This window comes from Perca fluviatilis, chromosome 1 (genome assembly GCF_010015445.1).
Source record: "Perca fluviatilis chromosome 1, GENO_Pfluv_1.0, whole genome shotgun sequence".
NCBI classification, from domain to species: Eukaryota; Metazoa; Chordata; class Actinopteri; order Perciformes; family Percidae; genus Perca; species Perca fluviatilis.
In genome coordinates this window covers 38994071-39052780 of record NC_053112.1, presented here as the reverse complement: position 1 = coordinate 39052780, position 58710 = coordinate 38994071, and the positions used below count along the sequence as shown (strand labels likewise).

The window sequence follows — 58710 nt, the reverse complement described above, 5'->3', positions numbered from 1 at the left end:
AATCGGAATCAGACCACAGTGTTTCTGTCACTTCCTGTTCAGCGTGAAGGCTGCTGGAATCAGCTGGAAAACTGTCTGATTTGACACCGCCCCCGGCTGCTCCCGCCTTCTCTCGTCCACTTCACAGGCGAGGCGCAGTTCATCTCGAACAAGCCTAGTATTTGCGCCTCGCCTGTAAAGTAGACGAGAGCAGGCGACAGCAACAGGGGGCAGTGACAAAAGTGCGCTGTCAAGTCAGACAGTTTCCAGCATGTTTCCAGCATAGACAGTATAGGTTTCCAGCAGCCTTCAGGCTGAACAGGAAGTGACAGAAACACGGTGGTCCGATTCCGATTTAATATGTTATCAGACCCATATATCAGCTCCTACACAGTCTCCAGTTGTTTTTATTATGACAGAGTAGCTGTCCAAATGCTCTACATGCGATCTGTTGCTGATCTTAATAAACAACAGACTAGATGATCCATAATCTGAACCGATTTAGTCTCGCTGACTTCAAAACATAACTATCAGCCACACAACATGTGGTTTGTACAGAATAAGCCTTTAAATCAGACAAATAACAGTTAAAATCCCTCCAATTCAAAATCAATAAAAAGTTTATATAACACGTCATCATGTTGAGTTGATTCTGAACCAATCAGCAGTCGGCAGGCCGGCGTTTCCCAGCATGCCCTGGGTCCGCCTGGGTCTTGGGGTCGTTGAAGAGCAACTGCGCTGCCTGCGTCTCATGATCTCGTGAGGTTATCGTTGCCCACGTGTGCATGACGTCAGAGCAAGTTCGGGATCAAGTCGGACACAAATCTAACCGGCATGCATTGGGCGGCGATCGCAGACCTGGCTCATCTCGAATGAGCCTATTGCTGCGCGTCCAAAAGCTGGCCGATGCCCATCTTTATACAAATGAGTCCGTTGAACGTGACGCGACTATCCAGGAGAAGTAGACGAAAATCTTTCAAACTGACCTTTGTCGATCTGAAATGAAGACAGATTCAGCAACTGCATGGCCTATTTCTCGTTTAAAATTTTTTCAGAAACACGTTTCGGTGAACTATTTTTGTAAAATACGAGATCGTATTCTCAACGCGCCGCCATGACACTCGATTGAAATTCTCAAGCAGCCAGACCCACGTCACGCGTTCGTCTAATCAGCATCAACCATGGATGTATGACGTCGCTACACCACGCTTCAGTCGTGTCAGTCAAAATGGCTCTTATTTACTAGCCGCAGCCCAGCTGGCGCGCGCAAATGTGGCGTCATGGGATCGCCGTAACCCGCGTATACCCGCGCTGGTGGTCGCGACACTAGTTGCAGTCTTCTCCTGAACAGAGGTGGCGCTAATGAGGAAAGACTACAGACTTTTCTATTTCTACGGACTAGAAGAAGAAGAAAAAGGTAAACAACGGCAGAACTGGCAGCAGCATTGCCGTCGATGCTTGGATCTGATTGGATGAGCTACATGGTCAGATCAAGCCTTTCATTCACCATAAAAGAACTCATCTTAACCCAGGAAGTACAAGAGAGACTTGCAGTCACTCAGAGTCCTGGCATCACGTTACCCTCGAACTCGTCCATGCTTCCTGTTTCCGCTTTGTCGCGTGCCGATGAAAAAAATAAAGAGTAATAAATCCGGGCGCGCCGGCGCGATCTACATCATTTTGACCTCACAATGGCGGCTACTGTAACGGTACAGGATTACGAGGAAGTATGGCAGCTTGATGATAAGTAAAGGTGTGGCAAAGGGTCAAAATAGTAGCCTGTTATAGCCGGTACACACCAACCAGACGGCTGACCCTCGGCAGAAAAGCCAGTCGGAATGATCAGTCGGGTCCCCGAGGTCCAAAAAACTGCCTCGGGACACACTGAGGCGACACCGACTTGAGGAACGTAATATGTCTCCATAGCAGCAGGCGGCGCTACTCTGTATTGTTGCCCAAGAATTGAAAAACCGGCAGCTGATTGGACAAATGCGTCACATGGAATTGGTTTCTTCGGAAATTCAAAGCCAGACTGTCATGGCGGCTCGTTCAGATTACGATCTCATATTGTACTAAAATAGTTCACTGAAACATGTTTCTGAAAACATTTGAAGAGAGAAATAGGCCGTGCAGTTGCTGAATCTGTCTTCATTTCAGATCAACAAAGGTCAGTTTAAAAGATTTTCGTCAGATTTTGAGAGACTCTAGTCACCTCATTCTGCTCGCCATTTCCGGGTGAGTCCCGACTGCCCTGTTTCCGACTGAACATGTCAGATCGGTCAAAATGAACGCCGACAGCCCCCCAGACTGACGACGGCACGGGACACACCGAACAGACTCGAGTCACTGACCTCGCCAGACTGTCCAACGGCCGATTATCGGCTCTGTGTGTCCCGGCCTTTAGGCACAACGCGAAACCGAGAAGTGTAAAATAAATTAATAAATGGCGGCATGCAATAAAAAAAAAATTACACGTTATGCTCGGCCCTTAATCGCATCGCGATTAACGCGTTAATGCTGACAGCCCTAATATATACACATACATATATATGTATATAAAAATAATAATAATTCCTGGCCATTCATTTACAGATGTGGAATTAGAATTAAGAATATGTGTACCGTTTTATTTTTCCTCACACACCTCACCGTCTTTTGACCTTTTCTTCCAATTAGTGTGTCCGATGGGTGGAGGCGCCACCCGGCTGTACAGCGCCCTGACTCAGACCCGCGGCAGCTCTCCTCTCCCCCTCACCCTGTCCCAGCAGCCTGACAACACAAACCTGGATCCAGCTTTCTGCCAGGTGACCCCTCCTTCTCCACTGTCAGATTTCAACAAGTGACACAGCACATTTGGGGAGTAATCTGCCTCCCTAAGTGAAATAATTGTGGCTAGGTGTCATGCCTGTCTTACAGGAGCAGAAGGGGTCCCCTGCATGTCCCCCCGATCCAGCGGAGCTGCTTCGACAGTGTGAAGAGGCCCTCGGGGACCGACCTGACCGCCTCCACAGGAAGTTCACTCACCTCGACGATGGAGACAACGCCCCCAGCAGCCCCATCAGGGTGATGCAGTGGAACATACTGGCCCAAGGTAGACTGCTTTTAGCCCGTCTGATGTCACATCACGCTGGATCGTAGGCTCGAATATATCTAATGACCCATCTCAAAAACAGAGACATAAAAAGTGTTTTGCCTGTGGCAGATGCAGTGAGATACGATGGCGCAGGTGACTTTACTGTTTAAAATATCTTTGCTGCTCTCATCAACCTGTTTCTAGCCACAGTAGGCGGCTTATTCAGAGACAAATCTCTGATAAACACACTGTACACTACCTTTCCAGCGCCAAACTGTACACACAGTACAGGGCATGGAAAAACTAGCAAGATAACAACTATCTTGCTAACATAAACTCTGGAGCATTGTTAAGTCTAGTCAAGGTTAACTCTATGCTAGTCTATATCGACGCCAGCCGAACCATAGTTCCGTTGCCACTGGAAGTTCCGCCGGATGTCCCCTCCCTTTCCGCTTCCTTTGGGTTCGAAATCTAAACTTTAAACTCTGTTCGCCTCGTAGAGGCTGAAACTGGCGAGTTTCAAGGAAAATTTGGATTGGCAACGTTCGGAGAATGACTGTAAAGATTTACAAAGGATATGTTTTACGGCGTTTACTCTCTAACTGGGACGTTTTGGGATCCGATTGGTGGGGATTTGCTATACACAGGGTGATACCCTGGTAACAGCAGATGCTGTTTGTTTTTTATGTACCAGCTCATTTAAATAGCTCACGCTACTGTATTGTGTGAACAGTTAACTTCATTTAATATTTTAATGTGGCATTTTCTTTTGCGGGGTGCAAATGTTCCACCAAAACGAGTTCCTTCCCGAGACCTTTTTGCAGAGCCGCGCTCGCTCCGTCCCGAGCTTAGCGCCGCCCAAGACAACTGTGATTGGTTTAAAGAAATGCAACCAAACCCTGACCGCTTATTCTCCTATCCAGGAACGCTGTGTGGTCTGGCGACGCGAGACTAACTCTGTGCTGAAGTCCGATCTCCCTTTCTTCTGTCCCTCAGCCCTGGGCGAGGGACTTGACAGCTTTGTCCAGTGTCCTCCGGAGGCCCTCAGCTGGTCCCGTAGGAAGTACCTCATCCTAGAGGAGATCCTCACCTACCGACCTCATATCCTGTGTCTGCAGGAAGTCGACCACTACTACGACACCCTCCAGCCGGTTCTGGCAGGCCTGGGTTACAGCAGCAACTTTTGCCCTAAACCCTGGTCGCCGTGCCTGGACGTGGAGGGCAACAACGGCCCCGACGGCTGCGCGCTGTTCTTTGATCAGTCGCGGTACGAGCTCGTGGACAGCGCCAGCATACGCCTTTCTGCCATAAGGATTCCAACCAATCAGGTGAGTACAACATGTGTGTAAAGCCACACTTCGACACTTAAAAAGCTATTCGCCGTAAAGCCCCTTCTAACGCGCTGCTCTCTTTGCAACAGGTCGCCGTGGTGACGATGCTGCGTTGCCGTAGCACGGGGAGATGCGTGTGCGTGGCCGTGACCCATCTGAAGGCTCGTTCTGGCTGGGAGTGGCTCCGCGGCGCCCAGGGCTCCGACCTCCTGCGACACCTCCAGACTCTGGTCCACAAACACGGCGGCGACCCCGCGGGCGCTCCCAGCGCTGACATTCCTCTGCTCATATGTGGAGATTTCAACGCAGTCCCGACTGAGGAGGTGTACCGACGCTTCGCCGCGTCGCCCCTCGGCTTGGACTCGGCCTATAAGAAACTCAGTCAGGACGGTTTGACTGAGCCCGAGTACACCACGTGGAAGATTCGGCCTACAGGGGAATGCTGCTCCACTCTGGACTACATCTGGTACAGTCGGCACACGCTGAGAGTGGACGCCGTTTTGGACATGCCCACCGAGGAGCAGATTGGGCCAAACAGGCTTCCGTCCTTCACTTATCCGTCTGACCACCTCTCTCTGGTTTGCGACTTCAGCTTTAAGGAGGAGGACTGAGCAAACGCACAGGAAGGGACACAGGAAGCGACACAGGAAGCGTTGGCTTCACTCAACAATAAGGGGCGCTGATGAGACGCCACGTGGGACCGACGGGGCGGGAGCGAAGACAGGACAGAGAAACCGGAGCGGGACGTTAGTTACTGCGCGTGGATTGAAAAGTCTTTCAAGTCTTGAAAACTTCCGACTAGGGCGGGGCAATAGGGAGAAAATCAAATATCACGATATTTTTGACCAAATATCTCGATATCGATACAGAGACGATATCGTAGTGTTGACTATTGGTGCTTTCACAAAATATTTACACAATGAGATTTTTGATCAGTAATGTGGATATAATGACTAAGTGGGTAAAGGCAAATAATAGAACAGTTACAGTCTGGTAAGTTCAGAAAAGTACATCACTTTACTGTAATGCAGCCTTTAAAACCAGGAAAAGACAACACTTATGCCATATTACGATATCCATAATCTAAGACGATATCTAGTCTCCTATCATGATATCGATATAATATCGATCTATTGCCCAGCCCTACTTGCGACGCAGAAGAGATCGACGCTGAACGGCATAGTCTACCTCCCCACTGTGCGAGAGTTTTCTGAACCAGTTAAATCATCTGTACTCAAACATAAATTGCACAGTGAAACTTATGAATGTTTTTATATATATATATATATATATATATATATATATATATATATATATATATATACACACACACACACACACACACTACCGGTCACAAGTTTGAGGTCACTTAAAAATGTCCATTCCACTCAATTACAAACAGAATACCATCTGAGATCAGTTGCATTGTTTTTTTTTAACCAGGGCAGCAGTTTTCAGATTACATTATGTTCTTACATAATTGCAAAAGGGTTCTCGACTGTTGTAGAAAGAAGTGGCTGATCTTTAATGCAATATCTACATTGCCCATTATCAGCAACCATTCATCCAATGTTCCAAAGGCCCATTCTGTTTACTAATCTGATATCATTTTAAAAGGCTAACTGAGAAAACATTGGAGAACCCTTTTGCAATTATGTAAACACATAATGTAATCTGAAAACTGCTGCCCTGGTTAAAAAAAACAATGCAACTGATCTCAGCTGGTATTCTGTCTATAATGGAGTGGAATGACCCCAAACTTTTGACTGGTAGTGTATATATTTAAATCAAAATATTTCATTGAAACTGTAGTAAATGTTGTAGGGATCGACAGATACAGGTTTTTCAAGGCCAATAGCAATTATTAGTAGTTAACGAAACATACCTGGAACCGATATGCATTTACAGTGAAAATTAATATCTTTAAGTCAAAACTAAAGGACAATTCCAGCGCAAAACGAACCTAGGGGTTAGTAACAGATGTGTACCCACTCTGTCGTTCTCTGGGACATGTTTTCATGCTAATCAAATGTGTTTGTAGCTTGAAACAAGCTAGCGCTGACCGCTGATTAGCTTACAATGCTAGTATTCGGGGCACAGGGAAAGTAAAAACAGATCGCTATTTTGTACCACTAAAAAGGCTCAAAATAGCACCACACTTCAAAGGTAGCATAATGAGGGTCCCTACATGTAAACCGAAGCATTGAGAACTTTGTAAGCGTACAGACAGTCGCGTTCTCGTATACAGGCGGCCGCCGTCTTGGGAGCTACTGTCTTTCTAAACAATCTTTTTAATAAACTGTCTGTATATGATATTTTGAGCCTTTTTAGTGGTATAAAATAGCAGTCTGTTTTTACTTTCCCTGTTCCCCGAATACTAGCGTTGTAAGCTAATCAGCGGTCCGCGCTAGCTTGTTTCAAGCCATAGGTTTCAAGCTACAAACGCATTCGATTAGCATGAAAACATGTCCCAGAGAACGACAGAGTGGGTACACATCTGTTATTAATCCCCTAGGTTCATTTTGCGCCGGTGTTCTGTCGATGTAGCATACTTTGTCAGAATAGCATACCGGAAGTTGAGTTTTATAGCGAGGTCTGTCAATTTAGCCTACTTTGTCAGAATAGCATACCAGTGTTTGTGAAGGGTATGCTGTTTTGATAGCCCCTGGTTTAATAAAAATAGTTTCTACAGGGGTATGCTGTTTTGATAGAATTGGAATTGTCCTTTTACGATTTTGGATTGTTACATACTCCAACACAAAACTTTGTTCAGATGCTTTAAGCGATAATTTAATAAATGAGAAACTTTCAACATAATACCCAGTAACAGTCAGATAGTGTTGTGTGGAGGGGGAGGTGGGGGGGGGATGAAGTCAGACTCAGTGGTGAGTGAAACCGAAGCAGAGGGACAGACACAGAGCTGGAGCCGAGCCAAAGAAGAACACTTTCTAATTCATTAACTTTATTGGTGATCAGGCAAACAAAACGCAGATACAGATAATCTGCCAAAAAAAAAGGGCCGATAACCGGTCTATCCCTAACATGTTGTGCTTCACACTGCCAATGTACTAGCTACAGAGTGACAGAGAATAAAGTCTTTTAGCTGTCCATGTGTTTATATTTAATAACTGCAGCTTTGGCAGTGGAGTGTAATGTAGATTTACTATTTCCTCTCTCTGACTACGCGCTCCTTGCTTTGCCAAGTATGTGGTGGTTCGGGAAATGAAAGGGTCCTTATTGAATCATCCAGTAGCGATGCACATAGTTCTGGTTGTATTTTTTTTTTTTTTTTACAGGCAATAGAAGTAAATGTAAATTTGTTTGTGGTGCTTACAGCATATTTAAGAACCGATTACTGCAGTGTGTCCATGAAGAAACAATGTCCTGGTGGAATAATCCACACAACTCACTGTGAACAAAAGTAGTCCTGATTAAAAAAAATACAAAAATAAAACTGCTAACAGCATGCTCTGTGGTTTATCCAGATTGACTCAGGCAGTGCCCAAGACACCTCGCTGTTCAATTTCCAAATGCATGTTCTATTTAGTCAAACTAAATTCCATTGACCCATGATATGTGTTTCAGAATTTGGGTGCCTAATGAGTAAAAATCTAACTATGTTAAAGGTCCAATGGCATGAAAATTTCACTTTATAAATGTTTTTTTAACATTAATATGAGTTCCCCCAGCCTGCCTATGGTCCCCCAGTGGCTAGAAATGGTGATAGGTGTAAACTGAGCCCTGGGTATCCTGCTCTGCCTTTGAGAAAATGAAAGCTCAGATGATCAGTTTTGGAATCTGCTCCTTATGAGGTCATAAGGAGCAAGGTTACCTCCCCTTTCTCTGCTTTGCCTGCCCAGAGAATTTGGCCCACCCATGAGAGAGAGAGACATCATGGCTTTCAAATGAGAAAAGTGGCAGTTGGTCAAGGCCACACCCCCACCCTCCACCTTGCCACTCCCACTCTCCTCCTCAATAGCTACAGACACAGAAATGGCACATCCTAAGGAAAGCTCATTGTGGGACTAGCTCTAGTGGCTGTAGTTCTGCACCAAGGCTGAATTTCGGGAAAGAGACTTCAGATACAGTATTAGGGGACCACTAAGGTCTATATAAAAGAGACTTCAGATACAGTATTAGGGGACCACTAAGGTCTATATAAAAGCATCCAAAGAGCACCATGTCATGGGACCTTTAACGTTGTGCTTATATACTGTTGTCAGGAATGACAAGTGCAAACTCCAGTAGCCTTTCAGCTACAGCTCAAATATTTCTTTCAGTGCTACAACAATACAACCGAATCAGGAACCAACCGGGGAGATAAACTTGCAACTGCAGAGCGTGTGAACGTGGCGCAATCACGTTCGTCACAACGTTACGGACACAGATTACCAAATCACTTCGGAACTGTGAACGTTTCGTCATGGGAGCAATCCATTTACTGGACATACTGTACCAACAGAAGACTCAAGACTGGCAGAACTGTCGCTACATGGACGGGAAATTAAGTTCACCCTATACTCTACAGCAGGGTTCCCCGACTAGTTTCCCACAGAAGCATGGTGCCGTCGATACTGTGTAGTATATACAGTATCAGCAGCACCATGTTACCAGGTACTGTTCAAAGGCTCGATGGTGTTTTAAGCCCCCAACGTCTCCTTCCAGGCAGAGCGCGCTGCCTGGAAGGAGACGTTGGGGGCTTAAAACACCGATAAACCTTTTAAAGCTATAGTGCGTAGTTTCTGTCGCCCCTCCCCCTCCCCCCCATGAGGATGACAATATGACAAAATGACAACACCACTGTCGGCGCGTCCACATCATACAAACCTTCCGTGATCATGCACGCGCCCCCACGCAGTTGCTAGTAGCCAAGGAGGACACAGAGGAATAAATAAAAAAATTAATAAAAACATGATGGACTCTTCAGAAGAGGTCATTACCTTCACTCCAGCTTCTGCGCAGGAAAGTCGCCAGACGCCACAATCTTCTGAACATAGTCACACTGAGAAATCCAGAGAGAGTTGTGTGGAGCTTAATTAGCTTGGTAGCAACTCCTTTGGCAATGGCTTGAATGTAACGGACGTTCATTAATATCAAAAAGTTACGCACTAAATCTTTTTAGTACCATATGATGACATTATACATGTGCTCAACTTACAGTACAAGTGATGCAGAAACACATTTTAAATGTTCCGCAAAAGTAGATTGTCAAAGGCTACTTTAAACTTTTGAAAAAATTTCCGATTACGAAAGGGAACATTTGAGGATTTTGCATTTGCACCATTTTAAATTAGGGTTGCGCATCATTTTGATTTTAACAATTCAGATTCCAATTCAGATTCTTCCTTCCGGTTCTTATCGATTCTCGATTCAGATTCTTTGAGGGGTGGAGGTGAAACGGGTCACATTTTTATTTCACAGATAAGAGGAAGATTTTGATTCAGTGGTGATTTACAATTACTATTTTTTACCTAAAATAAGGCCACACGTTTGAGCGCCGCTTACTGTGCTCCACAGACCTTTTTCACAGCAGACATGTTGACTTGTCATAGTAGGAAAAGCACAGCTGAGATTTCAGTGAGTCAGCATGCACAATACCAGGACCTCTCCTAAGTGGAATGCAGCCATCATTAATGGTTTTGAACACACCTGTGTTTTTCCTACTATTACATGTCAACATGTCTGCCGTAAAAAAGGTCTATTTGCTGCAACACAACATGCACCTGGAAGTACGGTGGACGCTATGGAAACCAAAACTCACGCGTGTTAAATTTGGAACCGATGATCGGATTCCAAACCATTCCAATAAAAGGAGCGATCCGATTGGAATCGTAGGTTTTCCAAACAATTCCAAGTTGGAACCTGTTTTCAATGCCCAATCCTAATTTTAACAGAACTAGTCATTGTTAACGGTTCATGAGCATCTTTTCAGCTCCAGCACGCCTGGATACCCCCCCCCCCATTTCTCTTTGTCTACCTCATCAATGAAATAAGTTGTGTAAGCTGAAGCAACCGGGTGGCAGGACGTGCTAAATAACCACAGAAACAGTCTGCACTCAGCCAGTTGAATACGTTGGACAAAAATTAGGTTACTGCCAATCAGATTTGGTTTTATATTGTAAGTAACCTCCAAATCTAGACCATGCTTCTGATTTGATCAGAATTGTGGCCATTTAAAAGGGTTGGACATACTAAAACAAGTTTTAAGTGACTCCATCCCATTCACAAGCTGGCCAAATGCAGTTACTGTAAAATCAAAAGCACACGTGGAAAATTAGAATATATCCATAACAGGTCAGGTTTTAAATGTCTTTTTATATTCAGTAAAATCTACTTTAATACACTTTGAAACAAGAGTACAAGAAAATAGAATATACTTCAAATGTTGAATATACAAACAGTTCAGTCTGAACACACATCTCTCTCCATCTTTCCTCTTTAGACAAAAATATTGAAATGTAGGGGGGCAGGGCCAAAAAGGCAGTACAAAAAATAAAAAAAAAAGTATGCTGGCAAATTGACCTTCTGTTTTAAGTAAAGTGACCTGGGATCCATAGTGGTTTTATATTTTTCGCAGCCATATTGCATAAACTAAGGATTTTCATTGCATTTGGATTATTTTTCAACAGATGGCAGCATGCATCAGCTCTGAGTCACATTTCTTTGCATTTCCATGTAGGGTTGTGAAAAGAGCAAACATTTGTCAAAAAATTAAAATAATGGAGAAATAGCCAAGACCCTTAAGTCAAAGAAGTCTGAAATTCAAACCTTGACATTTCCCCAGACGCCGGCGAACAGCCCGATAGTGACAAAAGGAACTAATAATATTACAAATATTAGTTCTACTAGTTTCAATAATACTGTGCTTGGTACAAGGTATCAAAACACAAACAAAACAAAAAAAAAAAGAATTCAGCTTACTGTTCAGACAATACATGAAAAAGAAAGTCCAAATTAAAAAACTAAGGCTGTCCTGTTAACTTTAGCTCTGTAAACTGTATATAGTAGAGATATATATATATATATAAATATGTACATACATGACCATTTTCTGTCTGATAACGTTCCTTCTGAGAGCTTCTCGCAGCTCCACCATCTCTTTCTCTAGCACTCACGTAGCACCAGCCACACTTGATCTGCACAGTGATAGAAGTAAAAACTAAAAAGAATAAATTGCTGGTTTTCGCATAATCTGTAGAGCCAAGATATAAACAAATGGTCTCTAAAAAAAGGCTTCATTACACCCCCAACTGTGTATTTTTATTTAATTTTCTTTTTAAATATATATAGTTTGGTTAATTGTAATTATTTGCCTCATTTTGTAGTGTTTCAGCTTCTTTCTTTATTTTGTATTTTTTTTTTAAAAAAAGGTAATTTTTTTTGTAACGGAAGTCAGTGATGGCGATTTGAGAAGCCATTGGTTGTAGTGATCGTGGTTGGTCCCTTCACCGTTCCCAACCCGGCCCTTTACGCTCGCCGTGTTTTCCTAGGTCGCGTACAGCACAGTTTGAGCTCCGTACACGACCCCTCGGCGAGGTTTCTGAGGACCGGCGTGGATCGGTAAAGTTCTGGGAACAACAGGGAGGATGTGAAGACAAGTTCCGGACTAAAAACAGGCCTTTTGGGAGTCTTTTTTTTTGTTTTTTGTTTTTAAAAGTCTCTCACAGGCTGCTGCTGGTTATTACAAGAGCAAAAAAAAACGACGTCCGACATGTACGAACTGACCGCTGAAAATAGGGTGCTTTTCAACACTCGGGCACTTCGCTCTTTATCGCCACGTCAGGCGTTTGCAGTTGGATGACCACCTCGGCGTCCACGGCATCCGACTGGACGTTCGGGACCGTTTTGGGGCTCCCCTGGTTCTTCTGGATGGCCATTGTCACCGGCAACTGCACGGTTTGGAGCTGGACGCCCGCGGCCTTCAGCTTCTCCATCGTGACTCCTCCGGCGGCCGGCGCTCCTATCACGAGCTCCGAGCCGTTGACCACGACGGAATTCACGATCCGAGGGTGCGGCGCCATCGCGTGATTGGCCCCCGACACAGTTACCACCCCCGCCCCGCTGCCCGCCTGCGACACCACTAGAGTCTGTTGTGGCGTGGGCACGCTGAGCCTCATCACCTGCGCTCCCGGGCCGACGTTGACGGGCGCGAGGGCCCGGACCGTCAGGGGGCTCCCGAGGAGGCTGAGGCCTGCCGGGGAGCCCCCGACGCCGGGCTTGTTGGAGGTCTGGAGGTGACACTGAGCCAACTGGTGCGCCGGGATTGTGATGATCTTGGCCAGCTGGACGGTGATCTTGTCTCCGTTCTCGGCCGTGGCCGGGATCATGGTGGGGATGGTCTGGATCACAACCTGCCCAGAATACAAAACAAACTACGTTTAAGAAAGACTACAAGCCAAGAATGTTGCATGTAAACATCTACACGCCCATACAGACATTTCTGCAGGGTTTGCCAACTTAAATTTAAGACAAATGTTAAGAACTGTTTAATACCACATGGCATGCAGTTTAATACCGGTCTCACAATCATAGAAGTATGAAAGTATGATGGAAAACAAGACATTTCCAGCAGTATATAACAATAATTTCCTCATTATCTATTGAATTAAATGAATGCGACATGGACCCGGGTAAGCAGGAGAAAATGGATGGATGAATTCTTAAAAATGATGCATTGCAGTGTGGCCGGGTTAGCTCAGTTGGTAGAGCGGGCGCACATGTATGGCCCAGGGTTCGAGTCCGACCTGAGACGATTTCCTGCATGTCATCCCCCTCTGTCTCCCCTTTCATATCTAGCTGTTCTTTCCATTAAAAGCTGAAATGCCCCTAAAATAGACACTGGTGCGTTATGGTCCGTGAGGGTCATGCGGTAGCTGCAGATCCCCTGCTGTGTCAGCGGACCACTGTCCACGTGTGCACACCTTCTGTTGCGAGTTGGCGTTCCCGGCAGACGAGTTGGTGAGGAGGGTGGTGTGGCCGGTGGCCCCCGTTGTCCCTGTGGGCTGCTGCACGGCAACAGTGGAGATTTTCTGACCCAGCGAGGTTGTCATGACGACAGGCACCTGCATTGCCACCCGCACCGTCCTATAGATGAGATAGGCAAGACAGCACACAGGGTCAAAAGTCAATACTTACTGTTTGGGAAGTTCGCCGTTTGCATAGGGCTGCTCGATTATGCAAAAAAATATAAATCACAATTATTTCGGTCAATATTGAAATCACGATAATTTCACACGATTAGTTGACATCTGGAAAGATGTTGCAATTATTGAATTTAAAAAACAGAAGAAAAAGTTACATAAAACAGTAAAAAATGTAAACTATTTTTTTTTTTCAGAAGACGAGAAAATAAGAGTTTACTTGCAAAACATAATGAGCTAAATAATAGATTTTCTCAATTATTCGGTTTTTGTGATCATTGGGAGCCAAAATCATAATCACGATTACATTTTGATTAATTGCACAGCCCTACGTTTGCATTAGCAGCGTTACCGTGAGAACCCCCTTCTAGCTGGGAGTCCTCGTGTCTCTGCAGGAGTCTAACCTGGGCCCGGTGGCGGTAGGGATGATGGCCGTGTGCGACTGCTGGATCGGACTCCCATCCGATGCTCCTGAAACGGACACTATCCTTTGTATCCCCGCCACCATCGCCGCTGCTGCTGCTGCGCCGCCGCCTCCCGCCACGGTCCTGCTGCCCGCGGCGACCGTAGCGTAGGCCGCGTTGGCCCTGTTCCCGCCTCGCAGGATGTTGGGCTTCTTGGAGGAAGACAGCTCGGCTTCCTGCAGCAGCATGTCTGACGGAGGCGCCACGCGCTCGTAGGATGCGCTCTCCGGGCCCGTCAGGTCGTCGGGGTAGGGCATCTCCGCCTTGTCGTCGTCGATGATCACTATGTTTTTGGGCATCTCTTTGAACTGGTAAACCAGCCGCTGGCCCTCCACCTTGGCAAGGATGCCGCGCTGGTAGTAGTATCTGAGGGAAAAGGACAATCAGGATGGTTATGATGCTCCACCCCTCCCCACACACACACGAAAATAAGCGATAACGTTGGACATCGCGATAACGATATTCCTGAGATAAATGAACAGATATTAAAGTGTACTGTTCTGAATTTCTGCTGCTTTCAGTATTCTGCTAAGATACAACATACATGTTGAATTAAAAAAAAAAAAAAATGATAGGAAATAATTTCTTTTATTAAACAAATTGAACATTGAATTGAATATAAAAAGGCAGTTGGAGTGCAGTTTTCTAGGGATATTTTTTTCTCTGAGTGGCTTTCGCGATACGTCGCAGCCTTTCGCGACATGTTTATTGATATCAATTTACAAAAAAATATGAAAAACGTGGCCGGGTTGACTCCGTGGGTAGAGCAGGTGCACATATACTGAGAGGCTTGTGCCTCGACGCAGAGGTCCAGGGTTCAAATCCGACCGGTGGCGATTTCCTGCATGTCTTCCCCCTCTCTATCTCTCTCCCCCCTTTCTCCCCTAGCTGTCCTGTCGATTAAAGGCGGAAAAGGCCAACAAAAAAATAAATAAATAAAATGAAACGCCTACCTGAGTGCCCGTCCCATGGTCTCATAGTTCATGTCTGGCTTGTTCTTGTGTTTGCCCCACAGCTTGGACACCGCCTTTGAGTCGACCAGTTTGAAGATGCCCTTCTCCCTCTGGGTCCACTTGATGTACCTGGGACAGGTGTTCTTGTCCTGGAGGAGGTCCAACAGGAACTCCCATAGGTAGGTGGTGCTTCCTGCTGGATATCAAGCAAAGTTGATGCACTGCTAAATAGTAACCCAAAATGCTTTGCACATTATCATGGCAACATATGTATGTCTACATCCGTGTGTATCAGAGCTGGTAGCATTAGTACTGTTGGGTACCTTTCCCTTCTCTTGGTTTCTTCTTGATGCCCAGGTCCAGTGAGCCGTTGGAAATAGTTGACTGGTGCGTCTTTGGCTTCCGTCCAGCTGTAACGAGGAAGTTACAAATAGGACTTAATCACTTGCTTTAAAATCGCTGAATCACTGACTTCTGCGGTTGAGTCTACCACTAGATGGTGCTCTTGGATCATCTCAATAACAGTGGAACTCAAGGTTTTGGTTTGAGGTTTGAGGCCTGGGCTTGTGAGGTAAGGTTTAATTACAGAGCTGCCAGATGTTTCCCATATAAATGTTTACAAAAACAGTTTGGTCTTTTTTCCAAAGCTCAACTCCCCACACTGCACAATATGGTGCTCACAGTGGGCCTACAATCGCATGAAATAAAGTAAAAAAAAAAAAAAACTAAAACTACAAGCTCTTTGTGTCTACCTCTCCTCTTCCTGACGGGCTCGTAGTCTGGCTCCGGGTCTTCCATCTGGGTGCCAATATTCTCATCATCGTCCTCCTCCTCGCAGTACTCCTCCGTCGATATCTCCACCTCGGTCTCTGTAATCATGTCGGGACGCATGGCGGCGTGAAGGAAGTCTGGCGTCACAATGCAAGGCGGGATAAACGCTTCTGGGTGGAGGAATTAAAAGAGGGAAGGGTTACAATTGTGCTTTGAAACGGCATTTGGAAGTTGTATTAACGGTCTGGTTGATGAGAAATGTCCCTAGTACATTAGAGCTTACGGAGTAAAGCAGGGATGCAACTAACGATTATTTTCATAGTCGATTAATCTGTTCATTATTTTCTCAATTAATCGGTCTCTAAAATGTCAGAAAATGGTGAAAAATGTGGATCAGTGTTTCCCCAAACGCCCAAGGTGACGTCCTCAAATGTCTTGTTTTGTCCACAACTCAAAGATATTCAGTTTACTGTCACAGAGGAGAGAAGAAACTAGAACAATATTCACATTTAACAAGCTGGAATCAAAGAATTTTTACTTTTGTCTTAAAAAAAATGACTCAAATCGATTATCAAAATAGTTGGCGTTTAATTTACAAGTTGACAACCAATCGATTAATCGTTGCAGCTCTAGGGTCAAGTTTCCGATGGAAAAGTTAAAGTTCAACATGGTCTATTTGATAATGTTGGTCCCTTACACCAGGTGTTCAGCACTGACCAGAATCTATTGGGTTAACTAATGCTCTTAAGGTTAAGAAAACCGATCCAGAGAATCCCTATGATTTTCCATAGGGGCTGTGAAATCGCCGCAAAACTTTACTTTGTAGCTTTAAAAAAAAAAAAAAAAAAAAAAGTATTTAAGCTGGAATACGTTACTTTCTGCACGTTCAAAACGACAGATAAAAGGCCGACCGCGTTTAATATTTAACCACGCGCCACCATACAGATGAACACAATTATGTTGAGGTAATGACGAAACGTCAACAAAATACCAGCGAGTTAGCGTGTGCGTTACCTGGGCTACGGTCCTCTCTGAGGCTGGAAGGTGAGTCCATGCGGAGCAGAGCCTCTGCAGCCTCAAAGGTCTTGTCAGAGCAGTGAACACCGGTGCCATGGACAGAAGCCTCCACTGAAACACACAGAATCAATTACAAAATAGTTTAGGAAAAAATAAAAATAAAAAAAGTTACTGGTTAGAGCCCAGTGGAGTGTTTTACTGAACTACACGAGTTACACTTGATCAATCCCCACAGGGAAAAGCAGTGTGCTGCTCTGGGACAATACAACACCACTTTGCTTTCCCATATCTAAGCTAAGAACACATTTCCTATTTATTAATGTAATAATTTCCCAAAGGAAAAAATACTACTAACAACTGTTTGTCACTGCTATCACACTACCAACACTGCATAATGCTGCACACACAAAAAAATAGAACTATATGGCGCCCCCTAGTGAAAACAAATTCCCAAAATGTTCTATCAATTTCAGTAAACAACACATTCACTCTGATCCAGGCACAATATGACTGGATGTCAAGTACAAGCGCTTCACAGTAGGAAACGTCTTCATGATCATGCCTCTATGTTTAACTAGTTTTTACACTGCACCTTTGGCTCCTGTTTGATGTGGCAAGAAACCAAGCTTGGCTCACGATACTGAAGAGTGACATAAGGAACGTAGTCCTTATTTGCTATCTCAAATATGGAAAGACACGGCACGAAAAAAAGAGACAGTGCTGTTTGAATGAAAAAGGGATTCGGCGATGGAAATGGTACGTGGCCCCATCTGGGACCCTGAGAAGGAACCCAGGAGGACACCTGCTGTCGGTGTCAATCACTGGTGGGAAACGAGACCCCGTTCCACCCACCCTGTCCATGTTTGGCTATCTCACTGAGGCAACAGGCACTGCATAGGGGAGAAATGGGCTATCTTTAGATTGTCCCACTCATTCAATCCCTCTTACAAACAAACAGGACATGCTAGTAACCGTCACAGCAGAGACCCTATAGCTTACCGAGCTGCCCTTGAAAGCCGGCAGCTGTGCTGTAATAAGACCACCAAAAGGTGTCAGGTCAAAGAGCTGCAGCTTGGCTTGACCTACATAACCACATACAGTATCTACTTTGGCCATTTCTGGTCTGTCCAAAATGTTAGGATTTTGATCCATCCTTAATTACTGAAAATTAAAACATTACAAAACATATTGGAATGGTAACACAAATGTTCCTTACATGTGGGTAGCATATAATAAAAGCATTCGAATGTATTCACAAGTTAGAAAAATACCTATTATGAAGCTATACTACAATGTAACGGCGCCAAGAAGGGCAGCAAGTCCGACAAAAAGTAGTGCTGCCTCTGATGACTTCCGTGTTTACAGTTCTCATCCTTTCCCTCCAGTTCTCTTTGAAGAAGCTCACAAATCCTCTTGTCACTCAACCACCGCCTCACCTCCTATTGGCTCATTCCCCGAGTAACAGCCCGCCCCAGGTTAAATCTCATTGGACTAACTGCTGCGTTCTAAACCAGCGCGCATGCTATTGGGGTAAGGGGCAAGTCCATCAACAACACACCACGCCCTCTCCGTACACAATGCTTCCGCCATCGAAATGGGACAAAAATACTTTGAAATTTGCACACACACACACAAAAAAAAAAAAAATAGGAGGTGGAAACGACGAGGTTTTTTTTTTTACAATGCATTGTTCAACAAAAACTGTTAAAACACAAAAAGTGTACTTGCGGGTCAATGTGGTCGAAGGCTGAAGCCGCACTTGAAACAATTAACTACCAACGTTACAAGGGGAAGAAAGCGAGCGAGCCAGGCCACCCCACGCTTCAATCGGCAGCTGCACAACCCGATAACGGAAACCACGACACAATTACCAAAACCTCTGACATCGGGAAAGTGTCAAATGGGCCCGCCACACCTAAAATTCACAGAAATACAACGCTATGGTGCTTACTTTTCAGTAATCGGTTGGTTGAACTGTGATTCGGGGACCATGGTGTGAAGCCTGTTATTGCACACAATTCCCGTAAACATAACAAACCAAGCCAGCCACTGTTAAATACTACGTACGTCAGCCGTAATAATACCAGGGGTGATAACTGACAGCGTGTACCAAATTCATGCCACTAAAAATAAACCCACATGTCCTTCCGACTCAAGACAGCGTGGCAAAGACGTAGGAGAGACAACATCTTTACACTTCCTGGTTGTGCAGAGCCGATCTGCAAACCGTTATTCCAGCTCACACTGCGGTGGGAAAAAAAAAAAATCTGCTCCGACATGCAAAACACACTTCGTGCAGATGGCGATCTATTTGTGCAGACTGGCAAGCTCTGCGAAAGTTTTTCACCTCTTAAACCGGGTCGGTACACCGTGTAGCAACGCCATGCAGGTTGCTACCAAGGTGATCACTTCCTGATTGCCCTCCATTACTTCACCACACTACTCAGCGGACTGAGGCGCAGCTGTCGAGATTAAAAACACAACCCGTACATTAAAGTTAGCTCCCGGATCGAGGTTAGAAGTACATAGAGCTACGTTACCGGCTCTGATGAGTAGATCGAGCTGGTTTTCGTGACCCTCATGCTGTAAAGTCGCCATGTTTTCCCCTTGCTGCAGATTCACATTGACTTCTCGCTGAATTGTATAGGAAGCCACTAGCTCAGATCACTCCGCAGCTAATGGGAAATCTCCTCGAATTCAACAGAGTCAGACTACAGCGTCAGAAAGGTATCCCTCCGCAGCCGACACAGGAAATCCTTCCTTCGCCCTCCCTCACTTGCGTGAGTGAGTACGTCAAATAAAGCTGTACTGCTGTGATCACCGTTTTTCAAATTATATCACTGAAGACAAAAAATCATTACATTTCAATTACAGAACAAAGTTGCCGTTTGCACAACAAATTGACTGATAAGAATGCTAAACTTCGACAAGGCATTTCAGTTCAGGTTGAAAACAATGAACAACACCATGTTTGGTAAGGACTGTGATTACACATTTGATGCTCTGTCTAAACTATTAGATTAGAATGACTTCACAGCATTTATTTTTGTGTGTTTTCTATTGATTTGACTATTTTTGTACAAGCCAAATGCACTCAAACAAAAGTGATCAATATATTACAGTTTAGGTCATTATCAATTCCGTATTTTAAATGGCTTCTTTTGCGATACTGAAATACCTGTGAGGAATATACTGTAAGTTGTGCAGGGCAAAGTTGATATTAATTACTACTAAACTACTAAAGTGCAAATAATCTTTATTTTTTACAAAATATTCTTTAGGTTTGCTATAACTTTGTGTGAAATATAATTTAAGTTCAGAGGCAACATTAAACTTAATTTCCTAAACAGAATCAGAAGTATTAGAAATGTAGGTTGACTGACATGTGCTTTACACGCAGCTAGCACTTCTATAATGTACAAATGCTTTTTGTGGAAGTGTGGTAATTACATCTACAGCATTTTCAAATTTGTTTTATTTGTGCACCTGTTCTTTTGTTAGGTGTCATTGTATTTGTGTTTCTATGAGACTAAACAGACCGAATGTAACGAATTACATAAAAACGACAACAATCGTGTATTTCAAGATGACTGAATATGGAGTAGGCCTGCACGATTCGGGGAAAAATATGAATCACGATTTTGTAGCTTAGAATTGATGTCACGATTCTCTGCCACCATTTTTTTCTCACAAAGTGTAGTGTTTATTCATGAACCATGACAAAACAAAACAAATTGGCAGTACTAAACATAAGATTGTTTTTTGGCACCTATAGCACATTGCGCATCACCACAAGCCTGTAAACATAGAGGCTTCAATGAATAAAGAAAATAAAGTAAATACTAGCCATTTAAGTACAGTAGGCTACCAAAAATAGTGACACATAACACATTGAACTAAATATGGCCCTGATACAGGCTCTATCTGAACATGTCTTTACATAATTAAAACATGTCAATGTCAAATGGTTTCAATAAATTAATTGAAGAAAAAAAATAAAATCATGAACAGGGGTGAATTGAGATCGTGATTTTATAACGATTTATCGTGCAGGCCTAATATGGAGTGATGCAAAAACATTTCCTGGTAATTCTTATTCTGCTTGCAGATACTTCTAATTAAGATTATGTGGAAGTGGAGTTTAAGGATGTAATTTGGGACGGTGTGAATAAATGCAGCTTTCATTGGTTCAAAATACTAAATTGTCTTTCAGTCTGTTTCATACTTATGAACACTGCACTGGATTGGACACGAGGCACAATTAATAAGGGATTAAGGGATGATTAGAGAGGTAATACTGGATACCTACTGTATATCGCTGTTCAGGCAATAGTTACGGTCCAAAAAATACCCACAAGGTGGCAGTGTGTGAACAGTAACCCTCACAGCCTACTGCCTCACACTGATGCTGGCAGCAGAATCATATGACAAATATGCTGCATTTCAGTCCAACCACAACAAGCAGAAGCAACACTGTAAGCTGGAATTTATGAAACCCATGTGTGGACCTTCTATCTCTATCTAGATCATCATAAGATTTTCATTACATGTTCTAACATTTCTAATCCCTAAAGAAATGTGTTAAAATGTACTACAGACTACAGGCACACCACAAAAACAATATTTTGAAAACGGTTTTTGGGAGATGTAATAAAAACAATGGGTGAATTTTGATTTGGTGGATTCAGTACTAGGATGTAGTCAGGGAAAAATTAACCGCCTGTTTCAATTGATTTGCCACTCTGGCCGTGGCACCAGCTGAAATCTTTTCAAGTGTGTGAATGTGAACCATGGCTCTTTATAGAAAGCTTAGGCCGGTTACACACTGCAAGCGTCGCGCGAGCGTGTCAGCCGCGTGGCGTGTCCGTTTATAGTTCGGCTCCCATGTTAACAGGTTAGAGCTTACACGCTGCCGGCGTGAGACGCGTGCTTGCTAGAAATAGAACCGACGCCTATTTTTCACGCGAGCGTGTTGGAAGCGTTTCCAGGCAAAATAGAATAGGAAAATAGGTTTATATGTCATTTAGACACAAATGCATATTAATAAATGACATCTTGATGTTTGAAAGTCTAGGTTTTGACATCAATGTAGATATAAATGTAATACAAAATTTCAGAGAAAAGATTTTCAAATATTGCACCTGTCATACAGAACGAAATATTCTGTAACATTTTGCAGTCAATACTGCCGACGTTGTCTTGCTTTAATCAAATCAGTAGGCTATATATAAAGGGTAGGATAGGCTATGATAACAACGTAGTGTGTGTGTGTGTGTGAGTGACGGTCCAACATCAGATAGGCTATATAGGCTCTTTACAGCTACACAAAGTTGTTATAAACGGACAGCCCACTCACCCATTTTTCAGAGTTTGAATCTGTCGGCGCTATGTCCCGAGATCAGCCCTCCCTGTACCTAGCAGCAGGAGCAGCGCCGCGTCAGACACGCTTCTGGTGTGTAGGACACAGAAAAATCCACACAGCTGACACGCAACAGAAACGCCACGCTTGCGCGACGCGTGCAGTGTGTAACCGGCCTTAGTCTCGCATTGCCAGACCTTCCTCCACAGCGCTGCGGAGGAGGGTCTGGCTAGTCAACACAACATTCCGGGATGGGAGGAAAACATGCTCTGGTTTATTGGCATTTCTTTAAACCAATCACAATCGTCTTGGGCGGTGCTAAGCGCTAGACACAATGACGGTGCCTCTGGAAAATAGCCTCAGGAAGGAACTTGTTTTGGTGGAACATGTACGTTCAAAGGTTGTTTTAGTCGTGCAACAGAGAACTCAGATTGGACAGACAGTCTAGCTAGCTGTCTGGATTTACCCTGCAGAGATCTGAGGAGCAGTTAACCATAGTCCTCAGAAATCCACCAGAGTTTAAAATGCCAACACAAAGAAAGAGGAAGGTACCAGACATGTGGCCTAAAAAGAGGGACATCCGGCGGAATTTCCGGCAGCACCTGAACTATCTCGGAAGTGGATCGCATCAATATAGACTATAGTAAGCTTAACCTATCAACCTGATGGTTAAAGCAAAATTATAAATAAACAAGTCTAGAGCTAATGTCTTGTTTCTGAAACATGCAGCACATAAAAGTAAACGGAAGATCTCTTTTTCTAATAATCTGTCGTAACCCAGATGAAATGGGAACGGTGCACCAACAATGGTAACGGGATATAGAAAAACAGGAGACAAATTTCTCAGCACCTTGGGTAAAAGAGGATGCTTAACGACCAGGGATTGTTAGTGGAGTGTGTCATCTATGCACTAACCTACAGTGCCAAAAGGAACAATATGAGGGGACATTACGTCCAATTTCTGATGAATACAGGAATATTCAGGTCTCACCTGGCTCCCCTTCAGTCTCCACCTCCTGCTCATCGCCCACTTCCTGCATCAGGTAGGCCTCGTCATCACACACAAACACCTGGGCTGAGTAACCTTGCTCGTCGGCCATGCCGGCGCCGGGTACCTCCTCCACTATGACTGCTGGGTAATCCTCAGCCTCCTCTCTGTCCTGTACTTCTTCATAGGGCTCCTCAGCTTCACACTCGCCTTCTACCTCCCCTTCAAACTCCAAGTCCACCTCGCACTCTCCCTCCTGCAGGATAAAAAGGATTGCGGTTCGAAAGAGAGCGAGGCAGTCAAAAAAAAAATAACTTTTCAATAAGAGAAATAAGACAGATATGAGAAAAGAAGGCAAGATTCTGTTGTGAACTGCAGTTGCCGGATTAAGCAGAATCTATAGCCGCTTTCCAACCAGGTAGTTACAGGAACATAGTTATAGGAAAAGTCCACCTTTAAGCAGTTCTACTAACTACTCTCCCCCAAAACCGTTTTTTCAATTTGTATTCGCACTGGCCAAGTGGCCATAGGGACTACAGTGGGGATAAGGGAGTAATGCAAGCACGGCAACGGTCTTTATAGCGTTAAAATCAGAAAACAAATACACCAAAAAAGTATGAACTACATACTAAATCTAATGTATATAGCATATTTGTCATAATTTAAACAAGTCTCCCAAAGAGAAACGGGTATCTCTCTCTCCCCGCCTCTGCAGGCTGCGTGTTGTGTGTGTGTCGGACAGCGAGGTTGTCAAGCCCGCAGGGCACACTTGTGGAGATTAACTCCGAAAATGTTAACAGTTTATTTCTCGCCTAAAACTTTGTCAGAAGTGAATTTAGTGATGAATAAGTGGTGACAATTGTTAAAATTGTCCCGTTGTTGGTCTGTCTGTAACGGAAACTCGACCCTCGTTGATCTAGGTCCCTATGCTGAAAATGGAACAGCGAAAAGACCCTGCCCTGAAGTAGGAGCTGAAAGAGTTACAGGAACTGCAGCCAGACGAACTTAAAAATCCCCAAATTGGTCCAGTCGGAACACGAAAAAAAAAAAAAAAAAAAAGTTCTAGGAATTTTATGTTCTAGGAACTGCAAAAATCCCTCCGGTCGGAAAGCGGCTTATGGTTCTGCGGGGGCTCTACGCAGAGCTTACGTTGTAGTCTACGTAAGTGGCCTGAGGTTTATACTTGTGCGCTGGTGTCTGCGTCGTTCTAGCGTATCTCGTAGGGGTGGTACGGTTCATGAAAAAAAACGGTTCAGAGCGTGTGTGTGTGCCGCACAGTTCGACGCATGCGCAATGTAGCCTCGTGCCCGTCAGGTGCCCGTATGGGACTTCAGACAGTGTGTTTCCCTTTCGCGCGAAAGAAGAGGTGTGGACAAGTTACCAACAAAACCTGCAGAGAAAAACTGCAAAACTTTTCAGGCCGTCCTGCCAACCTGTATACATTTTAACATCAATGTACTGTAACATTTTTTTCACTCTAAAGTCGCTGAAGCGGCTGCTGTTTCTCTGTCGGCTCTCTGCAGCGGGCGGGGCTGCTCAGTTCTCCCCGCGACTGACGCACGCACACACACACATAAACACACACGGTGGATGCAGGAAAAAACGGAGAGGAGACGTATACAGGAGGACCTGACAGCTACGCTCGTTATTGTAAGTGCAATGATAAGTCCAAGAAGTACTTTATCAAAACGGTGTGACTGTGTGTCCCAGCCCAGGCCAGAATAGGAAATTAACTAACAATGTAAACTGTTTTTATGTTTAACGTATTCTGACTTATTCAAAAGACAGAGCTTTAAGAGTTCCTCCCTTTTTCTTTTAAAGCATACATTTTTGTAAGAGCTACACTGAAGTTGGCAGTTTGATAAATGCAAGTTATTTCAATTGATATTCTGTAATATTTTAATCTTCATGTGCTAAAAGGCACATAAGTTCCTGTTAATGGCAATAGACATTCTCCTTTTTTTGCCAAATAAATGAAAAGCTTGTTGTAATCATCAATGTCTTCCCTCTTGCTGTATCAAAATCTTACCTAGCTTTCCTCAGAGATGGTCCCAATAATGTGCTTAAAGTCAAGACAAATTCAGTTTGTGCATGATATAGCCTAACAATATAAGTATTTAATACTGTATGCTACATTGTGGATAATTAAGCTATATATCATATGCTGAAGTATATTTCTGGAGTGTTAAAGATTAAAAGAAAAAATAACAAGAACTGTACAGAACCGAAAAAGTCGGTGATTAGCTTCGGAGCGAGTACCGACTCTAGAGGCGTAGACCGAGAAACAAAGTGTCTCCCCTGTGATTTCTGACCACGGTCTGAAAGCTGGAGCAGGAGAAGTTAACCCTCTCCTTGATTTCATGTCGTTTGTGGAGAAGGAAAACCAGGAAATGAGTCGGGGGGAAATGCAACGCTACCAAGCCACAGCCGAGTGGACCAATCACAGGTGTTGCGGTCTGCGTCGCCGCGCCATGTAGTTAAATTGTTTGAGAGGTGCACGTCAGGCTACGGCATAGGGTCCGTATCTACACGTACCTACGTGCGTACCCATGGCGTGGACTTAACGCAGGAGCACAAATTGGGCTTTGCTCTTGCTTGTGTCTGACCCACCTGCTCGGGGTCCTCTTCAGCTGCGACATACTCCACCACCGTCCCACCAGCGTCGACCAGCACCACTGAGGCCATGACTCATGCTCCTCAAGGATCCGCGGTCACAGCCGGTGATTAGCCACAGCACCTCGTCTGGTGGACTCACCCGGTTGGGTGAATAAAGGCCCCTGGAGAGAGAGAGAAGACACACTGGGTAAACAAAACTTGGTTTAACACAATAAGGTCTGTGATGCAGATTTGGTCAAAACGGAGTTTTACGGTGAGTTTGATGATGACAGAAGTCAGCCTATTTCCCTAGGTTAGCCCTGGGTTGTGTGTCCTTGATCGAAACAATGAATGCGTACCACCTCCAAAGTTGTTGTTGTTGTTGTCTAGCTGACCCCGTGCTTTAATCCTCTCCGGCAAAGCCCACGTCACATATTTCTCCCAACGATGCCAAACCTTTTCTTTAAATCATCATGAAGTCCAGTTGCTTGAACATTGGAAAATCTTCATTGCTCACAATTAACAACCTGAACAATTCTTTTTAAAAGGAAAAATCACCTGGCTTAAATGCAACCAGCCCAAACCTTCCTCGATATGTCCCAGCTTTAGACACAGGCTTCATAAAAGGCCGGGATCTCTTGTATCTCTTCCATCTCTTTCCAGCTTTGTTCTGCAGGAAGTGCCTGTCTGCTATTACAGGAAGAAATGTACTGACAAGAAGCCAAGCGAGTTCCTTAAACACGCACACAGTGTCGAGTGTGAGATCTAGGCAGGGCAGACTGGAGCCATGGTAACAGTTGCTAGGAACCACAGGGCCCTCAGTCCCTGTTCGGTGCTGCTCTGCGGGGTGACAACAGGATGTGAGACAAAAGGAATGCAGGAGCATGGAGAGGCAGACAGATATACACAAACTGCATGACGCTGTTCAAACTGATGCTCCACCTGCTCTGCCTTTACTCAGTTTTTAAAAAAGCTGACTTGGCCACTGACCTACTGGGATTTGATATGTTGTTACACTGGTGAGTGTTTACAACATGATCCCTCCTTGGAACAGCAGCGTGTGTGGGATTGTATTCAGACAGATAATCTGAATATAAAGACTAAAGAGAGGGGTGTCTTTTTTGGCCTTTTTAGTGTTAAAAGTGAAACATATTCAGGGCTCCACACTAACTTTTTGCCTTGGTTGCACTGGTGCGCCTAACTTTTTTTATTTAGGTGCACCAGCACAAAATTTAGGTGCACCCAAATTTTTCCTCGCATCGCTGTAACGCTGAATGGCGATACACGATATATAGCTCTGTATTTTTTCACAAAGTGGGCTAAATGTTCAGTTTTAAGTCAAAGCCACTTTTCACAAGCTCTTTTATTAAAACAGATTGTGATTAAAATAAAATGCAAAGACAGGGTTTTCTTTACCAGTTTGAAAATATACAGCTGCAACAGCTGAAAGTTATCTAAAATAAATAGCCTGAGAAAGCTCCTTCATAAGCTTTCAACAACAATAACAGACTGATTAAAAGAGAGAGGACGCCCGGATAGCTCAGTTGGTAAATATAGAGGTTTGACTCCGACCTGCAGCCCTTTCCTATATGACAGGCATGAAAACGGGTCAGGGGTGAAAAAGGTGAGAAGGATATTACCCCTCTAGGGGGGTCCGGGGGCATGCCCCCCCCGGAAGAAAATTGTAAATATTCCATATTTTAAAGCATCAATCATCCCCCCACTCTCTCTCCCCTTTCATGTATTCAGCTTTCCTATCAAAATAAAGGCCAATCGTTAGTGGAGAGGCAGCGGATGCGAGGACGTTAGGTGCACCGGTGCGACCTAGGAAAAATCTTAGTCGCACCCTTACAAATTTTGGTCGCATTTGCGACCAAATTGGTCGCACTCTCGAGCCCTGATATTGCTTGAAAATATGAACTAAAAAGCATAAATCCAACCTGTCTCGATTGCCCAAGTATGTAAACTAAGCAGCCTAACAGTGGCATGTCAGAATTAAACACGTCTTACATTTTACTGATAATACTGGGACGAACTACCTCCACACTGCAATACATGAACAATGCTTTTCTACATGGATCATGAACTGGTGAGGATGCTGATATTTGTGTAGGACATGCAGCGTTGGCATGATATGGATATATGTATGTAGCCATCAAGTGGATATTTAAGATCATTCTACAGCTGTTCACGTTTAAAGCACAACAGCTGGAGACGTTCAAAAGTCAGCCAGAGACGTTTCTACGTCTAAAGGCTCTGACACACCAACCGACGGCCGACCGTCAGGAGGAAAGGCAGTCGGACTGACTGCCTCCCCGAGTTGGTCAAAAAAGAGCCTCGGAACACACCGAAGCGACGCCGACTTGAGCGTACGTTCTGCGCGAGACGCAATACATCTCCATAACAGCAGGCGGCGCTAATCTGTACTGTCGCCCAAAAAATGAAAACCGGCAGCTGATTGGACGAACGTGTCACGTGGGTCTGGCTTCTCAGAGGCCTTTACGGGTATAACATTAGCTTTATTATCTAGCTAGCAACAGCTGATAAAGGTCTACAAGCGACAGTTGTCATTTCAGACAGCCAATTCCACATTTACCAGCTACAAATACTAGCAGTTAAACTATCTACCTCAGTCTGAAATCAAGCACCCTTGTTTTGAAAATAATTTCAATGGTCAACTGCATATGTGTTGTGTATGAGCGGAAAGCTTAACAGGCGTAGCAACAGTAACTAAGGGAGGCGTTTGATCGGGTAAACTGGGGGTTTGAAATTCTCACTGCAAATTCTCTACTTCCACAAATCAGGAGAACATGAAAGTGTGCATCCTTATTCATATTGGTCCAATTCCTCCCATTCTCTGCCCTCTCATTTGACATTTGCCTTTGGATGCGTTTGGACCTCTATGGTTTGGATAGTCTTGCTTTGCCAGACCTTCCTCCACAGTGCTGTGGAGGAGGGTCTGGCTAGTCCACACAGCATTCCAGGATGGGAGAAAAACGTGCTCTGGTTTATTGGCATGTCTTTAAAACCAATCACAATCGTCATGGGCGGACCGAGTCACGGTACCGCTGCAAAATAGCCTCGGCAAGGAACTTGTTTTGGTGAAACGTGTGTACGTTCAAAAGTAGTTTTAGTCGTGCAACAGAAAACTCAGATTGGACAGATAGTCTAGCTAGCTGTCTGGATTTACCCTGCAGAGATCTGAGGAGCAGTTAACCATAGTCCTCACAAATCCACCAGAGTTTAAAATGTCAACACAAAGAAAGTGGAAGGTGACGGTTATCCGGCGAAATTTCCGGCGGCAACGGTGCAATCCCGGAACGGGAACGTGGTTGATATAGACTATGGTTTGGATGACACTATGTTTGACACTTTATTTTTAACATGAACAAGGTCAAAAACGGAACAAACTCCATTCTCCTCATCAAGCACAGCACATCTCCCCACTTGTACTGCCAAGGCAGCCCAACCTCTGCTTAAAGATAATCCCATACAACATTCTTCAAATTCTTCTGTACAGACAAAGACAAGGATTAGAAATAACAATAACTCTCTCACTGACACTTCCATTTTTTTCCCGTGTAAAATTAATGACACATTTCAAAATAGCCATAACACTGAATGTAAAAGCCATTCCATGCAAGATCCAGGGCATGAGGATAACCCACTATTTTTTGGTGAAATTAATACTCATTTAAATTCACTAAAATCGAATCAAATTATAATAACTGGAGATTTTAATACAGTTTTAGATACACATAAGGATCGCAGTGGTCTACATAGATTTAATAATCATCCTCATGCACTTAGGGAAATTCAAGAAATGGTTGCATCATTGGATCTCGTTGATATCTGGCGTTTACTAAATAAAGATATGATGAGGTATACATGGCGTAGAGGAAGACAGGCTAGTAGAATCGATTATTTTCTGATTTCCTTTGCATTGGTTCCTAGAGTGCTAAATTGTTGTATTGGGGACAGCTTGAGATCTGATCATAGTCTGGTTACATTGCTGATTGATAATCTGCAATGTTCCAGAGGACGAGGTTACTGGAAGTTTAATGTATCGCTTTTAAATGATGATTCATTTGTTAACATTACCAGGAGATTTATCAAGGAATTTTTCGAAGATAATGAAAATTCCTCTAATCCACATAATGTTTGGGAGGCTTTTAAATGTTCCTTTAGAGGACATGCGATTAAGATGGGATCAATCAAGAAAAAAAGAAACCTAAAACAGGAACAAGAACTTGCGGACGAAATAAATGAACTACAACAATTATTAGATAGAAGTTATGCAATTGAAATAGAAATATTAATTAAAAGAAAACAAGATAAATTGGAGAGTCTTTATCAGGAACGGGTAAACGGAGTTATGCTTAGGTCACAAGCTGCTTGGATGGAGAAGGGAGAGAAGTGTACAGCACATTTTTTACGGTTAAACCAAAGAAACTTTGTTAAAAAGAATATTATGAGTTTATATAGAAATGATGTTTTGGTTACAAATCCACAAGAAATATTGCAGGAAGAATTTGAATATTTTAAAGCTTTATATTTTAATGATGCAAGTTCGGAGCCCCTTAATGGTGTGAATGAGCAATATTTCCCTTCAAACAATGTCTCTGTACTTTCTACTTCACAGCAATTAAGCTGTGAAGGCGAAATAACAGAGCAGGAGTTATTGGAAGCAATTAATTCATTTTCAGTTGGTAAATCTCCTGGTATCGATGGAATCCCAACCGAGATGTATAAGATTTTCTTTACAGAAATTAAAAAACCCTATTAGAATCTTTCAATTTTTCTTTTTTACAAGGTATTCTATCTAACTCACAAAGAGAGGGAGTTATCTCAATACTCTTAAAACAAAATCCTGATGGGAAATATAAAGATCCCAAATGGTTAAAAAATTGGCGGCCATTGACCTTGCTTTGTTGTGATACTCGTATTTTAACTAAATGTATTGCTTTAAGAATAAAAAATATAATTGGAGATCTTATAAAAAACAATCAGACAAGTTTTATTAAGGGAAGATTTATTGGAGACGGTTTGAGACAAATACTGGACACGATAGATTTTTATGAGAACCATCAGGAACCAGGATTATTGTTTGTTGCTGATTTTGAAAAGGCGTTTGATAAAGTACAATGGAAGTTTATAAAACAATGTCTTGGCTTTTTTAATTTTGGGAATAATTTAATACAGTGGTTTGAAACTCTTTATAATCATCCTGTTGTCGAAAGTGATCAATAATGGTCATATATCAGACACTTTTGTATTAATGCAAGGAGTCCGTCAGGGGTGTCCTTTGTCGCCATATCTTTTATTTTATGTATTGAAATTCTGGCTATTAGAATTAGGAATAATCCAGATATACCGGGTTTATTTCCAAATGGGCAAGAGATTAAGCTGACAATGTATGCTGATGATGCTAGCTTTTTCATAAAACCAACACAATCCACTTTGGAAGGATTAATAAAAGGAATTAAATATTTTTTCAAAAATATCTGGATTGAAACCTAATTTTGAGAAATGTAATATTTTGAGAATTAGGACATTAAAAAATACCAATTTTATTTTAAACAGTTCGGCCCCTGTTAAATGGATTAATGGAGAAGTTAATATATTAGGGATTTATTTACCGGACAACTTTAAAGAAATTGTTAAATATAATTATGAGAGAAGGATGGAGAAGGCTGATAGAATTTTACAACCTTGGAGGGGAAACTCTCTGACAATTCAAGGAAAAGTAACTCTGATAAATACATTAGTAATTCCACAATTTGTTCACTTATTAATGCTTCTTCCTTCACCTAGCACAAAATTCTTTAAACAGTTTGAACAAAAAATTTTCAAATTTATATGGAATGATAAACCAGATAAAATTAAAAGGCAATATTTATATAATTCTTATGATAACGGTGGACTGAAGTTAAAAAATCTTCAAATGATGGACTGTTCCTTGAAAGTCTCTTGGGTGACTAAAATTTATCACAACAAACAATGGATTACGAGCCAGAGATTATATTCAGCCTTTTCCTTCTTTTCGAATAATTTGTTTCCTTTTTACCAATTAAAAACAATACATATTGATAAACTATTTCAAAGTAGTTTAAAAGAATTATCACCATTCTTCAAGGATGCACTGAAGGCTTGGTTGAATTTCCAGTACTACCCCTCAGATACAATTCAAGATATTCAGACACAGTTGCTATGGATGAATTCCAAAATTATGGTTGGAGACAGGCCATTGTTGTGGGAGGAATGTGTTAAAAATGGGTTAATTTTTGTCAATGACCTTTTAGACTTATCTGGAGATTTTATTTCTTATGAAAACTTGAAAACATTTTTTAGCATTTCTCTCGACGGGTTACAATTTAACCAGTTAATTTCTGCAATTCCCCAAATTTGGAAAAAGAAATTGCAAAATGATAAGAAGAATAAATTAATGGTTTGTCTCCCACCAATAAGATGTTTAAAATGGTTATCTGGTGCAAAGATAAATAAAATAATATATATTTGGAAAGTAAATATCACAGGCACTGCACTTTTTCCACACAGAACCTGCTTGTTTTGGGAAGACGAATTTAATGAACCAATTTTGTGGAAAGATTACTTTAAAACAATTTATAGAACTACAATTGATTCATATTCCAGAATATTTCAACTTAAAATCTTTTATAAAATTATTGCAACAAAAAAGTCTCTGGTTAAGTGGCAGATAGAAAAAGACCCTTGTTGCAGGTTCTGTGGGGATGAGGAGGAAGACCTGATGCATTTGTTTTATTTTTGCCCGCATGTGGCTAAATTTTGGACCAAGATACAGATATGGTTAAGGTCTATGGATATTGTTTTGCGAATCACACCTCAGAATGTTTTGTTATGTGTATATGAGGGTAAATGTAATCACTTTTTGAATATGATTGTTTTGATAGGTAAAATGTTTATTTTTAAAGCTAAAACTACATCAAATTTATGTATAAAACACTTTAAGAATAGAGTTTATCATCAGCATATGCTGGAAACAATCATAGCAACAAATAACAACAGAATAATTGAACATGAAAAGAAATGGAATGTTTGTTTACTTGAATTAGAGGATTGATTTATATTAATTTTTTTTTTTTTTTCTTTTTCTTTGTTGTTTCTTTATTTTGTTTGCTTTGTGCTTTTTTTTATTTTATAGTGTTTTTTTTTTGTTAAAACACTACGAATGTGGAGTTGAATGTGGTGGTGATTGTGGTGTGAATACATGGGAGGGTGGTAGGGGTGGGTGGGGGTGTTTGAAGCTTGTTTTGTCTTTGTAATTCTTAATTTGTTCTATGTATTAGATTCTAAATAAAAATTAAAAAAAAAAAAAAAAAAAAGATCCAGGGCATTTCTAAATTTGTCCAAACTGACCATACAACAACGTCCTCGAACATGGTGTGACTGAGGTGTCAGTGGGACATGCTCGGTTAGTCTAACTGCTGTATAATGGATGAGCCATGCTGTGCTGGTGTTTCCTCCGCTACTGAGACCAACATGCTATCAGCTCGGATGGAAATCCTCTGTTCGATTATTCAACAGCGTGGAGCAGACACTCATCTACAGCTGTATGTTCTGTTTAGGAGGGGCTGCGTTAATTCAGATTTGCAGTATGCATGCAAGGGTTATGTGATACACCCACATGTCTCCCAGAAGGGCATCTGACTGGCACGTGCTGCTCCAGAGTCCCAGGAAATCAGGTACTTTACATACTTTACTCCCCTCCAATCTCTATTTCTTCTTATCCTTCCATTCTAACGCTGTTCGAATATTTCATACTTCACCTGTTGTTTAATGCATGTTATTTTCTGGCACAGACACCAGCTAACCAAAGAAGGGTGTGTACATGTGCTGCACTATGTGCCGTTACTTTGCCGTTAAACTGACAAGTTATTATGCAAGCTCATGGAAGAGTTGGAGATTGTGACACACTGGGTTTTTGTAATATATCCAGGCCATCAAAGTCATTTCATTAGAGAGTCAGAAAGAGATAAAGTGAAAAGGTCAAAGTTAGGGCTGGGAACCAGGCTTCAATACACCGACCAAAGTGTAGTATAAATAATATTAATATATACATACACACACATTACACACAGAAACGGGAGTCACGTGTGTGTATTTTGAGAGGCTTGACTACAGTGTGCGTCTCATAAGTGTAAAGCAGGTGAAAAATTTAAAAAATAGATTGTACCGTAATGTTCTAATGCCTTTATGCAAAAATGGATTTTATAAAATTGGTATCGGGAGTATCATTCAGGAACCGGTATAGAAGTCAAGGAATCGTACTGGCACCGATATGGGAATGTTTTGAATGATATCCAGCCCTAGTCAAAGTGCAGTGTCTTGTGTGCCAACAGAATGATCTGGCACTAAAATGACGACATACATCAGTATGGAAATAATTGCAGCGCTGTGTATGTTCTTTCTCCCTTTAATGCTATTCTTTTTATTTAGTTCTCTTTGTTTCGTTTCTATCCTGTCTTTATTCCCACTACTAAGATGTTAAGATAACTCATCTCAGTGGACAAATACAGACAAGCTGCACAATACAATTTGCAGGATCACAAAGTATGAAACGTGCACACTGTAGGCAGAGATTCCAAATGTGTGTACACACACACACACACACACACACACACACACACACACACACACACACACACACACACACACACACACACACACACACACACACACACACACACACACACACACACACACACACACACACACACACACACACACACACACACACACACACACACACACACACGAGTTGAGTCTCTCAAGCAGGATTTGCAGGTTGAATTGATTCAAACAGGTATTACAGGACCTGCTGGACGACTGCGAACACGTGGCTGCCTGGTCGTTTCTGAGCTCAAACATAAATGAGTCAAGAGGCTGCACTATTACCATTGCGACACACTAGTTAATTCAAAAACTACCAGCAAGTACGTTAATGTCATGTTAATGAAAGAAATTAATATTTAAATAAAGTCAAAAGCAGTCAATGTGACCTTTTCACTTCTAAAAATGTGCTACAAGTCATGTTGGTATTCCAGGAATTGAATATATTTCTGCTGCAATGAAAGTATATCCTGGGATAAGAGCTACAGCTACATGTCTCAAATGCATCAAATCCAGTTCACTTTTAACCTTTGATTACCAGGGTGGAAGCACACGAGTAGCTGGATTCTTTAACAAATGTTGTTCTGGTTCATGGTGCCGTCAGTAGCAGTCTCATGACTTTACAAAATACAGCAGAGTCATCCTGACAGGACAACTTTGCCCACTATGAAATCTCAACAAACGCATCAAGACTAAAAAAAGGGAAAACAGTCCAAGGGAAAAGCCCAAACTTGCCTTGCCACAGAAAGGTTGATGCCAGTCAAAATGCAAGGCTTGCATCTTCACTTTGCTGCTGTTAAAAAATCCACAAAGGAGGAGAATGAAAGAATGATGCATTCTTGTCGAAGCAAAGGAAAGCAACAGGACTTTTTGGCACCTTTCTCTCTCTCTGCCTGTCTCTGACTTTCTCCCACACCTCCTCTCCGTCTGTCTGACATCCATCTGGCCGTCCATCTCCTCTCTCTGCCTGCCTGCTCACTGTCTGCCTGTTCCCTGGGTGGAAGGAACCTCTCTGAGCAAGTCAGCACTTCTCAGACCCTGCCCTGAGCTCAGATCACATGACAAGGGTGGAACAAACACACACACACACACACACACACACACACACACACACACACACACACACACACACACACACACACACACACACACACACACACACACACACACACACACACACACACACACACACACACACACACACACACACACACACACACACACACACACACACACACACAGTCACATGATCTTTCAACAACAGAGCTTTTGTTCCAAGTAACTGGGGCTGCTAGTAAAGATACAACGCCCTGCCTTGTGCCTTGCCCTCCACCAACACACACATGCACAGACACAGTAATGACACAACGAGCAAATGAAATGGCAACCATGACCTCAGGATTTACTTGACATCCACCCATACAGGCACACACAGGCAAGTCTGACTATAATTCTGTTGCTCCAGTGATATGGTCATGAAGTGGTGTATACATTCTCTGCAGTGTTTTAGTGTCTGCTGTTGAAATAAGCCAGTTTGTTCTATAATACAAATTTGTCTTGCCTAATATTTTAACATTGAGATACTTAAGAGGGGTGGGGGAAATGGCAGCCAATTGTGTTACTTAACTATAGTCTCACACATTACCAACACCAACAGATAAAATGTACTACATCACGTCTTAAACCTTAGCATGTTAAGAGTATTACAGGAAGCTACAATTGAATAAAAAGTGTGCAAGTTTGGAAAAATGAGCCTTTAACATTACGCTTAGTGCTGAAACAATTAGTCCATTAATCAATTACCTGATCGACTGAAAATTATTTGCCAACCACTTTGATAATCGATGTATCCATTGAGTCCTTTATCAAGCAAAAATGCCAAATACATACAGGATCAAGCATCTGAAATGTGAGGAGTTTTCTTTTTCTTTGTTTTATGTCATTGTGAATTACAGAGCTGATCTTATTTCATCACAACCCTCTGCAGAAATTCCAGTGGAAATCAGCAGGCCTGAATGTCAAAATAATGATATATTATGAAACATTCAAAATGACAAAATTAATTATGAGGGTTTATAGAAAGTGAAAATAAAATAATAAGGAGGTGTAGTCCATAAATGACCATCAGCCCCCAATGATTGCATTCCCTTCTACTCTACCACACCCACACTCTCTCTTACTGATGGATGTTGTCCCCCATCATCCATCCATCTCTTTGGTACCAATCCCTCTTTTCTCGACAGGCCTCTCATAATTTAGCCCCATTACAGGGCTGAGCAAAAGGCAGCCTAGTCAATCATTTACCAGCACACACACACACACACACACACACACACACACACACACACACACACACACACACACACACACAAAAAAAAAAAAAAAAAACAAAAACAACACACACACACACACACACACACACACACACACACACACACACACACACACACACACACACACACACACTTCAGTAGCCTATACAGCTCACACTGGACACCGCAGGTCCAGGCCCCTGGCCACTGTGAACTAAACAACGCTACCTCACCACACACAATCAAAACTGCCTCTAAAGCACAACGACCAGTAACTTAAAAAAAATAAAAATAGTACTGTGCTACACTAGGACATTACATGATGCTAATTTACAGTGTGGTCAAAGATAGGTAGAGAGGTAGGGGGCGGTGCAGAGGAAAATTAAAAGACACAAAACACAAGTTGAATGTTTGATTAGCTACATTTCTGACATTTTGTATACTAAACAACTTGTTAAAACATCAACAAGAAAAAACTACACTTTCCAAATAAACTAAACGAAATTATATGGGAAAAAAAAAAAAAAAAAAAATAGTACTAGAAGGGTAAATCCTTAAATCGGTTATTATATATTCGAATTTTTCAACAAGCAATGAGAAATTTGAAAAAGCTACAAATAAAAACAGCACGCCACCAGCCTCAATGGCCTACTTCTCACCACCTGATACTAATGTTACATCACACAGCAGGGTTACAATAATATGCACTCACTTGCTATGCTACAAAGCCAATATAGTTTCAGTGTGTTGACACAAGGCTTGTTTGCTGGTGATAATACCTCTGACATAGAAAGCAGTGAGGTTAGATCCAAAATCAGAGTTATCCAGCTCACACAGCTGGCTGTCTGTTTGCAATGCTTACAAAAGAGAGATATGAAAGACAACAGCGAGATGTCAGGCATGTACACAGGGGGAATTCAGTGTTGCAATGATACCTTTGCTCTTCGCCAGCATTATCAATGAATTATTAGCCAGCGCTTGCATCACTTACATGTATTCTTTTACATTATATGCCGAGCTGGTCAATGAACTCTAACGCATTTCGAGAACACGTCGCACACAAAAGGCAAACTGAATAGAAAGAGCATTGGCATGAACTTGGCTAACGTTAGCTAGCTAAGTTAGCATTGTGGAAAAACAAGCTGTCAGAAAAGAAACACAACAAACCATGTGGCCATTGCTGGCTAATGTTTGCTCAGCTCACTTACCGTGAAATTCTGCTCGCTCCTTGCTGGTAACCAACTTAGTTGACAGGCGGACGCCAGCTACTTCACGTTAGCAGGCTGGCTAATGAGAGTTTGCTCTGTGTGTGTGTGTGTGTGTGTGTGTGTGTGCGTGTGCGCGTGTGTGTGTGTGGTGACAACCAGAGACAACTCTCCTCCTCTTCGCCGGACGGCTCTGCTCTGATCCCGCTGCTGCTGTCGAGTGTTCAGGCTGGAGTCCCGCTGCTAACGCTAGCTAACTTAGCGTTAACGTTAGCTGTATTCATGTTTAGCAGCCTCCAGACAGAGGAGTAGAACATCCTCGGTGTTCTTGGTGTTAACATGTGGGACAGTAAATAAATAAAGAAGCAAACGCTCGGGTCAGGACGGCGTGCTTCTCTGGAGACTGACTGAAGTCTCTAACTAACTCTCCGCTTGTTCAGGCCAATTACACTCGTGACGTCACGCCGTACAATAAACAATCGCCATAATAAACCTTATTATGAAAAAAAGAAAAGAATAAACCCTATATATCCATGTAAACTCATCCATTTCAGTTTGATTTGTTTAATTTCAAGTAAAAAAAAATAAATCCTAAATGCTTCCCTGTCCCATCAGTTATAAAGGATACTATTTGTGTCGTTTTATATGGAATTTATTTTCTTGCTTTTTTTTTTGCCTTCGGAAAACATGGTCACAATGGTCACTAGTTATTCCAAAAACCTCATGGAAGAAAATCTAATATCCATAACCTTAGACATATGATCAAATAACACTTATCTGTCGCCACCGAGTGGTTAGTGCACTAAAATGTACCACATTAGCATAGTGCATCACCATGCTGATTAATAATGAACACACAAATAATTGTATGCACAGCCAAACTGAGTTCAATTTTGTATACATCACTTTATTTAAAGTGTCTATGTAAGCACATTATCATGACAACAGGGAAATCGTTATTAACTAAATAACAATTGGCATACTAACTTTTTAATATGTTGTTATGATATATAGTTAATATATGATCATTCATGCAGTGCACCGGCAACTATTTCTACAACTCATAGATAATTGGAGGAATGTTACTGTTGAATATAATCGACTAAGTGAGGGTTCCAAATTAATTTATACTAGTTGGAACTTGAATATAATTGATCTTGTTGTAGAAGGTAAAACATAAACAACACTACAAAATGGATACTAGATATGCATTAAAATATGGATATAGCCTACTATTGATATCACCTTTAAAAAGCAAATATATGAAAATCAGTTTATCACAACATTACATGAACAACAAACTCCTTTCACTGCCTACCACAACAGAGACAACTACAAAGAAACTGTTCCAATAAACTGGTCATGAAAAGCTTTGCAACAGTGGCACCTAGAGGACAATGTGACAGAATGGGAATCATTTCACAAATGCTAATAAAGACTGATCGGAAACAGATGGGAAACATAAAAAATAAAATAAAGCTGGTAACATTTCGAAAAGGACACATTATAGCTAGTTAAACCAGTGGCTAGTTGTCCTCGTGTTGTTTTCATCAGCCGTCCTGGCTCGGTTGACAGATGAGAGAGTGTTGTGGAAGGCACACTGTCTGTCATGTCATAACTGGCTTGTCACCACCACCATGGTCTCTGTGGCTGAAACAAACAAACAACGCTAGTTTGTATGGTGGAAATGCACAAGTTTAGTGTATGTGACTATGTACATATCCTAGAGTTTAAATAAGTAGAATGGACATGGGCAGCAGGACTTAAACAGAGAGCAAAGAAAAGTGTAATAATAGTGTATATGAGCCACACTGGCCTCATGAACTGAGCATCTAAAAATGTGGCTATCTGAGAACAAAACCTATCCTGAAGATGTCCATTCTACTCTGTCTCTAGCTCTACACAGACAGCTGTGCTTATTATAGCTGTGCTGCTTTTGACAGTTTACCTTCTTAACTGTACTATTACATCACTGAGCAGCTTTTTACACTCCAGATAGACACCTTTGGCTCTGTGGATATAGGCAGAAATACACGTGGTCAGAGCCTAATACAGGGAAGACTCTTAACTTATATTGTTGTTTGTTGTTGTTTTTTTTACATATGATGCAAGCTCAGTCTATATGTTTTCAATTAGGTTTAGCCCTTGTGTTGTCCTACCACCGACCATGCAACTTGTTCCTGTCCTGCTGGCTGAAAATGACCACTTTTTTGATGTTCTTGTAGCTTTTTTCTACGTTTTTGGCCCTTTTTCTAACATTTTAGTCAGCTAAGAGCTTTTTCTTCTTCTTTTTTTTTACTACCACTAGTATATACACAACTAACACAACTATTGCCACTAGTTTTACACTGGATTTTGGAACTGATGGTCAATAAACCTAATTTATATTAAATTATTCCTAATTTCTTAGTTTAAAAGAAAAATGAAATTATGAATTATTTTGACTAGGTAAGATCAGAGGAACACATGTTAATGGTTAATCACAGACTGTCAAAGTTTAGTAACTGTTTTGAAAATGTTTACATTTCTTTTCTCAAATTCTGTAAAATTGAATAACACCCAAAAATCAACTGAGCATTAATTTTACTCGACACCAATGTTGTATGGAACCATCCATGTTATTTTGGGGCAATTTGGTTGAAAGAAACATATATTTCTGATATAAAAAACTTTGAAAACAGGTCAAATTTGACCCAAGGACAACAGGAGGGTTAATTGGTTGGTCGTTATTCGTGAACCACTAATAAAGAGTCTTTAGGATCTGAGAGCTTTCCAATTAATAAGGCCCCTTTATATTCAGATGTAGGGAGAGGGAGTTGTAGCCGATTCAATGTTCTGTCAGCGACCATGATCAGTGGACAGACAACTGAATAGGCTACAACCCCTGCTCAGTGTAGGTCTGTCCTCCAGCTGTCATCATTAAAGACAAATGTCAGCTTACAACAAAGGAAACCTGTTAAAAGTCAACTGAAGAACTTGTCCACCTCCACACTGACTCTGGGAGAGGTGGGCAGTGGCTCCTGTAGCCACTCTAAAACCTTTATTCAAGATTAATCTAGTTCTAGATGTTTTTTTTTTAGGTGATATTGTATGTTATATAAATTGAAACACACAAATCCATGTCTGCCCTTAGTTCAGTTACAGTTTCTCAAAGCATGAAAAGCAAAGATGGAATGGAATGGATAACATTAACGATGGCTCAGTTCCATTCAAGTGTATCATTAAGCCATGCCAATGAGCCAGCACCTAAATGGAATGTAGTCATTATCATTAGTTACAGCTGTCAGTACCTCTGCTGTGACAAAGAGTTATTGTGCTGCCATCTAGTGTCTGAAATTGTCACTCTTTTGCCCACACAATGATTTGTGATGTCAGACTATTTTGTCTATTTGGCAAAACGATAATAAAATAATCAGATCTGAGAGCAGCCTTTTCTCACCCTACTTATCATAGCCAATTATATAAGTATGGTATGTATTATCTGACAGGTATATAACAGGTGGACACAAGCTTAAAACTTTGGGTATGATTTATCTTATTTTAGCCTTGGGGTCAATGCGGAGCTCTTATTCTGTACTACTATTTCATTACATTTAACAAAACAACAAGTGGAGCTATTATGCAGCATTATAGATAATACTAAAGTAGGCATGGGGCATTCAAAAACAGTATGTTCTTACTTTGTCCTTCCACCAGTGACACTGCCTCCTGGACCTCATGTGTTACATCCACAACTTCCTCAATGGCCAAAGCAGCAGGTGGCGCCCCCTGCTCCTCTGCTGATGGAGCAGAGTGGCAGGCGTGGCAGTGCTTGGCCTCCTGTGCCGGAGCCTCTGACGTAGATTCTGCGTCAGCGGCTGAAAGGACCTCCAGGTCCGACCCAGAGGAGGCTGCAGCCAGCTGAGTCGTGTCCACAACAGCCGCAGCTTCACTGTGTGTCTCGTCTGCGGACACTTCAGCTGCTGCCTCCTCCGCTGATGTCTCAGCCGCAGGTGACCTCTCACCTGCTGATGTCTCATCCACCGGATCAGCAGCAGCAGCAGCGGCGGCAGCGGTGGTAGTGGCGGCCTCCACAGCTGGTGTGGCTTCCTCAGCGGGAGCAGCATCTTCAGGCGAGGCCTCTGTGGAGGAGACAGCCTCCTCCAGAGCAGCGCCAGGGACCGCAGCTTGCTCTTCACACTCATCCTCACCCAGCTCCTCCACTGTCGGGGCTGAAGTTGTAGGTTCCTCAGACTGAGATGCAGCCACCGCCTCCGTCTCCTCTGCTGCTACAGGAGCAGAGGTCTCCTCTTTAACCAGCTGTTCAGCAGCTGGAGCTTCTGCATCTTCTGCATCAGCACCGGCTTCTGCAGACTTCAGCTCCTCCTCGGTCACTACAACCGCCGCCTCTTCGGCCGCTTCTTTAGCTACCACCTCTGCGGTTGCTCCCAGGACTTCTGGCTCTACCACCTCCGGTGTGGAGTCCAAACTTCTTCCATCGCCCTCTATTTCCCGGACGGCTTTCACTAGACTCTTGTCACCAACAGAAGCTGCTGCAATCTCAACTGGGGAGCCGGCCAAGATCTTCACAGCTGTGAGCAGATCGGGCATAGACTCTGAATGGCAGAAGGACAGGAAGTAGTGGCTGAGAGATTTGAAATGCAGTATAGGATATGAGTTAACACATTACAACAGCTCAGAATATTTGAGCAGCCTATAAATGAGCTTCAAGTGCAGTTATCATTGTCTTAAATTCCATTAGAAGCCTGGTACCATATGAAGAATGACTGTTGTCGAATGTTGCCTGTTTCTATCACAGGATGTTTTCTCTTTAAAGAGACCAAACCCCCTCCTACACAAGGACCTTGACTGTGTATTTTAGTGCTGAAACAATTTCATCGGTTAATTGATTCGTAAAATGGGGTGGCAGTACTCAGTCAGTAGGGAGCTGGGTTGGGAACCGGAGGGTGGGTGGCTCAAGTCCCCACACGGACCCAAAGTATATATGAAGGTAAATATGGTGCAAAACGTGAGAGCTTGTAGAATACAATGTGAGAACTTGCAGAACAAAAAATTGAACTTGTATGTTAAAATTTGCACTTGTAAAATAAAAATTTGCTCTTGTAAAATAAAAATTTGCACTTGTAAAATAAAAATTTGCACTTGTAAAAATTATTCACATTTGAAGTCACAAAGAAAAAAAACCATGAGGCTTGTAAAAAAATCTGAACTTGTAAATTGAAATTTGCACTTGTAGAAAAAATATTCACAAATGTGTAGATTGATATTTGCATGAACACAATGACAGCTGCAAACTTGTAATGCAACATTTACTCATGTACTTTTTTTTTTTACTCAGGTTGATTTTCCATCACAACCACAACTCAGTGATTACAACCTCTCGAATCTGTCACTGTATGCGCTCTCTCGCATCACAAAGAGGCGAATCTGCGCCTCGACTTTTGCAACACTTGTTGCGATACATTTGGTGCAAAACTAATTTGTACCTGTGGACTTAGGCTGTGGAGCTCTGATCCAACAGAACGGGGAAAGCAGGGTTTCTATCGCCAGATGAGGGACAACTCTGTCCGGCTTATTTAGCTATGTCGCATGGAAGCCTGGTTGAATAGCAAGCTAGCGTTAGCTAACTAACCAACCAGCCTGATTCTAAATAAATACCTTTTAATTATCTTAACACTTTTTAACAGTCAAACTGAAACACTGGCGGTGAGCTCCAGGTCCTGCAGCCGCAGACGGACCGTCACCAGCGGGTATCGGCCAGCGGAGCAACATCGCTATTATTGCCAGAAAGCTTCGCTGCCGACCTCGACCTGCAGTCGGAGCTCCAGCGGGACACGGAGAGCCCCGCACCCGGTAGCATCGGCACATCCCCCGGCCATGACCACAGCTTGCTTTGCTGATGTTGTGCCTCACTGCCAATCATTGCACCCGCTTGGGCAGCAACAATAGCTTCTGCAGAATTACATCCACCTCGCGGGCAGCAGCAATCATTTTTGCCGAATAATGCGTCATCTCTTAACCCTCGTTGCTGCCGAGATTTGCACCCAGGTAGCAAGGAAATGATAGTCTGATAAAACATTGATGTCTCTAAACGTTGTAAAATTATAATCATCATTGATGAACATGACAAAGGAATGTATATAGCCTACATTTTAATTAAACAGTAGCTACTTTGCCTTATAAAATCATTATTTCCCCTTATGGATGGAAGTCTTGGCAGGGATGCAGAACTTGGCACGTGTTACCCGCTGATGACGGTCCGTCTGCGGCTGCAGGACCTGGAGCTCACCGCCAGTGTTTCAGTTTGACTGTTAAAGTGTTTAGATAACTAAAAGGTATTTATTTAGAAGCTGGTTAGTTAGCTAACGCTAGCTTGCTATTCCACCAACACTAGCGGTGAGCTGCTACCGGGTGCGGGGCTCTCTGTGTCCCGCTGGAGCTCCGACTGCAGGTCGAGGTCGGCAGCGAAGCTTTCTGGCAATAATAGCGATGTTGCTCCGCTGGCCGATACCCGCTGGTGACGGTCCGTCTGCAGGACCTGGAGCTCACCGCCAGTGTTTCAGTTTGACTGTTAAAAAGTGTTAAGATAATTAAAAGGTATTTATTTAGAATCAGGCTGGTTGGTTAGTTAGCTAACGCTAGCTTGCTATTCAACCAGGCTTCCATGCGACATAGCTAAATAAGCCGGACAGAGTTGTCCCTCATCTGGCGATAGAAACCCTGCTTTCCCCGTTCTGTTGGATCAGAGCTCCACAGCCTAAGTCCACAGGTACAAAATTGTTTTTGCACCAAATGTTATCGCAACAAGTGTTGCAAAAGTCGAGGCGCAGATTCGCCTCTTTGGCGATGCGAGAGAGCGCATACAGTGACAGATTCGAGAGGTTGTAATCACTGAGTTGTGGTTGTGATGGAAAATCAACCTGAGTAAAAAAAAAGTACATGAGTAAATGTTGCATTACAAGTTTGCAGCTGTCATTGTGTTCATGCAAATATCAATCTACACATTGGTGAATTTTTTCTACAAGTACAAAATTCAATTCTACAAGTTCAGATTTTTTTACAAGCTCTCATTTTTTTTCTTTTTGTGACTTCAAATGTGAATAATTTTTACAAGTGCACAATTTTATTTTACAAGTGCACTTTATTTATTTTACAAGTGCACATTTTATTTTACAAGTGCAAATTTTATACAGCCTGGTTCAATTTTTTGTTCTGCAAGTCTCACATTGTATCTCTACAAGCTCTCACGTTACCCCATATTTACCGTTGGTGGTGGACGGGTAGCTGGAGAGGTGCCAGTTCACCTCCTGGGCACTGCCAAGGTGCTCTTGAGCAAGGCACTGAACCCCCAACTGCTCGGGGCACCTTTCCATGGGCAGCTCCCTCACTCTGAGATCTCTCCATTTGTGTGTGTGTGTAAAATTCTGACCTGTGTGTAATAACAGAGTGACAACATTGTAATTTCCCCTTGCGGGATTAATGAAGTATACATTATTATTAAAACACAGAAAATTAATCTGCAACTATTTTGATAATCGATTATACAGTCTGTATAATATTTACTTGTTCTAGCTTTTCAGATGTGAGGATTTGCTGCTTTTCTGTATAATAATTGGAAATTGAATATCTTCGTGTTTTGGACTGTTGGTCAGAAAAAGACTGACACCCACAATGGGTTCTGTAAACTTGTGATGGATTTGTTATTTATTACATGCACTTATCGATTGATTGATTGATTAAATTGGTCAAAAAGTAATTGTCAGATCAACTGATTATGAAATCATCTTAATCATTTGTTGCAGCCCAAGTGAATTCCCTCATGTAAAACTAGGATTTCTGCTCATGTAAACTATTTTCCAATTTAACTTACAGTGAGCACAAGGGACGTGCAGCACTTATCCTGGTTCAAACAGGGCTTTGCCGTGGTGTTTTGTGTGAATTGCACTTACCTTGAGCAGGTGTCCATCACTGCATGGTCTACAGTCACCACAGGTTCAGGGAATACTACAGGAGACTACCTGCCCAGTTCATGCTCCCTCTGCTGGTGTAAAAAGTGTGATACACGGCACTTTGAAAGAGCAGTTAGCTTTCAGATGAGAGTGGGGTGAGCACCAACACTCTTGGGAGACAATTTGTTTAATAGCACTACATTTGAATATAAAAAAAGCAATAAATCTTGTTTTTAAGACTAGGATAAACCCTATATGGACATTTATGAAGACGTTCTCCGCACAACGTTCAATTATTTCAAATTGACATGACATTTGTGTGACGTTGGATAGTAAACATCTCTGGATTGCCACCAGCAATCCCAGTCCCGTGAGCCTGTCTGGTGAGCCACCAGGGCACCCTAAAACGAGCATTTTAATCTAGGATTAGTCTTAACCTGTCTGAGTGATTGCTTTAAACTGCACTCCAAATAAAAAGCCAACACAAATCTGTGGTTTGATAATCAAGGAATTTTAGAAAGAAAAGAAACTTGGCAAGCTGCATAGATATGAGCCAGGCACCCCCCCCCCCCCAACTTGTTGAGCAGGACCTGCCACAGAAAACAATTCATGTTGCTTCTGGATTCGTTGGATCTAAAATGATTCTAATCTTTAGACTGAAGGCACAGGAGCAGGAACATGGCACAGGGATTCTTCAGGAAATTAAGTTTTCTACAGGAAGTGGGTGTTTTACACCTACAGTACAATCCAATTGTTAGGACATTTACTGCATGTCACCGTATACAATCAAAGCAACAAGAGAGTCGCTGAATAACAGCCCTGGACAAATAAGATTACAATTATTCTAAACCGTATTTCATAATTGTGATAAACGCTAAACGGTCGTTTCAAAAATCATACATTTACCACATAACCATGTACATATAGTGCTTTAAAAAAAAAAAATCCAATATTGAGACACTTCATTCTCATCCAGTAATGTTTTATTGTTTGAAAAAAACTATTAATCATAATGACAACTTGCTCAAAGACAGATGAATGAATTTTCTGTAGTGTTCCCTGAAAGATTTCACATTTAAAAAAAAAAAAAAAGTAAAGCAACATGTAAAAAGAGAGTTAACACTGCAAAAAAAACATCTTGTACATGGCTGGTGAATTAGTAAGCAGTAGTAAGTATTTGAATGTGCAAGGTCATTATGAAGCTAATATGAAAGAGGAGATGTGCAAAAATGATTAAGAAAACTGGACAAGAGTTGAAGAGCCGTTTTTGGTCAAACTTCACAGTGAGACAGTTCACGAAATGAAGTAGTACACCGACTTAGTGTTCCATCTCTCCGCCGTTTTGCAAAGATTCATGGGCTACAGCTGGAAGTAAGCGTTTGCTGAGCAGAAGAAGACCAAGTGCAAATAGTGTTGGAACGAGAAAAGACAACTTAAACAACTTATCAAAACGGGCTACATTCATTCACCGTGCTGACATTTTGAGATAAGGAAGAAAATGCCGGGCTGTCCTGTTTTAAGGGCACTTAGAATAACATTTCAAGGAGATCAACATTAGTCATCAACTCAGTTCTGTCCCTTATATCACCTAGTTCAACACTCCTATTAACTGTATAGCAGCCAAACCATAATTTGGATTTGCTCGTTATAATAAAGAAATCCTATAGAAACAGAATTTTCCAAACTGAATCTTAAACACAGCCGAATGCCAAATGTTCGGATTTGGGTCTGAAGGTTGGGATGAGGTAAGGGAAGGAAGGCACCCGGAAACTGGACTGATGAACCCCCAACTGGTATTTAATAACCAACTAGAAGTGAAAACTAAACATTTTTTAAATCAAAATAGGGGTTCATGAGTGCTTTTTCCAGGGCCAGAGGTTTGGGACACAGCACAACTGACTCTAGCCCTACTTTCTGGGCGACTATTGCACCCTCACAGCTTTATGCAGCCACCTCTGCAGCAGGGGCTGCCTCAGCCTCGGGGGCTGCAGAGCAAGTCTCTGCCTCAGCGGGGGGAGCGGGAGGGACTTCTTCTACTGTTGCCGTACCAGCGCTCTCTGCTGCAGGGGCTTCGGCTGCAGGGGCTTCGGCTGCAGGGGCCTCTGCTGTAGGGGCCTCTGCTGCAGGGGCCTCCTCTGTGGCAGCCACTTCCACAGCTTCAGGAACTGCTTCTACAGGTGGAGCAGCTTCTTCTGGGACTGCTGGCTCAGCTGCAGCCTCAGCAACCACCACCTCCGAGGCCACGGCGGCTGCTTCTTCAGACACGGCTTCTTCAGACGCGGCGTCAACGACCGGTTCGGCGGCGATCTCCGCTACTGGTTCTGCAGGAGCAGGGACAGCCTCGGCAGCTGCCTCCTCGACGACCACCTCTTCGGTGACTTCTGCGGTGGGCGCCGCCTCCTCCACCGGGGCGGGTTCAGCTGCAGGAGCTGCCACTTCTGGTGCTGCCTCTGCCTCAGGAGCTGCACATTAAGAGGTTGGGAGCAGAGATACATAAATAAAAATGGCAACATCTGACTAGTTTCCGATTCATTAATTGTTATCTGCATCAGGAAAAAAAAATGAAATCAATACAATTCGAAAAACAGCTAGTACCATAATACATATAATGTTTGTGGCAAGTGTAATGGCTCAAAACACAGTTTTACAGATTTAGTTTAAATGTGCCATTACTGAATACACACTTTGACAAAAATGAAGTAGGAAGGCAATTATGTTTTTAAAAATGCAACTAAGAAGTCAGAAAGGAGTGCAAGTCAGTACAGTAGACAACCCTGAACACACTCATAAACAACATTGCAAAAAGTATTTATATTATCCTTATTGATTGCATTTTCTGTCACAGTAAATAATGTTACTATCCCTCAGCTCTGGTATCTGAAAAATAAATGATTTTGTTCCATCAGTACCCATACAGATACTATGAATAGAATGCTGGCCTTTACAGAAACAATACTTACTAGTTCATCAATAACAACACACCACCCACAGAAATAACACTATTTTAGGGGCACACCTCTTTCTGTGTCTATGCCCCAATGATATGGAACACCCCTGCCAGTGGAACTGAGAGAGGCTTCCACACTGAACAATAAAAAAAAATAAATAAATAAAAAAAGGCTGTGGCCAGGTTGACTCAGTTGGTGGAGCGGGCGCACATATTTAGAGGTTTGTTCCTCGACGCAGAAGGTCCAGGGTTCGAGTCCGACCTGTGGAGATTTTCCTGCATGTCTTCCCCCTCTCTCTCCCCTTTCATATCTAGCTGTCCTGTCCATTAAAAGGTGGAAATGCTCCAAAAAAATAATCTTTAAAAAGAAGGCCAAAAAAACGGTTTGGTTTCTGTGTGTGTGTGTGTGCAATACATGTTTTGTATACATTTTACTCTGTATAACTGAACAAAGTATTATTTTATGTCGCTTTTGTACGAAGCACATTGTGTTAATTAACTATTGACTATTAACTTGTATGAAATGTGCTATATAAATACAGTTTGATTGATTGATTGATTGATTGATTGATTGATTTATGAAATAATGTTTCAGTGTGTCAGCCTATTAGAATTAACAGCTGATATTTTCAAAAATTTCCTCCGCCAAGCAGGTCGCGTTTTCGGCTCGGGTTTTTGTCACCAGGATTATGGAAAAGAACTACTGGCCCGACGTTCATAAAACTTGGTGGAAGGGTGTAGCATGGGGATACGCAAATTATTTTTCACTTTTGTTAACGTTGCAAGAAAGGGATTTGTGCTGCATGCAGTAGTCAGAAAAATTTGTTTGACTGGAAATAAATTCACATTGCATCGCATGCCTTGGTGAAAGTCAGCACTCTCCGAGTGCCCTTATAGTTCTTTATGTCATCTTCCAGTTAGTGTAACCAACGGATTAAAAAATAGTGAGACTAGAATCTGATCATTAAACCACAGTGGATCCACTACGACCATTACATAATCTTGTCTAGAGTGTGCATACTACAGCTATTAGCAATAATGTAGAGGGTTTTGATATTACTGGAAACTGGTTCTTCTCAACTGTTTGGTTCAACGTAATACCAGTCTAAAACAAGATACTACAGTTCAGAAAAATTAACCTGACAGCAAAAGCTGGTTTCCACAAGCAGCCAAAACAAAAACAAACCCACCTGATTGTGCAGCCCCCGCACACTAAATTGCACTGTAATGACAGTGAGTGATGTGTACTCAGATTAATGTGTCAGGACAATATGATCCCTGATCGCAATCACTGTAATCACTATCAAGATGTTTGTGACTTTGTTTCCAGGGCATTTTTGCTTGATTACATAATGTGATCACTGGCCAGTTTAAAGCCGGAGCAGTTCGCTCTCCAGCGCTGGAGGGAGCAGAGCTTTACACTCTTTTGAGCAGCATGTACGCAACTCAACCAGTGGCAGCCGCTGCTTATCCCCTTTACAGGCTAGTTAGCTGCGCTGGGCGCCGAGCCATGAGCTCTCCGGGCTTGTACTGGCTGAATAGACAAATAATTTGCAGACAGAAATCAAAACAGACAGGCAAGATAAAATCTATTGAGAGTGATCATTCTACCATGTTAGTTGGGCAGTGAAGCCAGAACCAACTAGGAAATACAGCCAGATCTTCTGCTTTTTTTTTGCTTTCCATTTCTCAGAACGGTCCAGTTATTCAATTCATCAGTACATATACCCATGGAGCAAAAGTAAGGCCCTAAACCAATGTTGCATTAGACCCAATTAAATCTTCTATTTTAGAGGTTCGCAAATTCAAAAATATGAAGAAACGATTAAATAACGTATGTGATTTGGGAAAAAGTAGGACCCATCTTTTGTATAGGCTAGTATTAATCTTTCATGAAATGCCTCACCAAAACCCTGAAACATTCTTGTGTAGGTGATCAAACGGTTATTTCATGTTTGGTATTTTAATGTTAGCTAGAAAAGCTGGACAAGCTACAGAATCTCTCGGTTTTTAGCCATGATGGCAGCGACAAACAGGACAATGTTGATCCACCACTGGTAAGACTAAAATATCAATAAATCAAATACATTGCCATGATGACACTCATTAACTTTTAAACTAGAGAACAACATCAGAATCAGCTTTTAAATGGCATAAGTGTGAACACACACAGGGGATATTTGACTACAGCTTGTGGTTGCTCTCAAAGTACATTTCATCAGGTCATACATTTGTTCAATACTTTGGTTTATGACCAAATACCTGCAAAAACTAATGTACTTGGGGTTTAGTGCTAATTAGCCAATGTTAGCATGCTGAACTAAGATGGAGAACATGGGAATTAATTAGACAATGGGTAAACATACCTGCTAAACATCAGCACGTTAGCACTGTGAGCATGCTAAGGTTAGCATTTAGCTCAAAGCACCATTGTGCCCAAGGAGCTATGGACTAAAATAAGTACCGTAGTACTCTAGTAATTTGCTGTAGACATGACTCTCTGAAATTTTTAATTGTGTAATTTACAAAACTATGTTTAGACTTTCTGTAGTAGTATTTGGAAACGCAACCTCACGATGTTGAGTGTGTGCGCGTTGTGTGCGTGCGTGTGTCAGCAACTGACCCTTTGCCGCGGAGCCCATGTTGGCGAGCCTGTCCTCATAGCGCTCGCTATCACCGTTGACCGTCTTGTAGGCCTGAGAGAAAGAGGGCAGAGATATGCACTTATTACATTCCAGCACACATCAAATGATAACAGTACAAAATGGTAGCCGTGTTACAAAATGCCAGCTTACACTGACATTTTTGTCTAACATGAACAAAACACAGCTGATCTACACTGTGCTTTGTGTCTGGCCAGACTTGTACCCGTTTACGGGGTGTAGAAAGCACAAAGAACCTTCTATAGCCCTTCCCGTGTCTGAGCTGTGGTGTTGTCTGCTACCAACAGTCCAGTCTGGCCTGAGGACGCACGTTAACTGGCTCACAGTTTACACCAGCCCAAAACACCACACTGTAAACTACAGATTGGATGAGTAGTGTGGAAGAAAATAAAATGCAATCCCTAATGTTTTAGTTTCTTATTCTGTCTTGTCTTTCCTGTTCACGGATCAGGTTCCTGCTTGTTCTGCAGGACATTTGGCTCTGTGCTGAGACAAACCTTGATTAACAGATTCTTAGTGTATCCTGATCTAATTAAGTGTCTGCCTTTTCTAGCTTTGTATTAAGAGCAACCATTTTACTTTAGATCTCTGAGTGAAACGGTTTGTTGTAATGGGAGGAGAGACCAGGCCAGCCCTGTGAGAAGAGGTATTTGTATAAACTGTAGTAACTTAAGACTGGCATTATGTCACATCTGTGTTGAACCAAATAGTTGAGAACGCTGGGATGGGATGTAGATGAAAAATAAGAAGAGCATTCTGTTTGTGCCCTCGACAGTCGTTTGATTGCTTTCCTCACTTTCATCTTCAGCTTGTTGAGCAGCCAATCAGATGAATTCCTCTCACAGACGCCGAAAAATAAAGGAGACTAGGGCCGACAGGTGGAAGAGCCGAACACACCACAAGAACTAGGGCGACCTATGCTCACCGCCAGCCCAAATTAGACCGACAGCTGACAATCTTCTTGGTGTGTCAGCAACTTTACTAATCAAAAAAAAAAAAAAAAAATCACCTTTGCTTTGTGAAATAGACCTGTATTGAGTCTATGTGAGTTGGGTCTCTCCTCATAGACTTAGCCCAGCACACACCTTTTGTTTAAGCGCATTCACCTTTTGTGATTTGGTATATCATCCAGGCCAGAAACTCACTCTGGTCAGAGAGAATTCTACAGCTTCCTGGGAACTTCTGTCTCCACTGTGCAGTGAATAAAACTGAACCAGCCACAGAAATGGACCTGAAAGTTTTGTTTGCTTTAGCCAGTGCTGATTTTTATGGTTTAGAATCAGAAGTGGACAGCAACTCTTTGCACTGGTGTTTTGTGAATTCACATATGTGTTCTGTGGATGATGCCCACCCACATTTATAAGTGTATGGAAAGTATTAATACATGCCAGTAGAGAGGCAGTATAAGACTATAAACCACTTTCTGTTTAACATTAACAAGTCAACTTAACATAATCGCATTGTATTAACTTCCTTGAGAATCACATTTACAATATGGAATAAGGAGAGGACAAAGGGTTTCGCCTTTTAAAAGTGCAAAGATTCCACCCAAAATGGACAAAAGGGTAATAATGCAGACTTGCAGGTCAGGTGAACCTGGGATGGAGAAATCTCAAAAGATACTCACATAGACGACCGCAGCAGTTAGGCCTCCTCCACACAAAACAAAGTACGCCATGTTGCTGGAGCCACCAGGAACCCCGAAGGCCATGTGTCGCACTGGAGCTGCTGAGAGACACAGAGGGCAGAGTCACGGGGTTAGTTTGGAAACGTGATGGAAGCTGACCCTCAGCAAAGAGGTTGACATTTACTGAAATGTATATCATCAGTAAATGAATGTATTTTGGACTAGGATGAGTTTGGTGCGCCTTCATTCAACCACTGATTGAACGTATGCAGGGCATTTCCTTTTTGTGTCATGAGATCCAAAGTAAGTACGTATTGGTGGGCGTTTTATTCCGGAAACTGTCCCATCAGAAATACAACTTGGCCCAAAGACTAGAGCATTTCTGATAGAGTCAACATGCCTCCATCCCTTAATCCAGTTACACAATACAGCCCTGGTCATTTGTAGCAGAGGAGATGGAAAGATTTAGCAGCAGCCAAGCCAAACACCAAACTGTCCCTTAAAGTAAATCCCCAATACAAACACAGAAAAAACTTCCTGCTTAACAACTTTAAAATGATCTAGTGGGCTTGAATTCATATGAATTAATCCCTCAACACACATGTCAGGATCTGTCAAATGCTTCTTAATAGGCTATTGTTGTGTTGCTGACTGTGACTGGCTGCAGCATGCGCACCCTGTGAAAGATTTGCTGGTGTTTAAAGGATTGCCAGTGGTGCATGCAGAGGAGGCTGTAAATAAACCCACCCGGCATCCCAAACACTGCCTCAGCCTAATCTCTTCCTACCTAGATCTCTCACACACACACACACACACACACACACACACACACACACACACACACACACACACACACACACACACACACACACACACACACACACACACACACACACACACACACACACACACACACACACACACACACACACACACACACACACACACACACACACACACACACACACACACACACACACACACACACACACACACACACACACACACACACACACACACGTGTGTGTATGCGCACAGTTACAGTACATACGATATTTTTGGCAAGATCCACGCCCACTCTGTATGTACACATGCACATGGGTTACTCGGCAAACTGAGCAGGCCGTCTGGAGTCATGAAAGAACACAATGTACAGCACAGCCTCGCCCCTTTTCGTCCTTACCATGTTTCACATGTGTGTGTTCAGGCAAATCATAACATCATCCTGTGACTTTTCCACTGACAACCTGCATCTATATACTAAATAAAGACACATTAAGATAACCTTAACTTAATGGCCAAATTCCATCAAGTGTCCCAGTAAGCTATTTCATTGAGCCAGCATGCACAATACCAGGACCTCTCCTAAGTGGAATGCAGCCATCAGTAATGGTTTAATACCAGGACTTCTCCTAAGTGGAATGCAGCCATCAGTAATGGGTTTGAATACACCTGTGCTTTTCCTACTATGACATGTCAACATGTCTGCCGTGAAAAAGGTCTATAGAGGAAGCTGCAGTCATAGGACCACATTTCTACAACACTAGTTACCGAACAGAACTGCCATACTGCGCAAGCGTCAACAAGGGTTAAGGTTAGGTAAAAAAAAAAAGGTTTAGCATTTTACTCATTTTGGTAAATACACTTTTAAATCGCTTACTTGCAAAGACTAAGATGAGAAGTTTGATACCACTCTCATGTCTGTTCACTAAATATGTACCTGGAGCCAGCAGCCAGTTAGCTTAGCATAAAGACTGGAAAGTAACGAGGCAGGAAACTAGCTAGCCTGGCTTGGTCTGTTTGGTAACAAAAAACTCAACCTTCCAGCACCACTAAAAAGCACTAATTAAAGGTTTTATCTCATGTTTAGTTTGTCCAAAGTACAAAGTGTAAAAATTACAGTGTTTTTACGGAGGGTTATGTGCCAGACTATTTCTTGGCCCGAAGCAGTGACTCAAGTGCCTACCCATGTCCAGTGATTCCTTCTGAGTGAACACAGTGAATCTGGCTGCAGCAGATGTGAAAGAAATGCATAAAAGTTGTGCTAATTAATACATCTGTTTAGTGCCGGTGTTGAGACGGCAAGACGAGTGCTTAGGGACCGTCTACAAACTACAACACCGAAAAGAGATACAAAAATATTTTCAAAAATAGGCCTATGCTTCTTTTTTTTTTTTTTTAAGTAAGTGCTTTAGTACAACTAGCAGAAAACAAGTTATAATTGAGGTAAGTTTGGAGACACTACCTTATTTAATCGTTAAATAAATATAATATTTGTGTTGTATCTCTTTTCGGTGTTGTAGTTTGTAGACGGTCCCTAAAGGCCATTTTATAGTTGTGCGTAAAATCGACGGCGTACCCCCCGCAGACCCCTCTGCGTCTACGCCGTAGCCTGACGCGCACCTTTTGAAAAATTTAACTACACGTCGCAGCGACACACGTTGCTCGGCCGTGGCTGGGTAGCGTTGCATTCCCCCCCCCCCCGACTCATTTCCTGGTTCTCCTTCTCCATAAACAACATGAGATCAAGGAGAGGGTTAACTTCTCCTGCTCCAGATTTCCCACCGTGGTCAGAAAACACAGGGGAGACACTTTGTTTCTCTCACTATGAATCTAGAGTCACTACTCACTCCGAAGCTAATCGCTGCCACTCTCTCACTTCTCCCTGACTCCCTCGCTCTATCACCCACTCCCCATACACACATGCCGGCTCGACGCACACACCAACGCACAAGTATAAACATCAGGCCACTTAGGTAGGCTACGGCGAGAGCTCTGCGTGGAACCTCCGCACAACTGTAAAACGGCCTTTAGTCTTGCCGTCTCAACACCGGAACTAAACAGAGCTGAATTAACACAACTTTTATGCATTTCTTTCACATCTGCTGCAGTCAGATTCACTGTGTTCACTCAGAAGGAATCACATCACATGGCTAGGCACTTGTAATGACATTTTGAATATGTTAAGAGGCTAAAAGCACGTTTAACTTGCCCTGTTTCAGCCGCCTGGGTGCTAACTGTAGCAGGAGCATATCACGGTGTAGGCAACACCGACTGTTTTCATTTTTCCTCGCTACTGACAGCGCTCCAAATTTACTAACAACAGAGCTACGTGTTGAAATCGACCGGAATTCTCCTTTAAGGTGGTTTATTATAGCTGGAATAATAATAGAACGTGTATACATGGATAAAGCATAAGGATTACAAGACACATTGATGTGGGCCATCCTACTTCACCCTGGAGCTGCGTAGAATGGCCCAGACTTCGTCACTATATATTCTATTCTACTCCGGGGGTGTCGCCTCCTCCCATGGGTTGGTTGGGGCCAGGAACCTTCGGCCCTTTGCTTCAACTATCAACACAGTTCCCATGTGACCCCTCACCTAGTTAGGAGATGTCGAACCTACAAAATGGGGCAACCCCCACATTGTATGGCCACATTCCTGTCTAATCGGAGAGTGACTGATTGACTTTCTTGACTTCTCTCCCTCTCAACCTACACAAACAGATTTCAGAAGACATTATAAATGATTGTCTTTTAATCAGGGCCTTGGTGTATCCTTAGCATGTTAACTTTTTTGTTGTTGTATTTCTTCACAGAAGCTACATATATAATATGGTACCACTAAATTACAAGCGATAGTTTTATTATTATTATTTTATGTGAACAAAAAAAACAAAAAGCATTGTCCTGTTGTGGATGCTGAGCCAATGTAGCAGTCCGTCCTCCCTCCTCTAATACCATGACACAACAGCTCCATGCAGGGACAAGGCCAAGTCCATCTTATTTATACAGGTAAGCAGTTAATCCCCGCTGCCAGCGAGGTTCAAGCCTGTAAAAATGGACACGCATGCCAGGCAACAACAGACAAGATGGCTGCTATATGATGACACATGTGGGTCGACATGTATGCTCTCCTGCTACTCTCTGTCAGCTGACATGTGCTGCAGGCAGAATGGGGGGAGGGGGGGTATGCAGACCTGCAGGACAACCAGGTCACTGTGGCCCCTTCACAATTTAAACTAAATTATTTTGTCTGCGTTAGTCAGAACTTCCAGCATAAGTTTTGTTATTTTAAACAGGAAATTAAAGCAGCAGTCCCCCCCCCCCACCCCTCAGGTTGAATTCCACATGCTCAGATGCAAAAAATGATCCGGGCAAGGCCGCGTGAAAAGAGAAAAGCGCCCCAAATCTCCATTCACTTTACATGCAAACGCTCCAGAGTGACTTTTAAAATACAAATGCATAAGTAAAATAAATGCTCATGTTGATTCAGGTGTAATAAATGTAAATTAACTTATTGGCTGTTCAGTAGGCTATTATGTAAATGTACTTTGTTTTAATGATTTTCATATATTGGGGGTGACTTATTAAGGGGCATATACGTTAGCTGCTCTCAATGTGGTCCAGCTCGAATAAATTAAAACGTCCTAGGACAACATGTAACCATGGCCAAAAAAAAAATAATCGTTTGTAAATCGTTATTTCTTTCGACTACACGCTCGAGGCTTGAATAATTGTATTAAAAATCGAATGCACTCGATGCAGCTGAGTTATAAAACCTCAACTCAAAAAAGGTTGTTGTTTTTTTGGTCGTGTGTGTGAGATGCGCTCTTTCATAACGTGCAAGAACGATGTGTTCCCAAAAGCAGGACACACCTCCTTCTGACTGCTGCTCAGCACAATGGGGGGGAAAAAACTAAGAATAAAAGGATCTCTTTATGGGACTTGTACATACTTCTCACATAACACGTAAATAAATAAATAAATAAATAAAAAAGAATCTCCGCTGCAGAACTTTTAAAAGTCAGAGAATTTTTAACCTACGAGTAGGCACGCTTTAGACACTTTTAAAGTGTTTCAGAAAACATTTCAATTTAGCCTAGTTCTTTCATTTTAATCTTTTAAATCGGGACGGATTGACTCTACTTTCATTTCATTTCACCATTTGACGACAAACCCTTTAAAAGTCCAATCACAAGTCACTAATTAAGGGACAACCTGAGGCTATACTCGCCATGTCTGGATGTAGGTTTGAAAGCCCTCCGTGCCAGCGGCCCGACTCTCAGCAGTGCCCGTCTGCAGAACATCTTGCCCCGGTATCAGCAGCAGGTCAGCGAGTGCGTGTCCGTGTGTTTGCAGAAGCTTCCCAGCAGCTTTTTAAAGATGACTGAAAAGGTCGGAGCACTCAATGCTGATGGCAGAGAGGACACCCCCCCTTTCAGAAAAAAAGATTAGTAGTACACTAGCGCGCCCCCTAGCGGCCCACTGGCAGCATGTCCGGGTTGTTCTGTGGGTTTAACACAAGTATTCAATGTTGTGATGTTATGGATTTATACTGGCAGTATAAATATTATAATTAAGTAAAACAATATATACATATACAGTATATATATATATATATATATATATATAGTATATATATATAGTAAGTATATATATATAGTAATTTCCCAAACGGCATATGCCATAATAAATGTATACATATAGGCTATACTATCTAGTGCTTGTGTTTAAAGTTGTCTACGGATTGAGCAGGTTTTAGTATGTGACACGTTGCAGAGATGTGGACTTGAGACTTGGTGACTTGGACTCGAGTCGAATCGAGTCACCATTTTGATGACTTGCGACTTGACAAAAACATGAATGACTTGAGACTCGAATTGGACTTGTAAGTTAATGA

General features: G+C 42.4%; 3 protein-coding genes across 13 annotated transcripts in view; 1 reads left to right on the top strand and 2 right to left on the bottom strand.

Moving 5' to 3' along the window:
- Positions 1 to 5375, top strand: part of LOC120561408 (nocturnin-like) — a 23071-nt gene extending 17696 nt beyond the window's left edge. For both annotated transcript variants that reach the window (XM_039804529.1, XM_039804520.1), the window contains 4 exons: positions 2656 to 2783; positions 2896 to 3070; positions 4049 to 4380; positions 4473 to 5375. In XM_039804529.1, the coding sequence (XP_039660463.1) occupies positions 2664 to 2783; positions 2896 to 3070; positions 4049 to 4380; positions 4473 to 4994 (1149 nt within the window). In that variant the 5' untranslated portion in view covers positions 2656 to 2663 and the 3' untranslated portion in view covers positions 4995 to 5375. The remainder of the gene's footprint in view (positions 1 to 2655; positions 2784 to 2895; positions 3071 to 4048; positions 4381 to 4472) is intronic.
- A 5303-nt stretch (positions 5376 to 10678) lies between these two features.
- Positions 10679 to 38254, bottom strand: LOC120560082 (ETS-related transcription factor Elf-2-like). Of its 8 annotated transcripts, none has more exons than XM_039802192.1 (10): positions 37843 to 38254; positions 25686 to 25852; positions 23079 to 23331; positions 16726 to 16839; positions 15693 to 15881; positions 15264 to 15350; positions 14941 to 15136; positions 13928 to 14353; positions 13305 to 13467; positions 10679 to 12734 (listed from the first exon to the last, which is right to left on the bottom strand). In XM_039802192.1, exons 2-10 carry the CDS (start codon positions 25758 to 25760, stop codon positions 12129 to 12131), a joined length of 2109 nt encoding a protein of 702 aa, XP_039658126.1. In that variant the 5' UTR covers positions 25761 to 25852; positions 37843 to 38254; the 3' UTR covers positions 10679 to 12128. The 8 variants fall into 8 exon arrangements, with proteins under 8 accessions (XP_039658126.1, XP_039658163.1, XP_039658141.1 ...); XM_039802229.1 differs by having other exon boundaries at positions 14941 to 15133; XM_039802207.1 differs by lacking the exon at positions 37843 to 38254 and adding an exon at positions 35200 to 35346.
- A 471-nt stretch (positions 38255 to 38725) lies between these two features.
- Positions 38726 to 58233, bottom strand: mgarpb (mitochondria localized glutamic acid rich protein b). 3 transcript variants are annotated; one of them, XM_039802344.1, is made up of 7 exons: positions 58045 to 58233; positions 53026 to 53126; positions 51359 to 51431; positions 47837 to 48250; positions 41520 to 42434; positions 39788 to 39850; positions 38726 to 39489 (listed from the first exon to the last, which is right to left on the bottom strand). In XM_039802344.1, exons 1-6 carry the CDS (start codon positions 58115 to 58117, stop codon positions 39804 to 39806), a joined length of 1623 nt encoding a protein of 540 aa, XP_039658278.1. In that variant the 5' UTR covers positions 58118 to 58233; the 3' UTR covers positions 38726 to 39489; positions 39788 to 39803. The 3 variants fall into 3 exon arrangements, with proteins under 3 accessions (XP_039658278.1, XP_039658287.1, XP_039658297.1); XM_039802353.1 differs by having other exon boundaries at positions 53026 to 53123; XM_039802363.1 differs by lacking the exon at positions 39788 to 39850 and having other exon boundaries at positions 58045 to 58231.
- Positions 58234 to 58710: the final 477 nt, after the last annotated feature.

Bases quoted from the DNA above. Each gene is read 5' to 3' on its own strand.
- LOC120560082 (XM_039802192.1), bottom strand. From the start codon at position 25,760: ATGGCCTCAGTGGTGCTGGTCGACGCTGGTGGGACGGTGGTGGAGTAT. The intron at 23,332-25,685 runs GTGGGTCAGACA...TTTATCCTGCAG, and splicing joins CTGAAGAGGACCCCGAGCAG to GAGGGAGAGTGCGAGGTGGA. The intron at 15,351-15,692 runs GTAGACACAAAG...TCCTCGTTACAG, and splicing joins GCCCGTCAGGAAGAGGAGAG to CTGGACGGAAGCCAAAGACG.
- mgarpb (XM_039802344.1), bottom strand. From the start codon at position 58,117: ATGTTCTGCAGACGGGCACTGCTGAGAGTCGGGCCGCTGGCACGGAGG. The intron at 51,432-53,025 runs GTGAGTATCTTT...TCTTTCTCTCAG, and splicing joins TAACTGCTGCGGTCGTCTAT to GCCTACAAGACGGTCAACGG. The intron at 48,251-51,358 runs GTCAGTTGCTGA...CTTAATGTGCAG, and splicing joins CATGGGCTCCGCGGCAAAGG to CTCCTGAGGCAGAGGCAGCA.